This window comes from Sinohyriopsis cumingii, chromosome 8 (assembly GCF_028554795.1).
Source record: "Sinohyriopsis cumingii isolate HCF-2022 chromosome 8, ASM2855479v2, whole genome shotgun sequence".
NCBI classification, from domain to species: domain Eukaryota; kingdom Metazoa; phylum Mollusca; class Bivalvia; order Unionida; family Unionidae; genus Sinohyriopsis; species Sinohyriopsis cumingii.
The window spans coordinates 34,301,890-34,373,978 of record NC_142968.1 but is presented as its reverse complement, the minus strand read 5'-3'; the positions used below and the strand labels follow the sequence as shown (position 1 = coordinate 34,373,978).

Below are 72,089 nucleotides of genomic sequence, written 5' to 3'. Positions count from 1 at the left end.
GGCTTTGAAAGCGAGATCCACTCGCTTCAGTGGATTCGTCACCACCGATTGTGAGAACTGTTATGTTCCTGATGGCTTATTTAGTAAGACATGCACAGCTGAAGCAAATCTTAGTTTTGGTGGCACTCCTGCCGTTGTGATTGGCTGAGTAAACGATACCAGAGGACACGCCTCCTTCCAGATTTTCGTCTCAACGATATCTATCTATCTATCTATCTATCTATCTATCTATCTATCTGCGATCACATCCTTACATATTGTGATCTCCGGATGTTGTGGTTCCTGAGATGTTCACGAGATGCGTCAAGTTAGGTTTCCCCACCATCGAGATGGAGCCTCATATTTTTCAGGTTGTAAGGACTTGTTCAATCTATATATCTCCATTTGGGACAAAAGTACGATCTGTATTGGGCGTATTCGAAAGGAATCTAGGACACAATCGAAAAACACAGCAGTCGGAGGAATTCTTTGGTTGTGGTACTTCCATATAAGCAAAGAACTGTACTGATTCGAATTTTTGACGCAAACATAATCACTTTACTTTCTTGTTGAAATCGATACCTAGACTACCAAACCTTGACACAGAAACGTAGGTTTAATAGAAGAGTAACAACAATGAGTGTCATGTCTTGCACCAAGACATAAAATTCATACTGTTTTTGTGGGATTAACTTTTTGTAGGCGAAATACAAATCTAACTGGAAGGAGTGTGTACGGACACGTGAAGCCACGCAGTTTTCATCTCAGAAATGATTTTAGTCGACCTATTGAACGACGTGTAGCTCCATAGGTAGCTAGCTGGTAAACACGAGTTAATTAAGAGTAATTTGGTCGATGACCGGTGATGAGTACCCCGTTTACAGCTGAGGTAAAACTGAACAAAGCAGTAGGTGCGATAAAAGTGATTCTAAGTCCTTTGGAGACCACTTGTCGGGTCCATATATGGTCATGGCAAATTTTTACTATTCGGCAGCGAAGGATTAGAATAGTCTCCGCAACGGATCTGTGATCAGGTCGGCTTGAAGATGATATTATTTTGAGAAGATAGAAACGCTGCCGTAAACAATCGCTCTGTCGCTGACTCTTTCCTAGTTTTGCTTGGGAGAACCTATGTTTTTGACTTTTTTGCATTCAATAGGAATGTTTCACAGTGTCATGTTTCCAGGAACGTACCTGTGATCTGTTTTTGCCTGCCTCGCAAATGCATCTGCTGTAGTTGAGACGGCGAGAGAGGGAAACTAGTGTTATTGGTGGCTTGTTTGCTAATGTCGTCAACCGGATCATTAAAAAGGAGGTTAGATGATAAAGATTGCTAGTGTGTTACGACTTTATTGTCGTAAACTAAACAGCAACGAAGCGAAACCAAAGGTTTTGTAAAACTTAGCAAATAATTAATTATCAAAGTTATGATATAAGAATCTAGAGGAAGTTGAAGTAATATATACTGAATTAAAAATAATCCTAAAATAAGTTATATTCGAGTCCGGAAGAATATATTTGAAATAAATGTCAGATCCTCGAATAACGTAAGGAAATGGCATTTTTCAGAAATTTCTTTGAATAATTCATAAAGATGACATTGTAGTCCAATGAGCACTTTGTAGTTCCAATGAACAATTCTAAAGAATGTATTCTATCAAACTATATATACGCAACATCAAAAACATATGGAATAATAATCCTATATATGAAGGTTTGTTTGTTTGTTTGTTTTTAACGGCGCACCAGCACAGTTAGGCTATTTAGCGCCATACAAAATGTCATATTTCTCCTTATATACACCATCAAGAGTCTTTTACGGAATTATGTGTCAATATACCCAACATGACATATTATTCCCAAACGAATATTTCAAAATACCTATTCGCGTGACCTAACCCATCCGTTGGGAAGTATCTTAATTCTTATTAAAAAAATCTCCTGACCTAAACCGTCAATTCAGTGAGATAATACCCCACAGTTGTGAACATGTTGTATTATTAGACACATGACATCATATAAAACTAGATGCTACACATTACACACTCTTAATGTCTTGCAATATAATTTTATACCCGAGTAAAAACTAGCTGTCTACTTTCCTGACCACAGATGATCATTACAATTTATGGTCATCACTAAAATTTAACATAACATAGGTACAGTCACTAGCCAAGTAATATAAAAACATATATATGCACAACAACATACGAATTGAAGCTTGGCCTTATGATGGTCGCTATGATTGGTGAAAGTAGAGTGCATAGCAAATTGTTCCAACAAGTCTACGTTCTTATCGTTGGCTGTCATTGAAAGATTTAAAGCTGCCACAGATTCATGTACATGACGTGCACAAGATGAATTAACGATACACAACTTCTAACAAATACATTTTTGAATAACTTCAAAAAAATAAATGATTAGTTTCCTCTGCAGAGTATGATATGGTTCATTTAGAAATTGTCTGAACCCTTGGTTATGTTTTTTGTTTCTGCAGAACCTGGAACTTTAGCTACATCAGCGAGCTTAGATATAGGAAATGGTATGTTGTGGAAGATATTTGTAATTACTGAATGGAATAATTTCTCCCCTTATCTTTTATGCACTGAGAGAAATAATTAAATTGACTAAGATAGATTTTATTGCATTTCGTTTGCAAATTATCCTTCATGTTTGACCTGAATAATGTACCTCTTTAAAAACGTACCAATAATTTTCGTACAAGTTTTAATGCAAGCGAGCGAATATGTCAATTACCTACAAACATGATGTATTTTTCTGTGCTTTGTGCTATTTCATTTACTAATCATGTAATTGATTTTGATAATTACAGGAATTACGTATAATTATAAGATCGGCTGTATCCATTATATATATATATATGTGTGTGTGTGTGTGTGTGTGTGTGTGTGTGTATGTGTGTGTAAATGTAATAGTAAAGTGTTAGATGCTACAAGTATATTTGTCATTCGAATAAAAAGAATCTGTTATGCATATCCCAATTAATATATATTTTTACTTGTATATTATTTCTGAATAATGATATAACATATAACGAACCCTCTTTACTGGCAGATTATGATTACAGTATGACAATTTCAGAAGGGATATAATATATAGAAAATTAGGTTCAACTGTAATAATCTCCTCCAACCTAATTTTTGTTTTGATTATTGTGAACGTTTTATATATAGATGACGTACCGCAACTGATTGCCTTCATCTTCGAACAAATAAATAGTAGACTATATTAACGCTTTGGAATTCTTTACCCATAATTCAGTTAGATTGTCTCTCTGTATTGTATCTTTAACATAAGTTATTCACATAAGATCAACACTGCAGGCAGTATGATGCATCCTTTTCATGTTGGAAAATGCAACGCAATCTCTCACTGGGATGGTTGTGTTTAACAGGATATTAAATCTGGACTAAAATCACCATGCTTTTGTTTTAGATTAGTATGTATGTTGTCGCTCGATAAATATAATATATTGTTTGAACACACCATTCAGGTGTTTATATAGATTATAAATAAAGGTTCCGATTGAATGGTGGATAAATATATTAATCTTTGAACTATATTTAGTGGCCTAAAAGTTCCTTACCAATTTCTGAATCTTTCAATATGAAGCATCCTGTTTTTATGCCTATAATCCAACAGTTCGGTGGAACTATGGCTAAGAAATGAGTCATTGTGATTGTTGCGGTCTATTGAATAATAATACTTTTAACTAAGATGACATTCTATTTACTTTAAGATATAGAGAAAGCTCAACGACAACATATATAATACCAGTACATTGGTAGAATAAGCTGAGAGGCACAAATGCACTATATCCACGCCTTATTTCGTACTTCGTTTCGACCAAATAGGACACAGCTTTTGTTTTTCACTTCTAGAAGCCTTCATATTTTATGTAAATTGAAAACGAATCTGTGAGAGACTGGTTGCTTTTGGATTGAGTGAGAAAGAGATTGTTTCAAAGAAAATCTTAAAACTTCCTTATCAATGTATATGTTAATTTCATCTGAAACACACACGATATTAGACAGACGATTGGTGTGCTTCGTTGATTAAAGGAGAAAGTTCAGCTCGTGTAGGTCATGATGAAGGGTATGATTAACATCCAAAACTTTTGGAGCAGAAATGTCAATCTCATAATTAAACATTAATTTTGTTTTATACCCCAGTATCATATTTAATCTACCACACATATTTCAAATATCTGGAAGATAAACATTTGATATACATTGGTGATATCGAAGTTAGATTCGTCTATATAGTATTCTAGAAAGGTCTCAAGTTAGAATCATCTATGTTGTATGTGGCAATCTAACGATTTGCTCTACTAATTACCTTATGAAATAACAGCTTGGTTGTAAACAATATGACAGGATAACTAAGTAAGAAGCAATTAGTACTAATAATCCGCAAGACTCTCTAATGGTGGAACCACATTTTTAATTTATTGATACAAGGATATTTGAGAAACTGTGACTACCTTGGCAATGCTATCGACGGACGATTCTGTTCGAAGAAATAAAACTCATTAGATGAACGGATGTTTAATATATTAGTGTGTGTGTGGGTAACTATATCACCCATACTGGCAATATACTGCCCATCTTGCGCAAATTCAAATATACTTTGTGAAATTCAAAATTAAAATAAAAAGTTTCTTTCATCTGACCAGTACGCTTCTAAGAAATGATATCCTAGTAATAAAATATTCAAATTAGCTGGGGAAAATCCAAGAACATGTAGATAGTACGTCAATATTTTAACGGAAGTATCCATTTCTCCTATAGTAATATTATCGTGATATTGAAGGAAAATTCAAATATCTGCACAGCAAATAAAGCAAATTGAGAAATATTCGTTCATTGTTAACTATTTCCGCTGTTGTGTGCACTTAATTATTTTATTGTTTCTGTAGCTTTCCATTATTCAAGAACTCTTTCAATTTGTATTATTATTTATGTTCATCATTATATGCACGTTATACTACTGACATCCTATTTGCGATATGGTATGTCATACGCTACGTGATGCGATACTAAATTATTGCGTTGGAGAATTTAATCCATTGGCGATTTTAATTTGATGTCAATTTGTAAGAAATTAAGGCAAAACGTCTTGTAAAGATACAACAAACAATTAAGAACATATTACATTTCAGAGAAAACCGCTGCTGTATGTAGTGCCGGGAATAGGAGGAATTATAATTGCTTTCTTAGCATTTCCTCGGCACAAATATAGGATACGGTAGGTATAGTGTTCATCTACTTGAACCACGGAAAGGAGAACAGAAAACAAAGAAACAAAAGCAAACAAAAGCAAAAAAAAAAAAAAAAAAGCCAAAACCAAAACCAATGGAGGTCCAGGTCACACATATTTATTGAGCCAATCTTGTGAATATTCATCCATTATATACATTCTGATTGAAGATAATATGAGTTCAGTTGAGAGTGTTATAACCAACCTCATTTGTCTATTTTGAGAAGAAAGTCACATTGAAATTCGATAAGGCAAATTAAACGTGAAGGTAACACATAGGGGATACAAACTCATATAATTAAGTTGTTGTTCTATCAGTAAAAAAGAAAGGTTGACATAGAGAGTACGCACGTATACATACTTCGTAGGTTGGAAATCGAAGACATGCTTATGCAGTGTACATACATACACACACACACACACACACACACATATATATATATATATATATATATATATATATATATATATATATATATATATATATATATATATATATATATATATATATATACGTGTGTGTATGCTTTTTTTTAGTAGCATTTTCAATTTTGTTTAAAACATTATAATTTATATTTTCTAGGTTGTGTGTGGGCAAAATGTCAAATATTGATACGTTAAAGGAGTGTAATAAAGGTGATGAAGAGGAAATCAAACAGAAAGAAATTTCGCTTTAATGGGTACTTGACAGTTGTAATCAGCGATGCTCTTGATGGGTACCTGAATCCAATTCACTCATGTTCTGTAGAATTCGATGAATATATCAACCCCATATCCCTGTATTCCGTAGAATTCGACGAATACGCCCGTCCAATTAACTCATCCTCTGTTAATTCCGAATTTGTTTTTACAAGTAAATCATTCGGGTTTTAATTTACACCTGTTAACAATGTATTCACAAGTATTCACAAGAACATGGAGTTTTCATATATGTATATAAATCTTGGCACCTGCACAGTATAGTGCTATGGAGTGAAACGGAGAAAGTGGGTCAGTTCGTCATCTCGACCGATCTCGACAGTTTTGACCGATTTGGAATGGCTCTGAGAATTATTTGTTCTTGTTGCAATGCCTGATGTAGTAGAAAAGCGTACATAACAAGAACTATTTAAAAACATAAAGCTACAGCCATGCAAGCAGATAAAACAAATCTGTAAAAACAATATAACTTCGGACGAAATTCATATCATGTTATACGGGTAGGTACCATTAATTTTAGTTTCTGTTTGGTCAAATTTGTCTAAAGACACAGAAACGAATATCATTCAAAATCATATTAAGATCAACCGTGTAAGTATGTATTTCCTTAAAAACGAAATATCAAGAAGCAAATTTTAGATAAGTATTTCAGAAACATTTAATACTGAATCGTACTTGTTTAAATATTTAGTGTTCTGTAGGCCATGTTGGCTTAAGACGTTTAAAATAAACTATTTAACTAAAGTAAACATGTGATTCAAAGAAAACAGCGTATTTGCTTTTAATAAATGTAAGTGAATAATATGACATCGAAATGCAATTGAGTGATATAATATTTATTTGATACCCAGAGACAATGACATTTACATGAAAAATAATGATGACACACTGATATGTGATCGCAAAAAGTACATCATCTGCATAATTATTTCAACAGTATTACTTCTAACTTCAGGTAATTTGGCGGAAGCTGTCTTAATATTGGCCCTTGCTAATTTATCCAGCTCGGCATTTGATTTTCTCCTTTTCTGTTTTCCATTTGCATAAATGACATGCACATTCATAAGCAAATATATGCTAGGTGTGTAAAATTCCTTGTTATCCACATTGTAATTGTATTGTTCAAGTCGCGGTCTGTGATATTTATGTGTACTGAGTAATGTCTAACCTTACGGTGTTCTTTCTTGATAATGCAACCAAGATCAAATTGTGTTTCATGGATGTGACATAGAGATGGGAATAAATTTAGATGTTCTTTGGAGTGACATGAATTCTTTATTTGTCCCACTAAAATTAAGACGCAATCATACCGTCAGTGTCAGCGAGAAATTAGTTTCAATTTAAGGCATTTGAACCACATCATTTACATGCTAAAGCATCGGGCACACGAGTGCGGGAAACCGTAGATAACCCCCACCATCTATTTTGTATCGTTATTTAATGATCTTCACACTAACACTGACTTTCTTAATATGAATCCACCTCATTGTAATTATTTTCTCATGTGCCACCTGCGAAAGGCCTACAAAATAATACAGGAAAAAATGTGTGCTGTTCAGTTATATTCTTACACAGTGTATCGTAATGGAGTTTTCAACGTTTTATATTGGAGTGGCAAACTCTTCGCACAACATTTTATCGATTAGCCATTTTTTTCATAGCGAACTAGCGTCCACGGCAGCAACAAGTTCAGGTACATTATTCAAGAATAATTAGATTTTATTATATTCATAGGTTACAAACGTAGCACAAGAAAGGAAAGCTACATACTTGTGATGTACGCTTTGTTCTAATTAACTTGATATAAAAATTAACATTCGTGTCAGAGACACTTGCATATTTCGTCATGTTCATCAAAAGACTTATGGATTATAAATACGCAAACTTACACCATATATATACACACTCTCATACCTGGCAGTTCATGTTGATAATTTTGTTCAGATTAAAATCTAATTGCGTTTGTCGCACTATGCTTAAACAGATTTGTTTCCCTGACTAAATGTAATCCTGGCTCAGTCACGTGGTATGGTTTTCAAAAGCCTTTGAGACAGATTTCCATTGGCTGAGATACTACCGAACCCCATTAATAGCTTGGTTGCTTAGAATGGGATATATTTCTTTAAAGAAACTGATCTATCTATCGCTTTTATGAATATCGGTGCATATCTATTGCAGAGAAGTCACCTTTGGGATTTGAATTACTTTGGTTATCATGAATGAATGAACAAAATAGTTTTGCGTCATCTGAGTGGAATGAAACAAACTGAAAAATAGAACAATTTCAATTACTAAAACGTCAAGCATAAAAATTGCTTATGGATGGAGCATATACCAATTGTTATAAACAAATAGGAAATGATAAACGACAATTAACGAAAATGATAGAAAAGGAAACGAACTGACTTATAGTAAAACATACATGTAATCATGAAATGGACATCAGGACATAAGAGATGCTAACATCATAACCCTGTAAAAGAACAAGGGCGGCAGAAGCGACTGCAACAACTACATGGCATATCACTTCTCTGTATCGTGGGTAAAGTTTTCGCACGCGTCATCCTGAACAGACTGCAGACGCTTGCTGTCAGAGTTTACCCAGAGTCGCAGTGCGGGTTCCGCGCCGAGAGGTCCACAATCGAAATGATCTTCTATGTCAGGCAACTGCAGTAAAAATGCAGAGAACAACACAGCCCCCTCTTCCTGGCCTTTATAGACCTCACCAAGGCATTCGATTTGGTCAGCAGAGACGGACTCTTCACAATCCTGGCGAAATTGGTTGCCCTCCAAAGCTGCTATGCATGATCCAGTCCTTCCACGATGGTATGAAAGGCACAGTGCAGTACGATGGCTCAAGATCCGACCGCTTTGACATCCGCAGTGGAGTTAAACAGGGCTGTGTCCTTGCCCCCACGCTCTTTGGCATCTTCTTCGCAGTCCTGCTCAAGCACGCCTTTGGGACGTCCACAGAAGGGATTTACTTGCACACACGATCAGACGGCAACTGTTCAACCTGGCACGACTGAATGCAAAGATCAAAGTGCGTGAAGTAACCATCAGGGCTATGCTCTTCGCAGACGATGCTGCTCAAGCCACCCACACAGAAGCTGAGCTTCAGCGCCTGATGGCCCGCTTTGCTAAAGCATGCGATGAGTTTGGGTAAACCATAAGCCTAAAGAAAACAAACGTGATGGTTCAGGACGCGGACCCCCCAAGCATCATCATCAACAACTACGAACTTGAGGTGGTGAGTCAGTTCATGTACCTCGGCTCTACCATCACCAACAACCTCTCGCTCGATTCTGAGCTCAACAAGCGGATCGGAAAGGCATCAACAACGCTCTCCAGTTTGTCGCAGAGAGTGTGGAACAACAGCATGCTGACCATGAACACTAAGATCACCGTGTACCGTGCATACGTGCTAAGCACTCACATGTACGCCAGTGAAACCTGGACTCTGTACGCCTCACAAGAGAAAAGACTGAGCGCCTTTCACATGCGAAGGCTCCGACGCAGACTCGGGATCACCTGGAGCGATCGAGTAACAAAAGAACGAGGTGCTCCAGCGTGACAAGACTCACAGCATGATCATACTCCTCCGCCAACGACGCATCAGATGGCTGGGCCATGTACGTCGGATGGTTGACGGACGGATCCCCAAAGACATTCTTTATTCGGAACTCGCCTCTGGCAAAAGGTCGATCGGAGGGCCACATCTCCGCTTCAAGGATGTCTGTAAGCATGACATGAAAACCCTTGATATCGATGTCAACACCTGGGAAAAGCTCGCTCTAGACAGATCAAGCTGGCGACATGCTCTGATCACTGGTCTGAAAGCCGGAGAGGACAAGCAAAGCCTGCTAGCTGATGAAAGACGATCGCAGATAAAGAAGAAGCAGCTCCAACCAAAACCTGACACAACCTTCAAATGCAGCAAGTGCAGCAGGGACTGCCACTCCCGCAGTGGACTACTTAGCCACAGCAGACGCTTCACAACCACCAACCGGAACATCTCTCATGGGCGCAGTTCCATCGTCTCTCGAGACTAACGGATGCCAACAAATCATGAAATACAGTCTATATCAGCAACTTTCTTAGCGCCCCTAGAAGGTGCAGACCCATATTGTTTTTCTCACCAATATTTACACAGGTTTCCATAATTTTGTATTATGTGATTCACTGGTAGGATACAGCACGAGCTTTAAATAATTTTTTAGCTCGGAGATATGACTTAAGAAAACAATCATCTACAAACATTAATTCACACGCAAAATACACACTCGTAATAGTTGCAAAACTCGTATGTATGCCAATAAATATTTGTACTGCAAGCAACTTATAGCACACACTTTCTGACAGCATAATTAGTTCAAAAATTCTGAAGACTAGGAACATGAGAACCAGAATATCATGTCCATTGATGGAATAAAAGAAACCTTCGACATAGCGTGATCATTGAGCTACTGTGAATTCCAGACTGGTGTAAATCAAGTCCGGTTTGCATTCTCTAATATGACGCGTCCTTAGTCCTAAGTGCATTATGAATCATTATGCCACTTAGACAGACTGTCGTGACATTCAGAGTGGCACTATAATGGATCTGTCGTGACATTTAGAGTGGCACTATAATGGATCTGTCGTGACATCCAGACTGGCACTATAAGGGATTGTTATCATTAATTGTGTGGTATAAAGACAAAATATGAAATAGAGTATAACGTAGATAAATTAGATTTTTAAGGACTCGGACTGTCGGTTGTCATGGCGCTAATTCATATTCTTTAATGTTGTTCTTTTATTCTTTTAGATCAAGTGAAATAAAATATGAAGAATTGTATGCATTTATTATCATTTCTTGTAATAATTGTCTTGGCACAAATACACAAGATCATTTTCGCCACCTCATTGGCATCTTGAGATGAACAGCAATGCATACAATAATGTGTGTACAAGTTTCATGAATCATGAGGTAACAACTGTTTCACATATCGTCTTACACTCGAGCTTTCTTACTTTGTGACTCATTATATAGACTGAATTATGAAACGAAACCGAAACCCTTATGATATGGTCCGATGTCATAAGCTGTTGATCTGTACTGGCCACTCAGTCTTTATTTATTCAATATATTTAAATGTTACTTCCTTAGTTAGTAGTCTAATTGCTTGCAAAATCTTAGTACGTTGAGTCAGAAACGGTCTCGGCAAATATGTCAAAATCAAATTTAATCTAGCATTGTATCCTCCTATATCATGTTAAAATGCACCAATGTAATTGTTTAAATATTTACTTTTAATTGGTGTATTTTAGGTCGGTAAAGTGCAATATCATTGTGTAAAATGCTACAAAATGGTCCACACTTGCACTGATCGGACATTCACTAAATGAATCTTCATATTATTCTAATATAATCAGACACAGTATACGTTTATCATGACACATTGCTTAAAACAGCACCCTAATCTCGGTGTTCTTTTGAACAGTTTTAACTCTTGACACATAACTTGATTATAATTTAAAACGAAAAGGATACAACCTACAACGTTTGAATAGTGTTAGGTTGTAAGAAGTACAAGAATCAAAACTCTCCAAAGGATTAAACTCTGGAAACCAAATGATACTTGAATGCATATTTGGGTTGAGCAATATGAAAATACGTGTTTGCTAATAAGCCGTTCGAACTGCTATTTTTAGATAAATATTGGTCATAACTCCCAAATCTTGGTCACAAGTTAATGATTATCAAATCTCCTTTAACTCTATGATTCCTTAAATCTTTACAATCATTAAAATCCGATCAAATAACAAACAATATTTAAATATCAATAAGGTATTTGGCTTTTGATCTAATGCTGACGAAGTCCCATAATGGTAGGGAAGGAAGGGTTAGTGTTCTCCCGATTTCTTCCCACAGGCTGTAGCAAGATGGGAGACTGAATAAATACAACAACATAAAATTATGACGCAGTAGTGCTTTCATGCTTCTACAAGGACGGCTTATGGTCCTAATGAAAGACAGAGTAATTTTCTTAATCAAAGACGAACGGTGGGAAACAAAATGAAAACAAAGCACACATAAACATACACATGCAAACAAGAGTCAGACATACATTATGCAAAGAAGACATTTCATTAGGAATGAGGATGAACTTGGCTTCAAGCTTGTGACATATTTAGTTTACTTGACATAATCACGTTCGACAAGTACGTATGTAAAGGAAACGTTTTCGACTACAATATGGTCTCTGACTCTTCGTGTATATATTCCTGCCTGTCGGTATGTCTTATTGAACATTAATTACTCTCTTTAAGTTAGTTTATACTTCATCCATACTTAAATGCATTCCCTAAATTCGTGTTATACGATTGTACGTATTTACTTGTGTCCGTTGGAAAGGTTGAATTGCTGAGCGATATGATTGTTTCCACAGTTGATCACTAAATATATAGCACGAACTAATTACAAACATTAAAAATAATATCAAGCCTTAATTTACCCCGAATACTTTTTCTAATTTAAATGCGGGAATAATGAAGAATATATATATATATATATATATATATATATATATATATATATATATATATATATATATATATATATATATATATTTCTATCATAATCAGATGTGTTTATATTAAAAACTGTCAAGTCTATTTGCAAAGGTTGAAGCGAAGTGGCCTTTTCATTGTACTGTCTGCACTTTTGAAGTTTGCGTATATCACGTGACCTTGTGAACTGCTGCATTAAAACATGTTTGATGTGTTACACCTTCTTTTTAAAATATGATACTTATGTTGTAGGGAAGCTTCAAGCCAATCATTTTCCTTCTGAAAATGTTGCACACGTTATTTAAAATGGATTTGAAATACCATTGTGTAAAAACGATCATATTTTGTATTGTGTAATGTGTTATATTGTACATCTTGAGTGATGTACCAAACATTTAAATTGTTGCCATTTATTCTTTCCAGATTGTGTTACCTTTTTTATGTCAGCGAGTACTGACTGCTGCTGGAAGCATTTGTCAACTAAGTAAAGTTACTGCACACATACTTAATTTAAGGTATGCAAAAATTATGTGAAACCTCCGTTAGACTGCAGCACAGTTGTTTCAGATGACGCAAACGGTTCCCATTGCATGTTTGAACCAATTATAAACATCAGTGTCAAATTAATATACAAAGTAACTCTTTGTACGTCATTGTCTTCAGGCATAAAAATGTATTGATGCGTCAAGAAATGTAAAAATTTGTTTTGTATCTTTTACGTGTAAATACATTGTTCTATGTACCATGCGTAATTTCTAATTCCTACTTTTGCCGGTCATCCATTGTTACGTGTAGTTTTATCTTTCTCTTCTGTCGTATTAAACGCATTGTATTGACCTTGACTGTGTGACGAATATATTCTACAATACTTTAGTTAGTAAAGGTTAGTATGAACAATGTACCAATTCTACGCACATTTTCCTGACAGCCACATTTAAATTCTCAATCGTTATTATTTCCAACGCTTTTCGTATCGTATGTAGCACGTAAATACAGATAACCTATAGTTAAATTCAGAATCAGAACTTGCCTTAAAAAGTATGTTTATACGAGAATGTCGGATAAAACAAAACATATTTCTCTGAATTCGTGGTAACCTTGATGTTTATTTATTACATAGTGTACAAAGCGAATTTTAATTCTAAATACATATTGATTGTGATTCAGTAACACATCTGTTTGAAAAGAAAAATCTTTATTTTTGGATATATTTTCGTAACTAAACACCTCAAAAGTATCAATCTAATGATTTTAGTACATGTGACTTGTAATATCAAGTAGTCTGATTGATTATTGCAACAGTACTTCTTATACCAAATACGTAATGATTTGTGACGGTAATAACCATGCACATTCTTATGTTAATCTATGTCAGATTAATATCTTTTCTGTTCCATATAAACATTTTGTTGTTGAAAGTCATTATATCATTGCATTGTGTATATGGAGGATATATATTTCTTTGTCACGTTTCTTTATTATAATGTATATTATTAAAGCATAATTCTCTGTAATGTGATGCTGAACAATGTCTAACATGTCTAACGTACGCAAACGCACAATTAATTAATTTCACTTAAATGAAGAGAGAAACGTTCCTTCATTGTGTTGCAAACTGTGGCCTAGTGGTTAGATCGTCCACTTCGGATGCGGGTTCGGACAACAGCCGAGTCACACCAAAGACTTATACAAATGGTACTAACAGCCGCTTCATTAGGCGCTCAGCATTAAGATGTTAGCGTTAGGACTGTTTGGCGTAGTGTCGGGAGAATGTGAATGGGTGTTACATCATGTTACGTATCTGCGGCATAATGATCCAGTGGTAGACACCATTATTAACTGCCTCACAGCAGACAGCGTAGTATTGTGACTTTTATTTCGGTTGAAGCTACGTTAATAATCAAAATCACACGCATTTACAAGAAAATGGGTTTGTTCCCTACAAAGTACATACAATACGCATGCCATAAATAAGAGAAACACCATACGTAAAATATAAATAATACCAAAAAGTATTACTTGGATTGCATTATGTTTCATGCACACACTCAGCTCAATCGAAATTGCGTAAATACTCCTGGTTTGAACAAAACCTAAACTGATTGGTTTCATTGAATCATATAGGAGGGGATCCGGTACATAAAATGTTTCTCGGTCCACGATAGTGAGTAAAGAAGCTTAGAGCTCAGGGTACCAGCCTGAATCATATCCTCGTGTTTGGCTATCTTTTATCTAATCTCTAAATGTTTCCTTCTTTTGTCTTTGTTTTATAAACACCCAAATATCATATACACTAAAACGAAAATGTAATTTCTTTAACTCATCAAACTTCATGTATATCATAGTTGCAGCAGTTATTATTACTAGAACTCTGCTTAAGTCTTACTAATTCAGTGTTATCAGGTTCGCTCTTACCTACGAGCGGATACAGGGTTTAGAAACAGATTTCCTATAGAACGATAAGATCCAAGCATTATAACTGCCTGTGATACTGCATTGGAAAAAAGTACGAAATGTGTTGATGTATCACCCACGAAGAATGTACACACTATTTTTTGTCATGCTCATTTCCCCATTGGCTAAGAGCACGTATGATGCCTTAGACAATCATTAGTCATGACTGCATAGAACACACTGCACTTGTAGTGCAAAGTCATGGATGTTGTGACCATGTTATCGCTTTGCCTCATTTTCTGTGGAAAAGATCACGCTAAAGGTGAGTTAAAATGATAGATGTGGTAGCAGATTCGAGTGTTTAATGAAAAATTTATACATTTTCAGTATTTTTAGAGCAAGAAGTAACTAGCATTGTTCATCGAAATATTTAAGCATAAAATAAATAATAATTGAGACAATCATCATTTTATTAATTCAAATATGTTATGGTTATTTATACAAACCTTGCTCATTGACTTTACCTATTGTAAACTAGCAATGATAGAATGTACTCCCAAATATCCTCATGGATATGGTCAGATAAATACTCATGCAAAATTGAAAGCCTATTTTAATATTGCTTTGATTGGGAATACATGCTAACGCAAACGTTCAAAATGTAGACTGATGCATTATCACAAGCACAATTCATTTAAACATTGACATTTTTCTTTCTCAGAAACCTATGTAACCCCGCTATATTTATCTCTCTGGCGGACCGTCAAGTAACCATATGCCCAAAACTGACATGATAAATTCAATGAATGAAATATCCCAGATAATTCTGACCAAAAAAAAAAAACCAATGCATGCATTCACGTTGAAACTAAATTTGTCTCCAGACTTCATCGTTCCTACACAATCGTACATAAAGAAAGAACTCCCTTTTCAAAGCAAATTGATAATATGTATGTATGTATGCATATATGTACAAATAATGTTCGAATGTTGTTGTTGTTGTTGTTGTTGTAGGTTTTAACGCCCTTTCTAAGCACACGATAGGCTATACATGGCGGCCAGTATTAATGGTGGAGGAAGAACCGGAGAAAACCACGGAAAAAACCATCGACTCTCGAGAAGCTACTGACAAGCTTTCTCACATACCCTCATTTTCTAAATGCGAGACTCGATCCGGCGCTGACAGAGGTGAGATGGCAGTGATCCGTAACGGAGAGCGCTTAAAACCACTCGGCCACTCGGGACCCCATGCTCGAAGGTAAGAATCTGTGCATATCGAACCTGCTTTTCTTGAAGACTATGTTACTTAACATGTATAAACTTAACATAAATATCACGTTTCATGTATGTCTAACACGATCCATCGTTCATCCTTGCAGATTTGAATCCGACGACAATTGTCCATGGAAATAATGCTACTGTTTATATTGATATATCTAAAACGGATGGAAAAACACTTTTGGAAATCAACTTCTCTGGTTACACTAGTAATCAACATTTCACTAATGTGGTACTCTACATGCCAGTGAAGGGCCAAAAAGGGAACATATCTATCAACAGTAATTATACAGGTCGAATTGAGAGCGTCGTAAATAACAATGGTCACTTCAGTTTTCTGCTACTAAATGTCATGTTTAATGACAGTGGAAATTATACAGTAAAGGAAAATTCCAATGTGAATGGGTATACAAGTGTTCTTGTCGCTCGTAAGTATTCATATTACCTTCGTGTCATATCAAATGGAGAGTATATGTATATCTATCTATAGAAGACATACATACATAAGCATAGATACGTGTATTTAAGTGGCTAGCAATCTTCTTTTATATATGGCGAATAGCAATCCTTTCAAGTGCACTGGATCCAGCAAGGGTTCACGTGTGTAGGGGATTGATTAAGATAAATGCAATAAACTGACAATGAACAGTGAGAAACTAAAATCTATGTAGCCTGAGCGCTTTCGACTACTTAATAACCTGTAAACTGATGAGCCCTAACGACATCTGTTATTTTACGTAAGTGCAAATGATATCCGGATATTTCATTAGTATAGTAGTCATAGGAATTATTTAAAAGAAAATGTGCCGGCTGCTAAAGATAATTTTATTTGTTCATGATTGTCCTTTTCTAGTCTTTTTGGATGAAACCGCTTGGGTTCAAAAGTCTAAGGCGGCGTGTCCAGTAAGCTTCCAGTAAGGAACCGACACATTTTCTTTTAAATAATTCTCTAAACTTGCAGCTGTCGGTATGGCTCATCAATTTCTAGGTCAATACAAATATTTCCAGGATGAACAACAATCTGTAATAAGCTAGTTGAAACACGATACAGTTAACAGGTTGAATTCCTCTAGAAATGGTCATGTAAATGCCCGCAAAAAATAAACGTTGTTCTGTTTTATGTGTTTGTCTTGTCTATGTTTTGTAATTGCCGTTGAAAAAGACTCATTAAGAGTCCAAAACGTTCATACTACTTATAAACTGATTTGTCACTATATATATATATATATATATATATATATATATATATATATATATATATATATATATATATATATATATATATATATATATATATATACATGTGTGTGTGTGTGTGTGAATATTACTTTTTTCACAAAGACTTAATAAATAATCTTAATTAGTTACTGATAAAAGAATGAATATGTTCTATAAACGTAATGAGCTCAAACAGTGCTACATGATCGAATCACGAAAACAATGACAAATAAGAGATAATGTGCATGTATTACGTCAAATACTTCGTCTATTGGGTTCTAGTGTATAGTAATTGATTATAAATAACTCCGGTTGGTCAGCATGTTAACGTATCAGGCACACGTGACAGCAACTACCTAGAAACTCAACATTTAATTTTATCTAGATTGTATGTATTTTTAATTTAAAATATATTTAATATATATTCATCATCATACACATAATCCACGCTATATCATGTTATTTGTACTTTAGTTTTTATACAAATTTCATGCCTCTGTTTCATTAATTTTGATTTGCAGGTCACGTATTTGTGGCACGACTTGGGGAACCAATCACACTTTCATTCATAATTTATGAGAACAACACGCCTTCGGTAAGGGTTGATAATCCCAATTCCAAAGTGAGCCAACCAGTCATAATGTATAATTCGACTGACGACAGCTGCACATATACAAATTTTGGATCAAGGGAAAATAAAAATATTCACAACTGTGTGTTGAGAAAAGGAGAATTTTCGTTCTCATTTCCCGAAATCGAATGGCTACATAAAGGCTCATATTTCGCTTGGAATGACAAAGGTCGTCTTCTGGATTCTATGTTTCTCGACATTCAAGGTATTTTTATTCCATACCAATTGATGTACATATTGTTACATTATATAGAATGTTATTTATATATTATTGTTCTACTTGAATTAAAATAACAGTTTCCGAGGAGGTTGTTGATGTAATATTCATATCAAAATATAGCCGCCAAATATTAATGATTTATGTACTCGGCACGTTTGAGTAGAAAATGGGAACCATTATAAAGATGCTATTTACTTGAAACGAGTTTATAACGATTATTGTATCGAGTGGTTGAAAAACAATTTGTATTGTATGAAATCTAACCATTAGTCAATGGGATATAGTAAGATTTCTTTTTAATTTATGATCAAACCTTTTTGTGGCAATATGTACAACAGACTGAAAATTAACACATTACTTACCTTATCCCGTGAGGTAATATGATCGGTTTACTGTTATGTTCTTGTCTTGTACATATTCGTACAGAAAACACCAGTAGTACGTACTATAATTCTCCTAAGTAATTCATTGCAAAACAGTACAAGAAATGAAGAAAAATGTTCATGCGCATTATGGGGTTTGAACTTGGTTTGTCACCATTCAAGGCGGCAATACTTAACACTCAAGTGGCGTCTAACATTAGCTGCAGGTTATTGGACACAATGGTATTGAAGTTTGTGGGCGGTACTGTGCGAAAAAGTAATTATGGCATCATCTTCATTTAGTTTCAAACTTACAGTTGGAAATGCCAGAAATTTGCGGTATAACATACAGTATATAGTGATATTAGTTTCCATCAAAACATATGCAACATTTGCTCAAGAGAAATACAAAATCAGGATACATCACCCTCCTGTTTGATTTCATTAAACAATTAGATCTTCAATTAATGGAAAATATTTACCATCGTTATCAAAATGACACCAACATTATTGCTGTTTCTAATTCAAGAAAATGATGATTATGTGTCCTGTCGTTCCATAGCATTAGGAAAGAAACGTATTCACCTGTTAAATTTGCTTTTAGTTTTATCATCAAGTGTCCTTGAACAAATGTAATCTGTATGCTGCGGTACAGATAGCTGCCTGTGAGATCGCTCTTTCACTCTGTATGTCTCTCTCTGTCTCTGTCTGTCTGTCTCTCTCCGTCTTCCTCTCTCTCTGTCTGTCTGGCAAACGTCCATGAGTTTAAGGGGTAGCATAGATATTGAATAAATACAATCATGTTGAAAGCCTATAACAAAACATAGATTTGTTTCTTATTGTACAGATAACAACCTGACTGGACATGTAGTGTCACCAAGGAGCTTCGATATAGGAACAGGTAAGAGAAATGTAAATTACTGAGTGGAATAACTTCGCGTCGTCCACCTAATCAATGAAATAAATAAAAAAATAAAAAAATAAAACAGATATTTCCATTTAAATAAAACATTTGTTCCGTTTTAGAACTTTACGAAGGATAATTGATACCTGTATCAAAAAGTATAGATATGTTACGTACAATTTCAATGCAATATCGTACACAAACATATACTACTTCGAGCAATGTTATTTTTGTTCGTTATTTTGCATTGTTTAGTTTTCTAATCAATCATTGTCTAATAGCACTAACTGTAATTACCGGTATAAACAGGGTTAACTGTATCAGTTAAATCATAATAATTAATTAGGCAAACTATGTATTGGTTATAAGGAATGATTTTCCTATGATCATTTAATCATCGAATCAGTAAAAGAATTCGGTCAGATATGTATGCATATATTGGTATGCATATATGTTTGTATATATGTATATGCATGTTTATCTTAGTCTGACTATAGTTTTGTCTGTCTCGATCTATATGTACAAAGACTTTACATATACATACTTGCATCCTGTTTTTATGCCTATAAGCCAACAGTTCGGTGGACCTATGGCTAAGAATTGAGTAATTGTGATTTATGGGGTCTATTGAATAATAATGCTTTAAACCAAGATAACATCCTATTTCCTTTAAGATATATAGAAAGCTAAACTACAGCATATACAATACCAGTACATTGGTATAATAAGCTGAGAAGCACAAATGCACTATATCCACGCCTTATTTCGTACTTCGTTTCGACTAAATCGGATTCAGCTTTTGTTTTTCACTTCTAGAAGCCTTCAGATTTTATGTAAATTGGAAACGAATCTGTGAGAGACTGGTTGTTTTTGGATTGAGTGAGAAAGAGATTGTTTCAAAGAAAATCATAAGACACCCTTATCAATGTATATGATAATTCCATCTGAAACACACACGGTATTAGACGATTGGTGTGCTTCGTTGATTAAAGCAGAACGTTCAGCTCGTGTAGGTCATGATGGAGGGTATGATTAATATCCATAACTTTTGGAGCAGAAATGTCAATCTCATAATTAAATATTAATTTTATTTTATTCCACAGTATCATATTTAATCTACCATACATATTGCAAATATCTTGAAGATAAACATTTGATATACATTGGTGATATCGAAGTTAGATTCGTCTATATAGTATGGTAGAAAGGTCTCAAGTTAGGAACACCCATGTTTTATGTGCTGAATATAACGATTTGCATATCTTGAGCTGAGACGCATCAGCTCAATTCGCAAATATCTATCAGTTGATGCCACTATAACACTTATGTGTTCATTAGTACTTTCAAGACTGGACTATTGTAACTCAATTCTGTCTGGTTCATCTCAATATCTACTCCAGAAACTTCAAAACGTTCAAAACACAGCTGCTCAGATCATACTTAGAGTACCACGATCAGTGCACACATCCCCGCTGCTATGTACCCTACACTGGCTATCCATTCGATCCAGAATCAAACACACAATTTGTACTCTGTGTTACATTTCACTGTCGGACTCCAGTCCAACATAACTATCTGACCTCACCCATGTGTACACACCAGCAAGATACTTACTCTCCTCTTCTGACAACCGTATACTCATTATTCCCACTATGAAAACAAAGTCATATGGAGAGCGTTCTTGTGCATACCAGGGCCCAGCAACGTTAAATGAATTGCCCACTGAACTTAGACACAAAGACACAGTGATCACATTCAAGAGGGGTCTCAAAACTCACTTATTTCGACTGCAAGAACAAACTTAAAGACCGAATTATGTTTCCTACCTGAAATATTCTCAGCATGTTTTTTTTTATTTCTTAATGTTTTTCTAATTTCATATTGTGTGTTTTTATAATAATATTATTATGTTTCTTATCTTATAGGTGTTGTCTAATGTTGTAAAGCGCTTAGAGCTTCTAAAGATTAGGCGCTATACAAAGTCATTATTATTATTATCATTATTATTATTATTATTATTATTATTATTATGTTGTATGTGCTTAATACAACGATTTGCTCTGCTAATTACCTTATGAAATAACAGCACGGTTGTAAACAAAATGACAGGATTACTAAGTAAGAAGCAATTGACACTAATAATTCGCAAGACTCTCTAATGGTGGAACCACATTTTTAATTTATTGATACAAGGATTTTTGAGAAACTGTGACTTCCTTGGCAATGCTATCGACGGACGATTCTGCTCGAAGAAATAAAACTCATTAGATGAACGGATATTTAATATATTCGTTGTCAAGAGTTGCGTTAATACCAGGCTTAGTCATTGCCTTATAAATCAATGTGTGTGTGTGTGTGTGTGTGTGTGTGTGTGTGTGTGTGTGTTTGTGTGTGTATGTAACCTTACCACCTATACTGGTAATATACTGCCCATCTTACGAAAATTCAAATATACTTTGTAAAATTCAAAATTAAAATAAACAGATTATTTCAGCTGACCAATACGCTTTTAAGAAATGGTATCCTAGCTATAAAATATTCATATTAGATGGGGAAAATCCAAGAGCAAGTAGGCAGTACGTCAATATTTTAACCGAAGTATCCATTTCTCCTATAGTAATATTATCGTTATCTTGAAGGAAAATTCAAATGTATGCACAGCAAATGAAGCAAATTAAGAAATATTCATTCATTGTTAAATGTTTCCGCTGTTGTGTGCACTTAGTTATTTCATTGTTTCTGAACTTTTTCAATTTATAGTATTATTTATATTTAGCATTATATGCACGTTATACTACTGACAGCCTATTTGAGATATGGTATGTCATACGCTACGTGATCCGATACTAAAATATTGAGTTGGAGAATTTAATTTAGTGGTGATTTTAATTTGTTGTCCATTTTTAAGAAATTAAGGCAAAACGTCTTGAAAAGATACAACAAACAATTAAGAAAATTATAAATTTCAGAGAAACCGCTGCTGTATGTAGTGCTGGGAATAGGAGGAATTATAATTGCTTTCTTAGCATTTCTTCGGCACAAATATAGGATACGGTAGGTATATTGTTCATCTTCTTGAAACAGAAAACAAGGAAACAGAAGCAAACAAAAGACAAAACAAAAACAAAAAGCCAAAACCAAAACCAATGGAGGTCCAGGTCATGATGCATGTGTAGCTTCGTGTCGTAAGGACCCACACATATTTACTGAGCTATTTTTGTGAATATTCATCCATTTTATACATTTTGATTGAAGATAATATGAGTTCAGTTGAGAGTGTTATAACCAACATCATTTGTCTATTTTGAGAGTGAAGTCACATTGAAATTCGGTATGGCAAATTAAACGTGAATGTAACACATACGCGATAAAAACTCATATAATATAACGTTGATATGGAGAGTACGCACGTATACATACTTCGTAGACTGGAAATCGAAGATATGCTTATGCAATATATATATATATATATATATATATATATATATATATATATATATATATATATATATATATATATATATGCGTGTGTGTATGTGATGTTTTAGTAGAATTTTCAATTTTCTTTAAAACGTTATAATTTATATTTTTTAGCTTACATGTGGACAAAATGTCAAATATTGATACGTGTAAGGAGTGTAATAAAGACGATGAAGAGGAAATCAAGCAGGAAGAAATTTTGCTTGGAGGGTACTTGACAGTTGTAAGCAGCGAAAGAGGTGAATTCAGTACTGCTATCGAACTGGAGTTTGTACAATGCAGCGATGCATTGCTGTTTCGGCAAAACGTAGTTCCTGCAAAAAATGAAATAGAGCATCCAATGAAGCTCGACAACGTCAAACGTGATGATGCTCTTGATGGGTACCTGAATCCAGTTCACTCATGTTCTGTAGAATTCGATGAATATATCAATCCCATAACCTTAAGTTCCGTAGAATTCGACGAATGCATCCGTCCAATTAACTCATCCCCTGTTAATTCCGAATTTGTTTCCACAAGTCAATCAACCGGGTTTTAATTTACACCTGTTGACAATGTATTCATAAGCATTCACAAGAACATGGAGTCTTCATATATGTATATAAATCTTGGCACCTGCACAGTATAGTGCTATGGAGTGAAACGGGGAAAGTGGGTCAGTTCGTAATCTAAACATAATTTTCAATAAAAGTTAGTGCCAGTATACTTATTAGTTTCATCTTTCTAATTTGAAGTATTTTTTGTTTTAAAACCTAAACACAGCCGAATAAATATAAATTATATATGTTTCAAACATCGAGATGTAGATTAAATCTCAGAGAGTTAAGATTACTCAATGACATTGGCATTATATTGAATACGTCGTAATACGGCGGAATTTAGTGATCAATGTCACACTTCCTATATTTGAATTTGCTCCGATATAACATTTTGAAGTTGATAAAATCAACATATACAATGCTAAAGGCACTCACAGACATTACATGCGTTTGTGTGGTCATATCTAATGCATTTGATTTTACGCGTACAAACCAACGTTAACACATCAAACCTTTCGTGAAGAGAACATGGGCAATGTTGAAAAATAACTTTATAAAAACAGATTACTACACATAAAACGTTTTAGTGCTAGCACGAAATAAAAGTACAAAGAAGGACAAACGAAGCATTACAGTTTTGACCTATTTGGAATGGCTCTGAGAATTATTTGATATTGTTGCAATGCCTGATGTAGTAGAAAAGCGTACATAACAAGAAATATTTAAAAACATAAAACTACAGCCATGCAAGCAGATCAAACAAATCTGTAAAAACATTATAACTGCGGACGAAATTCATATCATTTTATACGGGTAGGTACCATTAATTTTAGTTTCTGTTTGGTCAAATTTGTCTAAAGACACAGAAACGAATGTCATGCAAAATCATATTAAGATCAACCGTGTAAATATGCATTTCAAGAAAAAGCAAGAAGAAGCAAATTTTAGATGCGTATTTCAGAAACATTTAATACTGACTCGTACTTGTTTAAATATTTAGTGTTCTGTAGGCCATGTTGGCTTAAGACGTTTAAAATAAACTATTTAACCAAAGTAAACATGTGATTCAAAGAAAACAGCGTATTTGCTTTTAGTAAATGTAAGTGAATAATATGACATCGAAATGCAATTGAGTGATATAATATTTATTTGATACCCAGAGACAATGACATTTACATGAAAAATAATGATGACACACTGATATGTGATCGCAAAAAGTACATCATCTGCATAATTATTTCAACAGTATTATTTCTAACTTCAGGCAATTTGGCGGAAGCTGTCTTAATATTGGCCCTTGCTAATTTATCCAGTTCGGCGTTTGGTTTTCTCCATTTCTGTTTTCCATTTGCATAAATGACATGCACATTCATAAGCAAATATATGCTAGGTGTGTAAAATTCTTTTTCATCCACATTGTAGTTTTATTGTTAAAGTCGCGGTCTATGATATTTATGTGTACTGAATAATGTCTAACCTTACGGTGTTCTTTTTTGATAATGCAACCAAGATCAAATTGTGTTTCATGGATGTGACATAGAGATGGGAAAAACTTTAGATGTTCTTTGGAATGATATGCATTCTTTATTTGTCCCACTAAAATTAAGATGAATCCTACAGTCAGTGTCAGCGAAAAATGAGTTTCAACATAAGGCATTTGAACCACATCATTTACATGCTAAAGCATCGGGCACACGAGTGCGGGAAACCGTAGATAACACCTACCGTCTATTTTGTATCGCTATTTAAAGATCTTCACACTAACACTGACTTCCCTAATATGAATCCACCTCAATGTAATTATTTTCTCTTGTACCACCTGCGAAAGGCCTACGAAATAATACAGGAAAATTTGTGCTCTGTTCAGTTATATTCTTACACAGTGTATCGTAATGGAGTTTTCAACGTTTTATATTGGAGTGGCAAAATCTACGCACAACATGTTATCGACTAGCCATTTTTTCATAGCGAACTAGCATCCACGGCAGCAACAAGTTCAGGTACTTTATTCAAGAATAATTAGATTTCATTATAGTCAAAGGTTACAAACGTAGCACAAGAAAGGAAAGCTGTATACTTGTGATGTACGCTTTGTTCTAATTAACTTGATATAAAAATTAACATTCGTATCAGAGAAACTTGCACATTTCGTCATGTTCATCAAAAGATTTCTGGATTATAAATACGCAAACCATACACCATATCTATCTATCTATCTATCTATCTATCTATCTATCTATATATATATATATATATATATATATATATATATATATATATATATATATATATATATATATATATATATGTGTGTGTGTGTGTGTGTGTATGTGTGTATGTGTGTATCCGTACATACATTTTCCCAAATTTTGTTGTAGTAAGCACAAATTCTTAAAGTAACAGAGATTATGTCACACATGCCGGACTTCCCGGTCGACCGAAAGAGGAGGAAATGGTGGGCACATTTGTAACAATATCTCTCATACCTGGCAGTCCATGTTGATAATTTTGTACAGATTAAAATCTAATTGCGTTTGTCGCACTATGCTTAAACAGATTTGTTTCCCTGACTAAATATAATCCTGGCTCAGTCACGTGGAAGGGTTTTCAAAAGCTTTTGAGATAGATTTCCATTGGTTGAGATACTACCGAACCCCATTAATAGCTCGGTTGCTTAGAGTGGGATATGTTTCTTCAAAGAAACTGATCTATCTATCGCTTTTATGAATATCGGTGCATATATATTGCAGCGAAGTCACCTTTGGGATTTAAATTGCTTTGGTTATCATGAATCAATGAATAAAATAGTTATGCGTCATCTGAGTGGAATGAAATAAACTGAAAAATAAAACAATTTCAATTCTAAAACGTCAAGCATAAAAATTGCTTATGGATGGAGTATATACCAATTGTTATAAACAAATAGGAAATGATAAACGACAATTAACGAAAATGATAGAAAAGGAAACGAACTGACTTATAGTAAAACATACATGTAATCATGAAATGGACATCAGGACATAAGAGATGCTAACATCATAACCCTGTAAAAGAACAAGGGCGGCAGAAGCGACTGCAACAACTACATGGCATATCACTTCTCTGTATCGTGGGTAAAGTTTTCGCACGCGTCATCCTGAACAGACTGCAGACGCTTGCTGTCAGAGTTTACCCAGAGTCGCAGTGCGGGTTCCGCGCCGAGAGGTCCACAATCGAAATGATCTTCTATGTCAGGCAACTGCAGTAAAAATGCAGAGAACAACACAGCCCCCTCTTCCTGGCCTTTATAGACCTCACCAAGGCATTCGATTTGGTCAGCAGAGACGGACTCTTCACAATCCTGGCGAAATTGGTTGCCCTCCAAAGCTGCTATGCATGATCCAGTCCTTCCACGATGGTATGAAAGGCACAGTGCAGTACGATGGCTCAAGATCCGACCGCTTTGACATCCGCAGTGGAGTTAAACAGGGCTGTGTCCTTGCCCCCACGCTCTTTGGCATCTTCTTCGCAGTCCTGCTCAAGCACGCCTTTGGGACGTCCACAGAAGGGATTTACTTGCACACACGATCAGACGGCAACTGTTCAACCTGGCACGACTGAATGCAAAGATCAAAGTGCGTGAAGTAACCATCAGGGCTATGCTCTTCGCAGACGATGCTGCTCAAGCCACCCACACAGAAGCTGAGCTTCAGCGCCTGATGGCCCGCTTTGCTAAAGCATGCGATGAGTTTGGGTAAACCATAAGCCTAAAGAAAACAAACGTGATGGTTCAGGACGCGGACCCCCCAAGCATCATCATCAACAACTACGAACTTGAGGTGGTGAGTCAGTTCATGTACCTCGGCTCTACCATCACCAACAACCTCTCGCTCGATTCTGAGCTCAACAAGCGGATCGGAAAGGCATCAACAACGCTCTCCAGTTTGTCGCAGAGAGTGTGGAACAACAGCATGCTGACCATGAACACTAAGATCACCGTGTACCGTGCATACGTGCTAAGCACTCACATGTACGCCAGTGAAACCTGGACTCTGTACGCCTCACAAGAGAAAAGACTGAGCGCCTTTCACATGCGAAGGCTCCGACGCAGACTCGGGATCACCTGGAGCGATCGAGTAACAAAAGAACGAGGTGCTCCAGCGTGACAAGACTCACAGCATGATCATACTCCTCCGCCAACGACGCATCAGATGGCTGGGCCATGTACGTCGGATGGTTGACGGACGGATCCCCAAAGACATTCTTTATTCGGAACTCGCCTCTGGCAAAAGGTCGATCGGAGGGCCACATCTCCGCTTCAAGGATGTCTGTAAGCATGACATGAAAACCCTTGATATCGATGTCAACACCTGGGAAAAGCTCGCTCTAGACAGATCAAGCTGGCGACATGCTCTGATCACTGGTCTGAAAGCCGGAGAGGACAAGCAAAGCCTGCTAGCTGATGAAAGACGATCGCAGATAAAGAAGAAGCAGCTCCAACCAAAACCTGACACAACCTTCAAATGCAGCAAGTGCAGCAGGGACTGCCACTCCCGCAGTGGACTACTTAGCCACAGCAGACGCTTCACAACCACCAACCGGAACATCTCTCATGGGCGCAGTTCCATCGTCTCTCGAGACTAACGGATGCCAACAAATCATGAAATACAGTCTATATCAGCAACTTTCTTAGCGCCCCTAGAAGGTGCAGACCCATATTGTTTTTCTCACCAATATTTACACAGGTTTCCATAATTTTGTATTATGTGATTCACTGGTAGGATACAGCACGAGCTTTAAATAATTTTTTAGCTCGGAGATATGACTTAAGAAAACAATCATCTACAAACATTAATTCACACGCAAAATACACACTCGTAATAGTTGCAAAACTCGTATGTATGCCAATAAATATTTGTACTGCAAGCAACTTATAGCACACACTTTCTGACAGCATAATTAGTTCAAAAATTCTGAAGACTAGGAACATGAGAACCAGAATATCATGTCCATTGATGGAATAAAAGAAACCTTCGACATAGCGTGATCATTGAGCTACTGTGAATTCCAGACTGGTGTAAATCAAGTCCGGTTTGCATTCTCTAATATGACGCGTCCTTAGTCCTAAGTGCATTATGAATCATTATGCCACTTAGACAGACTGTCGTGACATTCAGAGTGGCACTATAATGGATCTGTCGTGACATTTAGAGTGGCACTATAATGGATCTGTCGTGACATCCAGACTGGCACTATAAGGGATTGTTATCATTAATTGTGTGGTATAAAGACAAAATATGAAATAGAGTATAACGTAGATAAATTAGATTTTTAAGGACTCGGACTGTCGGTTGTCATGGCGCTAATTCATATTCTTTAATGTTGTTCTTTTATTCTTTTAGATCAAGTGAAATAAAATATGAAGAATTGTATGCATTTATTATCATTTCTTGTAATAATTGTCTTGGCACAAATACACAAGATCATTTTCGCCACCTCATTGGCATCTTGAGATGAACAGCAATGCATACAATAATGTGTGTACAAGTTTCATGAATCATGAGGTAACAACTGTTTCACATATCGTCTTACACTCGAGCTTTCTTACTTTGTGACTCATTATATAGACTGAATTATGAAACGAAACCGAAACCCTTATGATATGGTCCGATGTCATAAGCTGTTGATCTGTACTGGCCACTCAGTCTTTATTTATTCAATATATTTAAATGTTACTTCCTTAGTTAGTAGTCTAATTGCTTGCAAAATCTTAGTACGTTGAGTCAGAAACGGTCTCGGCAAATATGTCAAAATCAAATTTAATCTAGCATTGTATCCTCCTATATCATGTTAAAATGCACCAATGTAATTGTTTAAATATTTACTTTTAATTGGTGTATTTTAGGTCGGTAAAGTGCAATATCATTGTGTAAAATGCTACAAAATGGTCCACACTTGCACTGATCGGACATTCACTAAATGAATCTTCATATTATTCTAATATAATCAGACACAGTATACGTTTATCATGACACATTGCTTAAAACAGCACCCTAATCTCGGTGTTCTTTTGAACAGTTTTAACTCTTGACACATAACTTGATTATAATTTAAAACGAAAAGGATACAACCTACAACGTTTGAATAGTGTTAGGTTGTAAGAAGTACAAGAATCAAAACTCTCCAAAGGATTAAACTCTGGAAACCAAATGATACTTGAATGCATATTTGGGTTGAGCAATATGAAAATACGTGTTTGCTAATAAGCCGTTCGAACTGCTATTTTTAGATAAATATTGGTCATAACTCCCAAATCTTGGTCACAAGTTAATGATTATCAAATCTCCTTTAACTCTATGATTCCTTAAATCTTTACAATCATTAAAATCCGATCAAATAACAAACAATATTTAAATATCAATAAGGTATTTGGCTTTTGATCTAATGCTGACGAAGTCCCATAATGGTAGGGAAGGAAGGGTTAGTGTTCTCCCGATTTCTTCCCACAGGCTGTAGCAAGATGGGAGACTGAATAAATACAACAACATAAAATTATGACGCAGTAGTGCTTTCATGCTTCTACAAGGACGGCTTATGGTCCTAATGAAAGACAGAGTAATTTTCTTAATCAAAGACGAACGGTGGGAAACAAAATGAAAACAAAGCACACATAAACATACACATGCAAACAAGAGTCAGACATACATTATGCAAAGAAGACATTTCATTAGGAATGAGGATGAACTTGGCTTCAAGCTTGTGACATATTTAGTTTACTTGACATAATCACGTTCGACAAGTACGTATGTAAAGGAAACGTTTTCGACTACAATATGGTCTCTGACTCTTCGTGTATATATTCCTGCCTGTCGGTATGTCTTATTGAACATTAATTACTCTCTTTAAGTTAGTTTATACTTCATCCATACTTAAATGCATTCCCTAAATTCGTGTTATACGATTGTACGTATTTACTTGTGTCCGTTGGAAAGGTTGAATTGCTGAGCGATATGATTGTTTCCACAGTTGATCACTAAATATATAGCACGAACTAATTACAAACATTAAAAATAATATCAAGCCTTAATTTACCCCGAATACTTTTTCTAATTTAAATGCGGGAATAATGAAGAATATATATATATATATATATATATATATATATATATATATATATATATATATATATATATATATATATATATTCTATCATAATCAGATGTGTTTATATTAAAAACTGTCAAGTCTATTTGCAAAGGTTGAAGCGAAGTGGCCTTTTCATTGTACTGTCTGCACTTTTGAAGTTTGCGTATATCACGTGACCTTGTGAACTGCTGCATTAAAACATGTTTGATGTGTTACACCTTCTTTTTAAAATATGATACTTATGTTGTAGGGAAGCTTCAAGCCAATCATTTTCCTTCTGAAAATGTTGCACACGTTATTTAAAATGGATTTGAAATACCATTGTGTAAAAACGATCATATTTTGTATTGTGTAATGTGTTATATTGTACATCTTGAGTGATGTACCAAACATTTAAATTGTTGCCATTTATTCTTTCCAGATTGTGTTACCTTTTTTATGTCAGCGAGTACTGACTGCTGCTGGAAGCATTTGTCAACTAAGTAAAGTTACTGCACACATACTTAATTTAAGGTATGCAAAAATTATGTGAAACCTCCGTTAGACTGCAGCACAGTTGTTTCAGATGACGCAAACGGTTCCCATTGCATGTTTGAACCAATTATAAACATCAGTGTCAAATTAATATACAAAGTAACTCTTTGTACGTCATTGTCTTCAGGCATAAAAATGTATTGATGCGTCAAGAAATGTAAAAATTTGTTTTGTATCTTTTACGTGTAAATACATTGTTCTATGTACCATGCGTAATTTCTAATTCCTACTTTTGCCGGTCATCCATTGTTACGTGTAGTTTTATCTTTCTCTTCTGTCGTATTAAACGCATTGTATTGACCTTGACTGTGTGACGAATATATTCTACAATACTTTAGTTAGTAAAGGTTAGTATGAACAATGTACCAATTCTACGCACATTTTCCTGACAGCCACATTTAAATTCTCAATCGTTATTATTTCCAACGCTTTTCGTATCGTATGTAGCACGTAAATACAGATAACCTATAGTTAAATTCAGAATCAGAACTTGCCTTAAAAAGTATGTTTATACGAGAATGTCGGATAAAACAAAACATATTTCTCTGAATTCGTGGTAACCTTGATGTTTATTTATTACATAGTGTACAAAGCGAATTTTAATTCTAAATACATATTGATTGTGATTCAGTAACACATCTGTTTGAAAAGAAAAATCTTTATTTTTGGATATATTTTCGTAACTAAACACCTCAAAAGTATCAATCTAATGATTTTAGTACATGTGACTTGTAATATCAAGTAGTCTGATTGATTATTGCAACAGTACTTCTTATACCAAATACGTAATGATTTGTGACGGTAATAACCATGCACATTCTTATGTTAATCTATGTCAGATTAATATCTTTTCTGTTCCATATAAACATTTTGTTGTTGAAAGTCATTATATCATTGCATTGTGTATATGGAGGATATATATTTCTTTGTCACGTTTCTTTATTATAATGTATATTATTAAAGCATAATTCTCTGTAATGTGATGCTGAACAATGTCTAACATGTCTAACGTACGCAAACGCACAATTAATTAATTTCACTTAAATGAAGAGAGAAACGTTCCTTCATTGTGTTGCAAACTGTGGCCTAGTGGTTAGATCGTCCACTTCGGATGCGGGTTCGGACAACAGCCGAGTCACACCAAAGACTTATACAAATGGTACTAACAGCCGCTTCATTAGGCGCTCAGCATTAAGATGTTAGCGTTAGGACTGTTTGGCGTAGTGTCGGGAGAATGTGAATGGGTGTTACATCATGTTACGTATCTGCGGCATAATGATCCAGTGGTAGACACCATTATTAACTGCCTCACAGCAGACAGCGTAGTATTGTGACTTTTATTTCGGTTGAAGCTACGTTAATAATCAAAATCACACGCATTTACAAGAAAATGGGTTTGTTCCCTACAAAGTACATACAATACGCATGCCATAAATAAGAGAAACACCATACGTAAAATATAAATAATACCAAAAAGTATTACTTGGATTGCATTATGTTTCATGCACACACTCAGCTCAATCGAAATTGCGTAAATACTCCTGGTTTGAACAAAACCTAAACTGATTGGTTTCATTGAATCATATAGGAGGGGATCCGGTACATAAAATGTTTCTCGGTCCACGATAGTGAGTAAAGAAGCTTAGAGCTCAGGGTACCAGCCTGAATCATATCCTCGTGTTTGGCTATCTTTTATCTAATCTCTAAATGTTTCCTTCTTTTGTCTTTGTTTTATAAACACCCAAATATCATATACACTAAAACGAAAATGTAATTTCTTTAACTCATCAAACTTCATGTATATCATAGTTGCAGCAGTTATTATTACTAGAACTCTGCTTAAGTCTTACTAATTCAGTGTTATCAGGTTCGCTCTTACCTACGAGCGGATACAGGGTTTAGAAACAGATTTCCTATAGAACGATAAGATCCAAGCATTATAACTGCCTGTGATACTGCATTGGAAAAAAGTACGAAATGTGTTGATGTATCACCCACGAAGAATGTACACACTATTTTTTGTCATGCTCATTTCCCCATTGGCTAAGAGCACGTATGATGCCTTAGACAATCATTAGTCATGACTGCATAGAACACACTGCACTTGTAGTGCAAAGTCATGGATGTTGTGACCATGTTATCGCTTTGCCTCATTTTCTGTGGAAAAGATCACGCTAAAGGTGAGTTAAAATGATAGATGTGGTAGCAGATTCGAGTGTTTAATGAAAAATTTATACATTTTCAGTATTTTTAGAGCAAGAAGTAACTAGCATTGTTCATCGAAATATTTAAGCATAAAATAAATAATAATTGAGACAATCATCATTTTATTAATTCAAATATGTTATGGTTATTTATACAAACCTTGCTCATTGACTTTACCTATTGTAAACTAGCAATGATAGAATGTACTCCCAAATATCCTCATGGATATGGTCAGATAAATACTCATGCAAAATTGAAAGCCTATTTTAATATTGCTTTGATTGGGAATACATGCTAACGCAAACGTTCAAAATGTAGACTGATGCATTATCACAAGCACAATTCATTTAAACATTGACATTTTTCTTTCTCAGAAACCTATGTAACCCCGCTATATTTATCTCTCTGGCGGACCGTCAAGTAACCATATGCCCAAAACTGACATGATAAATTCAATGAATGAAATATCCCAGATAATTCTGACCAAAAAAAAAAAACCAATGCATGCATTCACGTTGAAACTAAATTTGTCTCCAGACTTCATCGTTCCTACACAATCGTACATAAAGAAAGAACTCCCTTTTCAAAGCAAATTGATAATATGTATGTATGTATGCATATATGTACAAATAATGTTCGAATGTTGTTGTTGTTGTTGTTGTTGTAGGTTTTAACGCCCTTTCTAAGCACACGATAGGCTATACATGGCGGCCAGTATTAATGGTGGAGGAAGAACCGGAGAAAACCACGGAAAAAACCATCGACTCTCGAGAAGCTACTGACAAGCTTTCTCACATACCCTCATTTTCTAAATGCGAGACTCGATCCGGCGCTGACAGAGGTGAGATGGCAGTGATCCGTAACGGAGAGCGCTTAAAACCACTCGGCCACTCGGGACCCCATGCTCGAAGGTAAGAATCTGTGCATATCGAACCTGCTTTTCTTGAAGACTATGTTACTTAACATGTATAAACTTAACATAAATATCACGTTTCATGTATGTCTAACACGATCCATCGTTCATCCTTGCAGATTTGAATCCGACGACAATTGTCCATGGAAATAATGCTACTGTTTATATTGATATATCTAAAACGGATGGAAAAACACTTTTGGAAATCAACTTCTCTGGTTACACTAGTAATCAACATTTCACTAATGTGGTACTCTACATGCCAGTGAAGGGCCAAAAAGGGAACATATCTATCAACAGTAATTATACAGGTCGAATTGAGAGCGTCGTAAATAACAATGGTCACTTCAGTTTTCTGCTACTAAATGTCATGTTTAATGACAGTGGAAATTATACAGTAAAGGAAAATTCCAATGTGAATGGGTATACAAGTGTTCTTGTCGCTCGTAAGTATTCATATTACCTTCGTGTCATATCAAATGGAGAGTATATGTATATCTATCTATAGAAGACATACATACATAAGCATAGATACGTGTATTTAAGTGGCTAGCAATCTTCTTTTATATATGGCGAATAGCAATCCTTTCAAGTGCACTGGATCCAGCAAGGGTTCACGTGTGTAGGGGATTGATTAAGATAAATGCAATAAACTGACAATGAACAGTGAGAAACTAAAATCTATGTAGCCTGAGCGCTTTCGACTACTTAATAACCTGTAAACTGATGAGCCCTAACGACATCTGTTATTTTACGTAAGTGCAAATGATATCCGGATATTTCATTAGTATAGTAGTCATAGGAATTATTTAAAAGAAAATGTGCCGGCTGCTAAAGATAATTTTATTTGTTCATGATTGTCCTTTTCTAGTCTTTTTGGATGAAACCGCTTGGGTTCAAAAGTCTAAGGCGGCGTGTCCAGTAAGCTTCCAGTAAGGAACCGACACATTTTCTTTTAAATAATTCTCTAAACTTGCAGCTGTCGGTATGGCTCATCAATTTCTAGGTCAATACAAATATTTCCAGGATGAACAACAATCTGTAATAAGCTAGTTGAAACACGATACAGTTAACAGGTTGAATTCCTCTAGAAATGGTCATGTAAATGCCCGCAAAAAATAAACGTTGTTCTGTTTTATGTGTTTGTCTTGTCTATGTTTTGTAATTGCCGTTGAAAAAGACTCATTAAGAGTCCAAAACGTTCATACTACTTATAAACTGATTTGTCACTATATATATATATATATATATATATATATATATATATATATATATATATATATATATATATATATATATATATATATATATACATGTGTGTGTGTGTGTGTGAATATTACTTTTTTCACAAAGACTTAATAAATAATCTTAATTAGTTACTGATAAAAGAATGAATATGTTCTATAAACGTAATGAGCTCAAACAGTGCTACATGATCGAATCACGAAAACAATGACAAATAAGAGATAATGTGCATGTATTACGTCAAATACTTCGTCTATTGGGTTCTAGTGTATAGTAATTGATTATAAATAACTCCGGTTGGTCAGCATGTTAACGTATCAGGCACACGTGACAGCAACTACCTAGAAACTCAACATTTAATTTTATCTAGATTGTATGTATTTTTAATTTAAAATATATTTAATATATATTCATCATCATACACATAATCCACGCTATATCATGTTATTTGTACTTTAGTTTTTATACAAATTTCATGCCTCTGTTTCATTAATTTTGATTTGCAGGTCACGTATTTGTGGCACGACTTGGGGAACCAATCACACTTTCATTCATAATTTATGAGAACAACACGCCTTCGGTAAGGGTTGATAATCCCAATTCCAAAGTGAGCCAACCAGTCATAATGTATAATTCGACTGACGACAGCTGCACATATACAAATTTTGGATCAAGGGAAAATAAAAATATTCACAACTGTGTGTTGAGAAAAGGAGAATTTTCGTTCTCATTTCCCGAAATCGAATGGCTACATAAAGGCTCATATTTCGCTTGGAATGACAAAGGTCGTCTTCTGGATTCTATGTTTCTCGACATTCAAGGTATTTTTATTCCATACCAATTGATGTACATATTGTTACATTATATAGAATGTTATTTATATATTATTGTTCTACTTGAATTAAAATAACAGTTTCCGAGGAGGTTGTTGATGTAATATTCATATCAAAATATAGCCGCCAAATATTAATGATTTATGTACTCGGCACGTTTGAGTAGAAAATGGGAACCATTATAAAGATGCTATTTACTTGAAACGAGTTTATAACGATTATTGTATCGAGTGGTTGAAAAACAATTTGTATTGTATGAAATCTAACCATTAGTCAATGGGATATAGTAAGATTTCTTTTTAATTTATGATCAAACCTTTTTGTGGCAATATGTACAACAGACTGAAAATTAACACATTACTTACCTTATCCCGTGAGGTAATATGATCGGTTTACTGTTATGTTCTTGTCTTGTACATATTCGTACAGAAAACACCAGTAGTACGTACTATAATTCTCCTAAGTAATTCATTGCAAAACAGTACAAGAAATGAAGAAAAATGTTCATGCGCATTATGGGGTTTGAACTTGGTTTGTCACCATTCAAGGCGGCAATACTTAACACTCAAGTGGCGTCTAACATTAGCTGCAGGTTATTGGACACAATGGTATTGAAGTTTGTGGGCGGTACTGTGCGAAAAAGTAATTATGGCATCATCTTCATTTAGTTTCAAACTTACAGTTGGAAATGCCAGAAATTTGCGGTATAACATACAGTATATAGTGATATTAGTTTCCATCAAAACATATGCAACATTTGCTCAAGAGAAATACAAAATCAGGATACATCACCCTCCTGTTTGATTTCATTAAACAATTAGATCTTCAATTAATGGAAAATATTTACCATCGTTATCAAAATGACACCAACATTATTGCTGTTTCTAATTCAAGAAAATGATGATTATGTGTCCTGTCGTTCCATAGCATTAGGAAAGAAACGTATTCACCTGTTAAATTTGCTTTTAGTTTTATCATCAAGTGTCCTTGAACAAATGTAATCTGTATGCTGCGGTACAGATAGCTGCCTGTGAGATCGCTCTTTCACTCTGTATGTCTCTCTCTGTCTCTGTCTGTCTGTCTCTCTCCGTCTTCCTCTCTCTCTGTCTGTCTGGCAAACGTCCATGAGTTTAAGGGGTAGCATAGATATTGAATAAATACAATCATGTTGAAAGCCTATAACAAAACATAGATTTGTTTCTTATTGTACAGATAACAACCTGACTGGACATGTAGTGTCACCAAGGAGCTTCGATATAGGAACAGGTAAGAGAAATGTAAATTACTGAGTGGAATAACTTCGCGTCGTCCACCTAATCAATGAAATAAATAAAAAAATAAAAAAATAAAACAGATATTTCCATTTAAATAAAACATTTGTTCCGTTTTAGAACTTTACGAAGGATAATTGATACCTGTATCAAAAAGTATAGATATGTTACGTACAATTTCAATGCAATATCGTACACAAACATATACTACTTCGAGCAATGTTATTTTTGTTCGTTATTTTGCATTGTTTAGTTTTCTAATCAATCATTGTCTAATAGCACTAACTGTAATTACCGGTATAAACAGGGTTAACTGTATCAGTTAAATCATAATAATTAATTAGGCAAACTATGTATTGGTTATAAGGAATGATTTTCCTATGATCATTTAATCATCGAATCAGTAAAAGAATTCGGTCAGATATGTATGCATATATTGGTATGCATATATGTTTGTATATATGTATATGCATGTTTATCTTAGTCTGACTATAGTTTTGTCTGTCTCGATCTATATGTACAAAGACTTTACATATACATACTTGCATCCTGTTTTTATGCCTATAAGCCAACAGTTCGGTGGACCTATGGCTAAGAATTGAGTAATTGTGATTTATGGGGTCTATTGAATAATAATGCTTTAAACCAAGATAACATCCTATTTCCTTTAAGATATATAGAAAGCTAAACTACAGCATATACAATACCAGTACATTGGTATAATAAGCTGAGAAGCACAAATGCACTATATCCACGCCTTATTTCGTACTTCGTTTCGACTAAATCGGATTCAGCTTTTGTTTTTCACTTCTAGAAGCCTTCAGATTTTATGTAAATTGGAAACGAATCTGTGAGAGACTGGTTGTTTTTGGATTGAGTGAGAAAGAGATTGTTTCAAAGAAAATCATAAGACACCCTTATCAATGTATATGATAATTCCATCTGAAACACACACGGTATTAGACGATTGGTGTGCTTCGTTGATTAAAGCAGAACGTTCAGCTCGTGTAGGTCATGATGGAGGGTATGATTAATATCCATAACTTTTGGAGCAGAAATGTCAATCTCATAATTAAATATTAATTTTATTTTATTCCACAGTATCATATTTAATCTACCATACATATTGCAAATATCTTGAAGATAAACATTTGATATACATTGGTGATATCGAAGTTAGATTCGTCTATATAGTATGGTAGAAAGGTCTCAAGTTAGGAACACCCATGTTTTATGTGCTGAATATAACGATTTGCATATCTTGAGCTGAGACGCATCAGCTCAATTCGCAAATATCTATCAGTTGATGCCACTATAACACTTATGTGTTCATTAGTACTTTCAAGACTGGACTATTGTAACTCAATTCTGTCTGGTTCATCTCAATATCTACTCCAGAAACTTCAAAACGTTCAAAACACAGCTGCTCAGATCATACTTAGAGTACCACGATCAGTGCACACATCCCCGCTGCTATGTACCCTACACTGGCTATCCATTCGATCCAGAATCAAACACACAATTTGTACTCTGTGTTACATTTCACTGTCGGACTCCAGTCCAACATAACTATCTGACCTCACCCATGTGTACACACCAGCAAGATACTTACTCTCCTCTTCTGACAACCGTATACTCATTATTCCCACTATGAAAACAAAGTCATATGGAGAGCGTTCTTGTGCATACCAGGGCCCAGCAACGTTAAATGAATTGCCCACTGAACTTAGACACAAAGACACAGTGATCACATTCAAGAGGGGTCTCAAAACTCACTTATTTCGACTGCAAGAACAAACTTAAAGACCGAATTATGTTTCCTACCTGAAATATTCTCAGCATGTTTTTTTTTATTTCTTAATGTTTTTCTAATTTCATATTGTGTGTTTTTATAATAATATTATTATGTTTCTTATCTTATAGGTGTTGTCTAATGTTGTAAAGCGCTTAGAGCTTCTAAAGATTAGGCGCTATACAAAGTCATTATTATTATTATCATTATTATTATTATTATTATTATTATTATTATGTTGTATGTGCTTAATACAACGATTTGCTCTGCTAATTACCTTATGAAATAACAGCACGGTTGTAAACAAAATGACAGGATTACTAAGTAAGAAGCAATTGACACTAATAATTCGCAAGACTCTCTAATGGTGGAACCACATTTTTAATTTATTGATACAAGGATTTTTGAGAAACTGTGACTTCCTTGGCAATGCTATCGACGGACGATTCTGCTCGAAGAAATAAAACTCATTAGATGAACGGATATTTAATATATTCGTTGTCAAGAGTTGCGTTAATACCAGGCTTAGTCATTGCCTTATAAATCAATGTGTGTGTGTGTGTGTGTGTGTGTGTGTGTGTGTGTGTGTGTGTTTGTGTGTGTATGTAACCTTACCACCTATACTGGTAATATACTGCCCATCTTACGAAAATTCAAATATACTTTGTAAAATTCAAAATTAAAATAAACAGATTATTTCAGCTGACCAATACGCTTTTAAGAAATGGTATCCTAGCTATAAAATATTCATATTAGATGGGGAAAATCCAAGAGCAAGTAGGCAGTACGTCAATATTTTAACCGAAGTATCCATTTCTCCTATAGTAATATTATCGTTATCTTGAAGGAAAATTCAAATGTATGCACAGCAAATGAAGCAAATTAAGAAATATTCATTCATTGTTAAATGTTTCCGCTGTTGTGTGCACTTAGTTATTTCATTGTTTCTGAACTTTTTCAATTTATAGTATTATTTATATTTAGCATTATATGCACGTTATACTACTGACAGCCTATTTGAGATATGGTATGTCATACGCTACGTGATCCGATACTAAAATATTGAGTTGGAGAATTTAATTTAGTGGTGATTTTAATTTGTTGTCCATTTTTAAGAAATTAAGGCAAAACGTCTTGAAAAGATACAACAAACAATTAAGAAAATTATAAATTTCAGAGAAACCGCTGCTGTATGTAGTGCTGGGAATAGGAGGAATTATAATTGCTTTCTTAGCATTTCTTCGGCACAAATATAGGATACGGTAGGTATATTGTTCATCTTCTTGAAACAGAAAACAAGGAAACAGAAGCAAACAAAAGACAAAACAAAAACAAAAAGCCAAAACCAAAACCAATGGAGGTCCAGGTCATGATGCATGTGTAGCTTCGTGTCGTAAGGACCCACACATATTTACTGAGCTATTTTTGTGAATATTCATCCATTTTATACATTTTGATTGAAGATAATATGAGTTCAGTTGAGAGTGTTATAACCAACATCATTTGTCTATTTTGAGAGTGAAGTCACATTGAAATTCGGTATGGCAAATTAAACGTGAATGTAACACATACGCGATAAAAACTCATATAATATAACGTTGATATGGAGAGTACGCACGTATACATACTTCGTAGACTGGAAATCGAAGATATGCTTATGCATATATATATATATATATATATATATATATATATATATATATATATATATATATATATATATATATGCGTGTGTGTATGTGATGTTTTAGTAGAATTTTCAATTTTCTTTAAAACGTTATAATTTATATTTTTTAGCTTACATGTGGACAAAATGTCAAATATTGATACGTGTAAGGAGTGTAATAAAGATGATGAAGAGGAAATCAAGCAGGAAGAAATTTTGCTTGGAGGGTACTTGACAGTTGTAAGCAGCGAAAGAGGTGAATTCAGTACTGCTATCGAACTGGAGTTTGTACAATGCAGCGATGCATTGCTGTTTCGGCAAAACGTAGTTCCTGCAAAAAATGAAATAGAGCATCCAATGAAGCTCGACAACGTCAAACGTGATGATGCTCTTGATGGGTACCTGAATCCAGTTCACTCATGTTCTGTAGAATTCGATGAATATATCAATCCCATAACCTTAAGTTCCGTAGAATTCGACGAATGCATCCGTCCAATTAACTCATCCCCTGTTAATTCCGAATTTGTTTCCACAAGTCAATCAACCGGGTTTTAATTTACACCTGTTGACAATGTATTCATAAGCATTCACAAGAACATGGAGTCTTCATATATGTATATAAATCTTGGCACCTGCACAGTATAGTGCTATGGAGTGAAACGGGGAAAGTGGGTCAGTTCGTAATCTAAACATAATTTTCAATAAAAGTTAGTGCCAGTATACTTATTAGTTTCATCTTTCTAATTTGAAGTATTTTTTGTTTTAAAACCTAAACACAGCCGAATAAATATAAATTATATATGTTTCAAACATCGAGATGTAGATTAAATCTCAGAGAGTTAAGATTACTCAATGACATTGGCATTATATTGAATACGTCGTAATACGGCGGAATTTAGTGATCAATGTCACACTTCCTATATTTGAATTTGCTCCGATATAACATTTTGAAGTTGATAAAATCAACATATACAATGCTAAAGGCACTCACAGACATTACATGCGTTTGTGTGGTCATATCTAATGCATTTGATTTTACGCGTACAAACCAACGTTAACACATCAAACCTTTCGTGAAGAGAACATGGGCAATGTTGAAAAATAACTTTATAAAAACAGATTACTACACATAAAACGTTTTAGTGCTAGCACGAAATAAAAGTACAAAGAAGGACAAACGAAGCATTACAGTTTTGACCTATTTGGAATGGCTCTGAGAATTATTTGATATTGTTGCAATGCCTGATGTAGTAGAAAAGCGTACATAACAAGAAATATTTAAAAACATAAAACTACAGCCATGCAAGCAGATCAAACAAATCTGTAAAAACATTATAACTGCGGACGAAATTCATATCATTTTATACGGGTAGGTACCATTAATTTTAGTTTCTGTTTGGTCAAATTTGTCTAAAGACACAGAAACGAATGTCATGCAAAATCATATTAAGATCAACCGTGTAAATATGCATTTCAAGAAAAAGCAAGAAGAAGCAAATTTTAGATGCGTATTTCAGAAACATTTAATACTGACTCGTACTTGTTTAAATATTTAGTGTTCTGTAGGCCATGTTGGCTTAAGACGTTTAAAATAAACTATTTAACCAAAGTAAACATGTGATTCAAAGAAAACAGCGTATTTGCTTTTAGTAAATGTAAGTGAATAATATGACATCGAAATGCAATTGAGTGATATAATATTTATTTGATACCCAGAGACAATGACATTTACATGAAAAATAATGATGACACACTGATATGTGATCGCAAAAAGTACATCATCTGCATAATTATTTCAACAGTATTATTTCTAACTTCAGGCAATTTGGCGGAAGCTGTCTTAATATTGGCCCTTGCTAATTTATCCAGTTCGGCGTTTGGTTTTCTCCATTTCTGTTTTCCATTTGCATAAATGACATGCACATTCATAAGCAAATATATGCTAGGTGTGTAAAATTCTTTTTCATCCACATTGTAGTTTTATTGTTAAAGTCGCGGTCTATGATATTTATGTGTACTGAATAATGTCTAACCTTACGGTGTTCTTTTTTGATAATGCAACCAAGATCAAATTGTGTTTCATGGATGTGACATAGAGATGGGAAAAACTTTAGATGTTCTTTGGAATGATATGCATTCTTTATTTGTCCCACTAAAATTAAGATGAATCCTACAGTCAGTGTCAGCGAAAAATGAGTTTCAACATAAGGCATTTGAACCACATCATTTACATGCTAAAGCATCGGGCACACGAGTGCGGGAAACCGTAGATAACACCTACCGTCTATTTTGTATCGCTATTTAAAGATCTTCACACTAACACTGACTTCCCTAATATGAATCCACCTCAATGTAATTATTTTCTCTTGTACCACCTGCGAAAGGCCTACGAAATAATACAGGAAAATTTGTGCTCTGTTCAGTTATATTCTTACACAGTGTATCGTAATGGAGTTTTCAACGTTTTATATTGGAGTGGCAAAATCTACGCACAACATGTTATCGACTAGCCATTTTTTCATAGCGAACTAGCATCCACGGCAGCAACAAGTTCAGGTACTTTATTCAAGAATAATTAGATTTCATTATAGTCAAAGGTTACAAACGTAGCACAAGAAAGGAAAGCTGTATACTTGTGATGTACGCTTTGTTCTAATTAACTTGATATAAAAATTAACATTCGTATCAGAGAAACTTGCACATTTCGTCATGTTCATCAAAAGATTTCTGGATTATAAATACGCAAACCATACACCATATCTATCTATCTATCTATCTATCTATCTATCTATCTATCTATATATATATATATATATATATATATATATATATATATATATATATATATATATATATATATATATATATATATATATGTGTGTGTGTGTGTGTGTGTGTATGTGTGTATGTGTGTATCCGTACATACATTTTCCCAAATTTTGTTGTAGTAAGCACAAATTCTTAAAGTAACAGAGATTATGTCACACATGCCGGACTTCCCGGTCGACCGAAAGAGGAGGAAATGGTGGGCACATTTGTAACAATATCTCTCATACCTGGCAGTCCATGTTGATAATTTTGTACAGATTAAAATCTAATTGCGTTTGTCGCACTATGCTTAAACAGATTTGTTTCCCTGACTAAATATAATCCTGGCTCAGTCACGTGGAAGGGTTTTCAAAAGCTTTTGAGATAGATTTCCATTGGTTGAGATACTACCGAACCCCATTAATAGCTCGGTTGCTTAGAGTGGGATATGTTTCTTCAAAGAAACTGATCTATCTATCGCTTTTATGAATATCGGTGCATATATATTGCAGCGAAGTCACCTTTGGGATTTAAATTGCTTTGGTTATCATGAATCAATGAATAAAATAGTTATGCGTCATCTGAGTGGAATGAAATAAACTGAAAAATAAAACAATTTCAATTCTAAAACGTCAAGCATAAAAATTGCTTATGGATGGAGTATATACCAATTGTTATAAACAAATAGGAAATGATAAACGACAATTAACGAAAATTATAGAAAAGGAAACGAACTGACTTATAGTAAAACATACATGTAATCATGACATACAGTCTATATCAGCCTCTTTCTCATCGCTCCTAGAATTTGTAGACCCATATTGTTTTTCCCACCAATGTTTACACAGGTTTCCATAATTTTGTATTATGTGATTCACTAGTAGGATACAGCACGACCTATTGGCTTTTGACACTGATTTTAATAGCTCGGATATATGACTTAAGAAAACAATCATCTACAAACATTAATTCACACGCAAAATACACACTCGTAACAGTTGCAAAACTCGTATGTGTGCGAATGATCAAAACTTACATTTGTGAATACTACGTTTTCATTAAGTAATGGCCGTCTTATTCGCAACTACACTGACTTACAAAAGTGGAACTGATAATTATTTCAGCTTCGCGCTCTATTGGGGCTGGGGCTTTCTTTAAAGCCCAGCTATTATTTTTATTTTATCTTGCAATCTTTTCTCAACAAATATAATTGATATAATAGCTTTTTGCCTTATCATAAATGTTTGTACTGCAAGCAACTTATAGCAGGCACTTTCGGACGGCATAATTAGTTCAGAAATTTTGAAGACTAGGGAACATGAGAACCAGAATAGCATGTCCATTGATGGAATAAAAGAAACCTTCGACATAGCGTGATCATTGAGTTACTGTGAATTCCGGACTGGTGTAAATCAAGTCCGGTTTGCATTCGATAATATGACACGTCCTTAGTCCTAAGTGGTTTATGAATCATCCTGCCACTTAGACAGACTGTCGTGACATGTAGAGTGGCACTATAATGGATCTGTCGTGACATTCAGAGTGGCACTATAAGGGATTGTTATCATTAATTGTGTGGTATAAAGACAAAATATGAGATAGAGTATAACGTAGATAAATTAGATTTTTTAGGACTCGGACTGTCGGTTGTCATAGCGCTAATTCATATTCTTTAATGTTGTTCTTTTATTCTTTTGGCTAATAGAGGACTCTAATTAGTTCAAGTGAAATAAAATATGAAGAATTGTTGTATGCATTTATTATCATTTCTTGTAATAATTGTCTTGGCACAAATACACAAGATCGTTTTCGTCACCTCATAGGCATCTTGAGATGAACAGCAACGCATACAGTAATGTTTGTACAAGTTTCATGAATCATGAGGTAACTGTTTCACATATCGTCTTACACTCGAGCTTTCTTACTTTGTGACTCATTATACAGACGGAATTATGAAACGAAACCGAAACCCTTATGATATGGTCCGATGTCATAAGCTGTTGATCTGTACTGGCCACTCAGTCTTTATTTATTCAATATATTTAAATGTTACTTCCTTAGTTAGTAGTCTAATTGCTTGCAAAATCTTAGTACGTTGAGTCAGAAACGGTCTCGGCAAATATGTCAAAATCAAATTTAATCTAGCATTGTATCCTCCTATATCATGTTAAAATGCACCAATGTAATTGTTTAAATATTTACTTTTAATTGGTGTATTTTAGGTCGGTAAAGTGCAATATCATTGTGTAAAATGCTACAAAATGGTCCACACTTGCACTGATCGGACATTCACTAAATGAATCTTCATATTATTCTAATATAATCAGACACAGTATACGTTTATCATGACACATTGCTTAAAACAGCACCCTAATCTCGGTGTTCTTTTGAACAGTTTTAACTCTTGACACATAACTTGATTATAATTTAAAACGAAAAGGATACAACCTACAACGTTTGAATAGTGTTAGGTTGTAAGAAATACAAGAATCAAAACTCTCCAAAGGATTAAACTCTGGAAACCAAATGATACTTGAATGCATATTTGGGTGGAGCAATATGAAAATACCTGTTTGCTAATAAGCCGGTCGAACTCCTATTTTTAGATAAATATTGGTCATAACTCCCAAATCTTGGTCACAAGTTAATGATTATCTAATCTCCTTTAACTCTATGATTCCTTAAATCTTTACAATGATTAAAATCCGATCAAATAACAAACAATATTTAAATATCAATAAGGTATTTGGCTTTTGATCTAATGCTGACGAAGTCCAATAATGGTAGGAAAGGAAGGGTTAGTGTTATCCCGATTTCTTCCCACAGGCTGTAGCAAGATGGGAGACTGAATAAATACAACAACATAAAATTATGACGCAGTAGTGCTTTCGTGCTTCTTCAAGGACGGCGTATGATTCTAATGAAAGACGGAGTAATTCTCTTAAGCAAAGACGAACGGTGGGAAACAAAATGAAAACAAAACACACATAAACATACACATGCAAACAAGAGTCAGACATATATTATACATAGAATACATTTCATTAGGAATGAGGATGAACTTGGTTTCAAGCTTGTGACATATTTAGTTTACTTGACATAATCACGTTCGACAAGTTCATACATAAAGGAAATGTTTTCGACTACAAAATAGTCTCTGCCTATTCGTGTATATATGCCTGCCTGTCGGTATGTCTTATTGAACATTAATTACTCTCTTTAAGTTAGTTTATACTTCATGCATACTTAAATGCATTCCCTAAATTGGTGTTATACGTTTGTACGTATTTACTTGTGTCCGTTGGAAAGGTTGTATTGCTGAGCGATATGATTGTTTCCACAGTTGATCACTAAATATATAGCACGAACTAATTACGAACATTTAAAATGATACCAAGCCTTAATTTAGCCCGAATACTTTTTCTAATTTAAAGCTGGGAATAATGAAGAATATAATATAGATATTTCTATCAGAAGCAGATGTGGTTATATTAAAAACTGTCAACTCTATTTGCAAAGGATGAAGCGAAGTGGCTTTTTCATTGTACTGTCTGCACTTATGAAGTTTGCGTATATCACGTGACCTTGTGAACTGCTGCATTAAAACATGTTTGATGTGTTACACCTTCTTTTTAAAATATGATACTTATGTTGTAGGTAAGCTTCAAGCCAATCATTTTCCTTCTGAAAATGTTGCACACGTTATTTAAAATGGATTTGAAATACCATTGTGTAAAAACGATCATATTTTGTATTGTGTAATGTGTTATATGGTGCATCTTGAGTGATGTACCAAACATTTAAATTTTTGCCATTTATTCTTTCCAGATTGTGTTACCTTTTGTACCTCAGCGAGTACTGACTGCTGCTGGAAGCATTTGTCGACTAAGTAAAGTTACTGAAAACATACTTAATTTAAGGTATGCAAAAATTATGTGAAACCTCCATTAGACTGCAATACAGTTGTTTCAGATGACGCAAACGGTGTGCCTATTGCATGTTTCAACCAATTCTAAACATCAGTGTCAAATTAATATACAAAGTAACGCTTTGTACGTCATTGACTTCAAATATAAAAATGTATTGATGCGTCAAGAAATGTAAAAATTTGTTTTGTATCTTCTACGTGTAAATACATTGTCCTATGTACCATGCATAATTTCCTTTCCTTTCTAATTCCTACTTTCGCCGGTCATCCATTGTTACATGTAGTTTTATCTTTCTCTTCTGTCGCATTAAACGCATTGTATTGACCTTGACTGTGTGACAAATGTATACAATACTTTAGTTAGTAAAGGTTAGTATGAACAATGTACCAATTCTACGCACATTTTCCTGACAGCCACATTTAAAATCTCAATCGTTATTTATTTCCAACGCTTTTCGTATCGTATGTAGCAAGTAAATACAGATAACCTATAATTAAATTCAGAATCAGCGCTTGCCTTAAAAAGTATGTTTATACGAGAATGTCGGATAAAACAAAACATATTTCTCTGAATTCGTGGTAATTTTGATGTTTATTTATTACATACTGTAAAAAGCGAATATTAATTCGAAATACATATTGATTATGATTCAATAACATATCTGTTTTGAAGGGAAAAATCTTTATCTTTGGATCTATTTTCGTAACTGAACACCTCAAAAGTATCAATCTAACTGATTTTAGTACATGTGACTTGTAATATCAAGTAGTCTGATTGAATATTACAACATTATTTCGTATACCAAATAAGTAATTATTTGTGACGGTCATAACCATGCACATTCTTGTGTAAATCTATGTCAGATTAATATCTTTCCTGTTCCATATAAACTATTAGTTGTTGAAAGTCATTATATCATTGCATTGCGTATACGGAGGATATATATTTCATTGTCACGTTCCTTTATAAAATGTATATTATTAAGGCATAATTCTCTGTAATGTGATGCTGAACAATGCCTAACATTAATTGCTGTTAATTGGAGGACTATTTTATTTTCGCTCTCTTTTCTCCTCCCCCCCCCCCCCACGCACGCACACGCACAATTAATTAATTTCACTTAAATGAAAAGAGAAACATTCCTTCATTGTGTTGCAAACTGTGGCCTAGTGGTTAGATCGTCCACTTCGGATGCGGGTTCGGACAACAGCCGAGTCACACCAAAGACTTATACAAATGGTACTAACAGCCGCTCCATTAGGCGCTCAGCATTAAGATGTTAGCGTTAGGACTGTTTGGCGTAGTGTCGGGAGAATGTGAATGGGTGTTACATCATGTTACGTATCTGCGGCATAATGATCCAGTGGTAGACACCATTATTAACTGCCTCACTGCAGACAGCGTAGTATTGTGACTTTTATTTCGGTTGAAGCTACGTTAATAATCAAAATCACACGCATTTACAACAAAATGGGTTTGTTCCCTCCAAAGTACATACAATACGCATGCCATAAATAAGAGAAACACGATACGTAAAATATAAATGATACCAAGAAATATTATTTGGATTGCATTGTGTCCTTGCACACACTCAGCTCAATCGAAATTACGTAAATACTCCTGGTTTGAACAACACCTAAACTGATTGGTTTCAGTGAATCATATAGGAGGGGATGGGTTACATAAAATGCTTCTCAGTCCACGATAGTGAGTAAAGAAGCTTAGACCTCAGGGTACCAGCCTGAATCATGTCCTCGTGTTTGGCTATTTTTTATCTAATCTCTAAATGTTTCCTTATTTTGTCTTTGTTTTATAAACACCCAAATATCATATACACTAAAACGAAAATGTAATTTCTTTAACTCATCAAACTTCATGTATATCATAGTTTCATCAGTTATTATTACTAGAACTCTGCTTAAGTCTTACTATTTCAGTGTTATCAGGTTCGCTCATAACTACGAGCGGATAAAGGGTGTAGAAAAGGATTTCCTATAGAACGATAAGATCCAAGTATTATAACTGCCTGTGATACTGCATTGGAAGAAAGTACGAAATGTGTTGATGTATCACCTACGAAGATGTACACACTATTTTTTGTCATACTCATTTTCCCATTGGCTAAGAGCACGTATGATGCCTTAGACAATCATTAGTCATGACTGCATAGAACACACTGCACTGTAGTGCAAAGTCATGGATGTTGTGACCATGTTATCGCTTTGCCTCATTTTCTGTGGAAAAGATCACGCTAAAGGTGAGTTAAAATGACAGATGTGGTAGCAAATTCGAGTGTTTCATGAAAAATTTATACATTTTCAGTATTCTTAGAGCAAGAAGTAACTAGCATTGTTCATCAAAATATTTAAGCATAAAATAAATAATAATTGAGACAAGCATCATTTTATTAATTCAAATATGTTATGGTTATTTATACAAACCTTGCTCATTAACTTTACCTATTGTAAACTAGCAATGATAGAATGTACTCCCAAACATCCTCATAAATATGGTCTAATAAATACTCATGCAAAATTGAAAGCCTATTTTAATATTACTTTGGTTTGGAATACATGATAACGCAAACGTTCAAATGTAGACTGGTGCATTATGACAAGCACAATTGATTTAAACATTGACATTTTTTTTTCTTCTCACAAATCTATGTAACCCCGCTATATTTATCTGTCTGGCTGTCCGTCAAGTAACCATATGTCCAAAACTGAGATGATAAATTCAATGAATGAAATATCCCAGATAATCCTGACAAAAAAAACAACTAAATTTGTCTCAAGACTTCATCGTTCCTTCACAATCGTACATAAAGAAAGAATTCCTTTTTGAAAGCAAATTGATAATATGTATGTATGTATGCATATATGTACAAATAATGTTCGAAGGTTGTTGTTGTTGTTGTTGTTGTAGGTTTTAACGCCATTTTTCAGCACACGATAGGCTATACATGGCGGCCACTATTAATGGTGGAGGAAGAACCCGAGAAAACCACGGAAAAAACGTCGACCCACGAGAAGCTACTGACAAGCTTTCTCACTACCCTCATTTTCTAACTCCGAGACTCGATCCGCCACAGACAGAGGTGAGATGGCAGTGATCCGTAACGGAGAGCGCTTTAGACCACTCGGGACCCCATGCTCGAAGGTAAAAATGTGTGCATATCGAACTTGCTTTTCTTGAAGACGATGTTACTTAACATTTATAAACTTAACATAAATATCACGTTTCATGTATGTCTAACACGATCCATCGTTCATCCTTGCAGATTTGAATCCGACGACAATTGTCCATGGAAATAATGGTACTGTTTATATTAATATATCTAAAACGGATGGAAAAACACTTTTGGAAATCAACTTCTCTGGTTACACTAGTAATCAACATTTCACTAATGTGGTACTCTACATGCCAGTGAAGGGCCAAAAAGGGAACATATCTATCAACAGTAATTATACAGGTCGAATTGAGAGCGTCGTAAATAACAATGGTCACTTCAGTTTTCTGCTACTAAATGTCATGTTTAATGACAGTGGAAATTATACAGTAAAGGAAAATTCCAGTGTGAATGGGTATACAAGTGTTCTTGTCGCTCGTAAGTATTCATATTACCTTCGTGTCATATCAAATGGAGAGTATATGTATATCTATCTATAGAAGACATACATACATAAGCATAGATACGTGTATTTAAGTGGCTAGCAATCTTCTTTTATATATGGCGTATAGCAATCTTTTCAAGTGCACTGGATCCAGCAAGGGTTCACGTGTGTAGGGGATTGATTAAGATAAATGCAATAAACTGACAATGAACTGACGTGTAAACTGATGAGCCCTAACGACATCTGTTATTTTACGTAAGTGCAAATGATATCCGGATATTTCATTAGTATAGTAGTCATAGGAATTATTTAAAAGAAAATGTGCCGGCTTCTAAAGATAATTTTATTTGTTTATGATTGTCCCTTTCTAGTTCTTTTGGATGAAACCTCATGGGTTCAAAAGTCTAAGGCGGCGTGTCCAGTTAGCTTCCAGTAAGGAACCGACACATTTTCTTTTAAATAATTTTCTAAATATGCAGCTGTCGGTATGGCTCATCAATTTCTAGGTCAATACAAATATTTCCAGTATGAGCAACAAGCTGAAATAAACTAGTTGAAACACAATACAGTTAAAAGGTTGAATTCCTCTAGAAATGGCCATGTAAATGCCCGCACAAAATAAACGTTGTTCTGTTTTATTTGTTTGTCTTGTCTGTGTTTTATTTTTCCCTTTGAAAAAGACTCACTAAGAATCCAAAACGTTCATGCTAGCTAGATACTGATTTGCTACTATATATATATATATATATATATATATATGTGTGTGTGTGTGTGTGTGTATAATATATATATATATATATATATGTGTGTGTGTGTGTGTGTGTGTGTGTGTCAAAATTACTTTTTCACAAAGACAGAATAAATAATCTTAGTTGCTGATAAAAGAATGAATATGTTCTATAAAAGTAATGAACTCAAACAGAGCTACATGATCGACTCACGAAATAAAGGACAAATACGAGATAATATGCATGTATTACGTCGAATACTTCGTCTATTGGGTTCTAGTGTATAGTAATTGATTATAAATAACTCCGGTTGGTCAGCATGTTAACGTATCAGGCACACGTGACAGCAACTACCCAGAAACTCAACATTTAATTTTATCTAGATTGTATGTATTTTTAATTTAAAATATATTTAATATATATTCATCATCATACACATAATCCACGCTATATCATGTTATTTGTACTTTAGTTTTTATACAAATTTCATGCCTCTGTTTCATTAATTTTGATTTGCAGGTCACGTATTTGTGGCACGACTTGGGGAACCAATCACACTTTCATTCATAATTTATGAGAACAACACGCCTTCGGTAAGGGTTGATAATCCCAATTCCAAAGTGAGCCAACCAGTCGTAATGTATAATTCGACTAACGACAGCTGCACATATACAAATTTTGGATCAGTGGAAAATAAAAATATTCACAACTGTATGTTGAGAAAAGGAGAATTTTCGTTCTCATGTGTGTGAAATTTGCTTTTAGTTTTATCATTAAGTGTCCTTGAACAAATGTAATGTGAATACTGCGGTACAGATAGCTGCCTGTGAGATCTCTCTCTCTCTCTGTCTCTCTCTCTGTCTCTCGCTTTCTCTGTCTCTGTCTCTCTGTCTGTATCCCTGTCTCTCTCTCCCTCTCTCTCTCTCTTTGTCTTTCTGTCTTTCTCTCTCTCTCCGTTTGCATAAAGATTTTTCATCCTTGGCAAACGTCCATGAGTTTAAGGGGTAGCATAGATGTTGAAGAAATACAATCTTGTTGAATACTGCGGTACAGATAGCTGCCTGTGAGATCTCTCTCACTCTGTATGTCTGTCTCTGTCTCTCTGTCTCTGTCTCTGTCTCTCTCTCTCTGTCTTTCTCTGTCTCTTTTTCTCTGTCTATCTCTCTGTCTGTCTGTCGTTCTCTGTCTCTCTGTCTCTGTCTCTCTCTGTCTCTATGTCTCTCTCTCTCTCTCTCCGTTTGCTTAAAGGTTTTTTCACACTTGGCAAATGTCCATGAGTTTAAAGGGTAGCATAGATGTTGAAGAAATACAATCTTGTTGAGAGCCTATATAAAACCATGGATTTGTTTTTTATTGTACAGATAACAACCTGACTGGACATGTAGCGCCACCAAGGAGCTCAAATATAGGTACAGATAAGTTGTGTAAGAGAAATGTAAATTACTGAGTGGAATAACTTCGCGTCGTCCACCTAATAGTTGAAATAAATAAATAAATAAATTAAACAGATATTTCCATTTAAATAACAGATTTGTTCCGTTTTAGAACTTTACAAAGGATAATTGATACCTGTATCAAAAAGTATAGATATGTTACGTGCAGTTTCCATGCAATATCGCACACAAACATATACTACTTCGAACAATGTTATTTATTTCGTTATTGTGTATTGTTTAATTTTCTAATCAATCACTATCTACTAGCACTAACTGTAATTACCGATATAAATAGGGTTAACTGTATCAGTTAAATCACAATAATTAATTAGGCTGTATAGTATTTGTTATAAGGAATGATTTTCGTATGATCAATTAATCATCGAATCAATAAAAGAATTAGGTCAGATATGTTATGTAAATATTTGTATGCATATATATTTGTATATATGTATATGCATATTTATCTTAGTCTGACTATATTTTGTCTCTCTCGATCTATATGTACAAAGACTTTACATATATATGCTTGCATGTCTGTGTGCGTTTTTTTTGTTTTTTTTCGTTGTGTTAAAATCTGACAAAGCAAGTCTGTAATCTTAGTGTACATTTATTTCATTCCAGATAAGGCAACATGGCTCATAATCACTGCACTAGTGATAACGATTTTCGCCGCTTGTCTGGTTGTTGTTGGTGTGTGGAAGCTTCGAATCAGAATAGGTTATAATATTTGTTGATTATACCTCATTTTCGGCCTCAAAATGCATCCGTAAAAGAAGATAGTTTATTCATATTCTAAAGGTGAAATGTATTTTTTTAAATATTGCATCGACCCCCCATAATGTTTATAAAAAAAAATGAAATATAGCATTTGTCGAAAGTATATGATCCTTATGGAATTTATAAACGTTTATGAAAACCTGTTCTCATATAAATTAACATAAACTGTAATATTCAGACCTTAGCATACAGTCCTATCCCAATGACTCACGTTTATCCGATAGTTATATTGTGCAATTTTCCATAACAACCTTGTAGTGTTAATAACTATACTGCTTTGAACAATAAATAAACATTTGAACTAGATTGCACAATTTGATGTGAATTTAATTTACGTCAGAATATGTAGTACATACACGATATTGTTTTTTCAACGATTAAACATATTTAGTAAGATATTGTCCCTTTATCATAAATCACAGACTATGCATTTTATTTATTTGGTTTGTTTGCATAATAAAATTTGTTTGTAATAAATGAATTAATTTCTTTCGAGCTGTTTCCTAAATTGGAAAACAAAACATTTTAAAGTCGCTTCAATATTTGTATTTACTAATTTGGAAAGATAAAGAATTTCCATTGTCTCACAAGTTTAAATTGTGGAGGCAACTATTTGCTTAAATCTCCAACATCTTTATTTCATTAAATAATAATAATGAATTGAAATTAATAAATGAAGTAAAATAAAATAACTCACTACATCTACACAATCCAGTTAGTAGTAATTTAAAAAAAAGGAAAGATCAAAGTATAGGTACTTGGACAAAATAATATATATCAAAAAGAAGGCAGCAACCTGGTTACAGTCCATGCTTTCTCGGCGTTTCTGGGGTTTAGACAAACTTTCAAACTGGTTTACACACACGTCATTAGCTGACAAAAGGCTTATACCACATTTTACTTCCGATTTAGTAGTGGCCACACCATCAAAGTTACTCACCTTTTATACAGTATCAAGAAAATGGTTTTATCCTATAGTTGTATTTTTCCTCATATTCTTGTGAAACGTTTGCAAATTAAATACACAAAATATAGGTAGACGCTACATGATTCTGCACAATGTTTTACGTTTTATCATTTGCAGCACGAATGAGCATGATGCATAGCTTCTTCTACAGGAACGGAATTCAGACTATCGTTTACCGTTCGAGCAGTGCATTTATTCCCGAAGAAACTAGAACAGTTTCGACGAAAAACAATTCAAAGGATCGTACAGAGTTAAAGAGAAATAAATTCCAAGCCAGAGTCAAACTTAACGATCAAAATCTGTGCGTACGAGGGTTAGGCTGTGCAAAATCATCTGGTAATACAAGATGTAACTTGCATATTGATTCTAGTTTATCATCGGCTGAAACAATTCAATCCGAATCTGCTCATGGATATGACTATATACATGAATATGATGAACTGTCGAGTGCTTGTCAATCAAAACAACCATATATTCGTTCGAAGTTGTTAGACACGAAATCAATCGGAAGTACATCGCAATCTTCTTTTGAATACAGTTATGTTGTGCAGCGCAGATTTATGACTTTACGGCCACCTGCACCGGATCCTGTTGTAAAGAAGAAAAATAAACAACAAAATATAGTTGCCGATTCCTTCTATTCGTATAAGAAAGTTGACAAGAGATCGTTACCAAGACACGATCCATCAATTTTATTTGCCAAGAAAAACAGCCAAAGAACCATGGAGAGTCACCGAACAAGATCAAGCGATGAGCTAAGCCTCGATTTTGTTAACGTAATATCTCCTCCTAGTTTCGTCCAGCTAGAGAAACCTTTTGCAAAGAAAGCTGCGAATTTGCCGCAAAAGAATAGGAAAGTCAAGTGCCTCAATTCAAAAGTCTTTGCGTGTAGGCCAGAGCCAACTCGGTTTCGAGGTTGGGTATTTTATATACATATTGACCCGTTTTGGATATTTTATCACATTTATAATTATTAAGTGCATCATTATATAACATACAGCTTATAAAACATTTCATCACTAACATTGTACACACTAACTGAAAAATATGGAGAGAGGATACATAGTTTCAAAGGTTGAAAACTTGAAGAGAGACAAGTTAAGATTTTTAAATCAGATTCTTAATCTTTTCAGATAGTGGAAACTATAAATTATTCTTGTCTGCCTATGTTACAAAGATGAATTTACACGTAGCAGTCATACAATCGATGATAATTGTTGTACCGTATGCGAATATAAAATATATTTGATAAAACGTACGACGCGCGTCTTTAGTTGGTGTAAATGCTATTATAAGATTCGCTTCAATCTGTACCAAACTGCATTATAGGTTTCAAACAGAATGTATCCAAATATGATTGAAAGCATCAGCTTATCACGTCCTTCCAATATTAAAATAAACAAAAAAAAAAAAGACAAAAGCACTGATAACATAACATCTTTAATCTTTACTCATTCGACGGAATTTGTGCTAAGAGTTTTGCAGATATTCGTAATCATTTATAACAGAACAAAACTTTGATCTACCTTCAGCTACCACTGTGGTAAATAAAATAATACCATTTAAAGGCCTTTTTAGCCAAAACGGAAACAACACTTTCCCGCAAAGTGATGACATTTGAGAGACACCATATCATTACAATAGACAGCATAGCCAAAAACTCTTATCTCAAGAGATTCGGCTAATATCATCTAAATACATAAAGTCAGGAAAAGATAGAGTTCTTTACTTATATAAATAAGAAATTACTATCGCTTTTGTACTTGACTGTATCTTCGAAAAATATTTGTAAAATTAATAATTATTATCTTAGTCGTTAATTTCTGCAAAGAAATAATAAACACAAAATCTCTGACAAACTTTGCAATTTGAATTTGTGAATTCTTACTCTCTAATCCTAATCATTTTGTTTTACATCAATAGATTCTAAATCCAGAAGTGCGTCCCAGTGCTTGAGTGCTGACTATCCTCGAGATGATTATGACCACGCATATGCAATGGAAAGAATACATCGGAGAAGCTGGTCAAATGACGATCTGTATGGGGATCGGAGTTTTAACACCAAAGACCCACGATCAAGGATGTTTTCAGCTAGTTCGTGTATGGATGAAGATTGTTATGATTACCTTAGCAACTCATCATTTAATACCTAAGGGAAAATACACATAATGAAGCAATGAAAATGGAGGAAAGAAGAGCGGGAATGATTTACTTTAGGCAATAAATGTTAAAGACATTTAAACAGTTTTGTTATTCGATTTGGTAGTGGAATACATTTGATGTTCTTACTCATATGGGCTAAATAGGAGGTACGAAAATAAATAAAGAAAGAAAGAACGAAAGAAGGAATGAAAGAAAGAAAGAAAGAACGAACGAACGAACGAAAGAAAGAAAGAAAGAAAGAAAGAAAGAAAGAAAGAAAGAAAGAAAAGACAAGAAAGCAAATGAGAAAACGGAAGAAGAGAGCAGCAATAAAAGCAATAAACACGTCAATTAAATTAATAAGTTAAATCAGTTGTTTTACGAAGCATGAGGAGTTTGGTCTATTTTTGAGTGTGGAAATAAACGAATATAAATCGTTATTCAACACTTGAATTACCCATGTAATTTCAATTAATTATATTTCACATTGCTGAATATTCAAAATATCTTTTATTGTGAGTTTGAATTCTTCACAGCCCATAATGCAAACAATAGCTTGTGTATTAAATTTAAAATTATATTTAGTCTTCGATGCTATATTCAACCTATAATAACTTGTAAAGACATATTTGCTTTGGTGTATGATAATCGGCTATTTCATACTAGTTTATACAATTATCACTAATTTTGGATACTCTATCAGGGGCAGACGTCGACTGGTCATGTGAGGGTGAGGTCGCGTAAAAATAAATGAAAGCCAAACAATAAAAGTGTTTCGTAGAGAATTTGTTTTCTCTGCAACTAAATGGTTAAAATTAAGATCTCACGCAGCTGTTTAGTCCCCCTCCACCCTGCAATGACTTTTATAGATTCGCCTCTGACTATTTCTCACTAGAAATTGTGTATACAAAATTTCATCTATGTTTGAAAAGTTAAATGAGCTGTTAGATGAATATCAGTAAAACACACATGTATGTATGTATGTATGTATGTATGTATGTATATATGTATGTATGTGTGTGTGTGTGTGTGTGTGTGTGTGTGTGTGCGTACATGTGTGCACGCACGCACGTACGCACGCACCTACGTGTAAACTCATCTTTGCTTATTATGCATACATACATACACACATACATACATAAATACATACATACATACATACATACATACATACATACATACATACATACACACATACATACGTACGTATGTATGTATGTATGTATGCATGTATGTATGTATGTGTGTATGTATGTATGCATAATAAGCAAAGATGAGTTTACACTTCTCAAATAGTATATTGCTCCTATATTCCCTATTGTATAAATTACTGTTTCGCCTAAAATGAAAAAAAGTTGCAATTGTTTTTGATCACGAAGAGCAAAGAAAGCTGAATTTGGACCATGATAAAATTATTTTCCTCGGTAATAAACATATTCTGCTCAAAGAAACATCAGCTTATACAGGCGACGAAATATAGGATAATTGAAGATAAATGTATATTTGTATGTGTATTTTATTTGATTTTCTTCGTTACTTTGTAGAAAAGAATAATGATGATAATTGCAAAATAAATTACTTTGGTGTATGTTTATTCCGATTTAATATGGGTGTGAATAACATGGCTGTGTGTCATATTGAATACAGCGTGTAGATTACCCTATGCGTGATATTTATATTATATTATCTATACTCACTGACAATTGGAAGCGATAAGGATTGAATTTCTTATGTTGCGATTTTATGGTACTATTGCTTGCATCAGGGGCTGTTAGACATTGATCCTCTTCGCTAAAGTCTCCGTCTGTCCCCTCTGGGTTTAAATAATCGTACGCTCATCCAACCCAAGAAAGCCCATTGAGCACAATTTCGCAAAAGTTACTTGATATCGGCAAAATTATGTACCGATGACCAGATTAGATTGTCATGCCGATTACGCAAAATCGTTTTGTTTTCAAACTTAGGAACTTTAATTGGATTACGTCGTTTTTGCTTCATTAAATGATTGGTAGAGACAAATGTATGTGTCCCTTGTATGCATATACATAAGTATGTACATATGTACATATATAGAGATATAGGTATGTAGGTAAGTATATAGGTAGGTAAGTATATAGGTAGGCAAAACAATATACAAAAAATGTTTGTTATTTACATAACATTCGATATATAAAGAACAATACTTTCAAACGTTTTCCTCGTTGGTGACCCTGGCTATTAAAATGAACTTATATGCTTTAGGTAGTGTGAAAAGACAATTTAATTCCCTTTAGTTTGGCGTATGATTGATAGGTGTCGTTTGGATTATAGAAGAAATATATTTACCTTACCTCAGTTCTGCGAATTCGCTTGGTCATTTCCACCTCCTTGACTATGAAGGTAAGAAGGAAACAAAAGGAGACAACCTTTTTAATTTAATCTTTTTTTTACTTTATCATTCATTCATTGCACTTGCAGAAGCTGGTATTGCTTATGATGGCATCATTCCTTTTACCCATCGTATTAATTACTAATATTAATCTACTTTGTACTAATTCACAAATATGCAGACATTTGGATCAGCTGTTTTTTAGATCATGTATAATTTCAACAAGAACAAGCCTTATTCTCTCTCGCTAATATGCAATAGCTGTAGATTGCCACCAGAAAGACAAAATACGCATGATTATAGTATGATTTTTAATTGTGCTTGTTTAACTGACCAAAGTAAGTCGCAGGCATATAAAATGTCCTTTAAAATATTTCTTATTTATTTCTATTTCCACAAAACAATATTCACAAATAACAAAATCCCCCTCCCAGAGTCCAGATCCCACATCATGACGAAAACTGAACTATTTGTAAAATACACATTGCATTTTGTCAACAGAGCAACCAAAGATATGCTAAAAGGACACACGGTACTAATTATACGGAAGAACTGTGAACCAGTCTAGAAATGGGTGAACAAATAATAGAGTATTTACGGGTTTGGTGGTCCATATGTGGTTAATAATGAAAATTAAAATTTTAGTAAAAGTATCTTTTGAGAGCATATCCTATATGTAATTTGAAAAAATATAGATATGTTTATACTGACGCAATTTTAGTATTTTTATAGGCTTGACTCAGGAGTACACAATAATGAAAGTAGCACCTGATTCATTTGGTGCAGAATCGATAACATGTATTATATGTACATGCAAATAAACAAAATGCCTCGGCTCATATGGTGTTCTCCACACATAAGCTTGCACCAAGGTTAGATGTGCATGGAGAATTATAAGTCTCATCATCAGCACCCAGACATTTTAAGTTATTAAATTTTGAATATGATAGTGTTTCCATATGTTTACCATTGGAGTTGAATTAGTAGCGTGAGTCTTAAAGAGAGAAGCATGAAACTTTGCAAACTTAACCTGATAGGTCACAACAAAAATTTTGCAAACTTAACGTGATAGGTCACTACAAAATTCAGTTTGAAAAGGGATAAAACAGATCAGGTCCAAATAGGTGATAGGTCAAAGTGTAAAATGTTTGCCAATTTATCTAACACTGCTATATGGAAGAAGGAGATTATGCTTTGTCGTTTCATTTTTCTTGACTTTAGAGCAAATAAAGGAAAATAGTTTCTACTATATTTATATTTGACCTAATCCAACAGTTTTAAATTAAATTGGCTTCACTCTTGTGCTTTAAGACTTCTAATTTCCCCATAATTAAGTCACTGCAAACAGTACTCCTATAAGGCATATTATGTAAGCCGCAAGATCAGGATAGACATAAGTAAAATAGTTTCAAGAGTAACATCAGTGTTTATGTACAATTATATATATATATATATATATATATATATATATATATATATATATATATATATATATATATATATATATATGTATATATATATATATATATTCACGTATCTGATTGTTTACACATTCTGTATTTTATGACACACGTTGTTGCGACAATGATATCTATATCTACGTGAGCAACGCTGGAATGTTCTTTTGTCCAGATCTCTGTTCAATATATCTCTATGTTCAGTTCTTTTGGACGTAATTACTATATCATGACACTGAAAGGAAATTTATCTAGAGACACATCATGCTATCCGACCCAGACTGACCTGTGTGGGATTCGAAACCGGGACCGAATTATTGAAACTTAGTCATGCTAATCACCGGGCAGATATGTGAAACAAGCTGACACATCTAAATAACTTGCAGCATCGCTAGAAAACAACTGAGGCTGAATGTATTGTTGTGGCCGCTAGTTAATGTTATGCTAATATAATCTCCAGCAAATTATCATATTTATAAACGAAAAAGTAGAAGTAAAATCGAGTTAGCTTTATGAATGTATAATCTCAAATAACGCCTCCAGTATAATCATTGTTTCGAAGAGGCATTATTATCGGCCAAACTCAACACCACCGTCTTCCTTACATCAGAACATATTTATCCCCAACGATTCTACCCCAACCCCGCTTGATTTTTGTTCCCAAAATCGGGATAATAATCTAAAAACAATAACTTATCTTTTGTCTTTACATGGTATGGTTGTCCATGACTTACTAGATAAGCTAAAAAGTATAATGATGTAGACTTTAAACTTGATGACATTTTATAGAACGTAGTACTTGCTTTCTGTTTAATGGAAAAAGTTGGAGGCATAATGTTTTCTTTGTCATGCAAACGATATTTGTTACTTACTCTAGGTCAGCTTGCTTTAATACTTTATTAGTAAGTCAGCATTAAAGGATGTATTGAAATAAAGTAGGTTAATGTGTAGCAAAAGCAATCGAGATCTGTCAGTTGCAGTAAACAATATAAGGAAAACAGTTGTTCTGGAGGTCACCTATTATTGTCTAAGAAGCATTGTTTTTATGTGTATAGTTTTCACTTCTTTCTTGTAACAGCTTAGATAGCATAGATAATGAGAGGATGAATGCATTGTTTTATGGTCATTGTGTGATATTGTTATTAATTTCCTCAGTGAAGATTAGAATCGATTGTGTTTCGTTTTCCGTTGTTGCTGGAAATGCAGTCCTGTTTGCAGTAGGGACAACTTTGACATATGAAAAAAGGGAAATTAAAAACCATACGGATTTGAAAACGGAGTACAAAAAATGTACATGTAGCTACGTCGATTGGTGAAACATGTCCTTCTTGCGTGACTAACTTCAACTGTTGTTTGGTTTAGTAAATAACTGTATTACAATTAATGTGTATCCTGATTACAGTGAAAATATGCTCACTTTTAATGACGGAAATATAGTTGATTTTGCCATTTAGTTTGCACGATGCTAGCAGGAGAGGGCCATGTGAAAAATGACAAGTTATTAACATGAGGGATATTCTACACCGATGTTCGTCATTGGCATGCACAACAATCTATATATTAATGCATGCGAAACGCTTACTATATGTATTTGATCGTGTTTGGTAATGTGAGACGCTAAAATATTTTCTTTTATCCCCTGTTTTATCGCACTACTTAACGTCAAAACAGCTTTCCCAATAAATCATGGCCTTTTGATTTATTGCATGATGCCATCATATACACTACGTATCAATTGTCCCCTATTAAATCAATAATAAAATAATCGCTTTAATATCCGCATATGGGTATCGTGTATTCAGATCACAAGTTATTGGCATTAGTTGAGAGGAATTCGGCAACACATCGCTCTTGATGCAAATTCTCATATTTGGGTGTCATTTCCTTATCCCAATGTATTGAATGAATTACGTTATCCACACATCTCCTATTAGTACAAATATAGATTTTCCGTGTTTTCTGTGTTTTAGCTTGCTTTTGAGTTTTTCTTTTCTTTCTGTTTAATCTTATTTTGCTAGCTGTTTAAATTCAGAACTCAAGTTCTCTCTCCATGCTATAGCCACCTTTTCGAATTTGTACTGAATAGTTCAGTATGATCCAATTTTCATATGCTCTTTCTAAAGATAAAACATTGTTAATGTACACTTGCCCTTTTTATGTTTATTATGTCGATAGTTCACAATATTGTTTTAAAAACGATATTTAAGACATTTGAGGTGTAAAACAATATACGTGTAAAGTGTCGAATAATGAATGTATTGAACCTTAAAGTTGATTGCATTAAGCATTAAAACTTTATTACATTTAAGCCAGAAAAGCCCTTGTGGAAGGTCACTTCGACATTTCTTCTTTTCTACCCCCGTGTCAGTGTTAAACTTGAGAGGCTAGTCATTTATGACTTAGTGAGATTCGACAGGGCATTCCAACGCTGTCCAGAGAGAGCAAACATTTGAGCTACCAACATTTGAGTTACCTACCATAACCGCTTGATAAAACCCATATTAAAAGTATCATTTTCAAAAGTAATTGATATGCACCGTAAGCTGTCTCAAATCTGACAAAATAAATGATTATCTTAGGAATAATTAGGAACCGCTGCTTACGATTGGGGAGAGTAAAGTAAGGGATACACTTTAGTAGTAATTTCAATTTAAAGTGACGACCTTGGTCGAAATTCTTTAGTCTGAAAAATCCTAGGTGAGGAGAAGAGGCTTCAAGGAAACCTAAAAAAGAATAGTGTTTTCCTCGTTAAACAAGGAAAGGGTACCAGGTGGCTGCCCTGTAAGAACAGACAGGGTTTAATGCAAGGACGCGCAATTTCTGAAATAAAACGTCATTAAGGTATGCAAGTTTAATTTTACACGTAATCTTCTATTTTGATTCTATGTTTTATGCAAATGTGATTGATATAACAAGGATCAATAGTAAGTATCGTTTATTCAATTTCATGGAAATCTGTAGATGCTAGAGTTGTTTTTCATTTTATCTCTTTAATGTTACAGTTGCTAGTTCATTGATAGAATTGACGATTGCATGATATCCAAGTTTTCCTGTGTAGGGTTTCATAGGGTTATATGAAATAATTTCTTTTGTCTGCAAGGACGATGCTGATTATCGTGAGTTAACGATAATCGCATATTTAAATCTGATTTTGTAATGTTTAAATAATCATGTAAATTAAGGATTGCTGTGAGCAATACTTTTGTGAATTGTATGCAGTAGTAATCGAGCAAGTGGTAACTAAGTAAAGGAATATGGTAACGTTAGATATACCACAAACGTGCTAATTATGGCTGGTCGCTGTGAAGCGAGGGGGATTTTCTATCTGATTAGTTCAGACTTTATGCAGTGTGGATAGGTAGTATGCTTCTGAGTAATGTAAGTGAGGAAATTTTATGTACATGTAGAAAGTGGTACATACAGAGATTATGGGGTAATTTTGTCCTTTAAGAAACAACTTTCTGGGGAGAGAAGGGACAGTCCGAAGACGGAAGTCCGGTGAAGGAAGTATCGAGTTCAGAATAAAGGACTAGGAAGTCCAGAAAGAGATGTAGTGTTCGGAAATAGGAAGGCTCGAGGAAACATGATGACGTTGATACATGATCAAGGGAGGAATGTAATGCAATCAGTCGTGGACATTGCGCTATTTTCACAACTGGTTATTATGATGAAATAAATTCAAATTGGACACTGCATTTAAATTATGTTAACATAACTTTGATAACTTTGACTAAATTGGAATTTCAGCCATTAATTGTTATTGATTAAATTTTGTTATTTTCCTTGCCTAAGGGGGCTCGTATTTCATTATTTCTTTCCACCAGTCATGCTCATTCTCTGTTGAAAGTCTATATTTTCGCTTCCGCAGGGCTTTACTTTCGAGGGAGGTCATCCTCTAGATAACGCCAGCCAAATCAAATTAACCACCCCTCTTACTATGAGGATAACGTTACAATAGTATTGATATTGAATCGAAACACCAATGAGACTTCGTTCATGCTTAGAATTTGAATTAAGGATTTCCTTTCCTAATATCGAAACCTACTGCAAATTATATCAGTCTTAATTAACTTGGACTCATCCACACATAAGATGTTTACCAACATTCAGTGTAAGTTTCACTATCATCTCTAATAAACTCTTCATAAAGAAATGATGGTCTCTCTCTCTCTCTCTCTCTCTCTCTCTCTACATATATATATATATATATATATATATATATATATATATATATATATATATATATATATATATATATATATATATATATATTATTCGGATAAAAAAGAACACAAACGCCGATAATTCTGTTCAACTAGTTTCGCATGTAATGTATGCTTCTTCAGGCACAAAATATTTTGAAAGAAACAAATGACGCATTTTTTTAATATAAAAAACAATTACGTCATTACGAAACGTCGTAAGAGATATACACCATCATAACAATTATACATATATATATATATATATATGACAGGATCTGAAGGTCTGAAAGATACACGAGTCTTTAATGAAACCTGATTCAGAAAAATAATAAAATAAAATAGAGACAAAATGTCATACATATAATTAGATTGTTATAAATGACATATGATTTATCAATTAAAAATATATATATAATTTTATTTTTGCATTGGTATTAAGGCCATTAGGATACAAAGTATCTAACGTATGAATGCCATAAGTTTATTTTATGAGTCTATTCATATCTCCATACATAATATATATCGGCATGAAAGGAAAATCGAGTAGAGAGTGATTATTGGTTTTAAAATGTGTTGAAATATTAGAGGAAAATTGAGCATTTCTAGAAATGTTTATGTGAAAGCGATAGTTATTCATTCTCGTAGAAACTTGTTGAAGTGTTGTCCAACATATTTTACGTTACATTTGGTACAGGTTATCAGATAAATCACATCAATTGATACGCAGTTAGTGTTATAATGTAGAGAAAATACTTATTTTGTATTAGCGCTACTAAAATAAGTACTTTCTCTTATGTTTACACATTGAGAGCACCGGTGTCTATTTCATTTGGATGACGCCAATTGTCTCTTTTATTTCTTTTATTTCATGACTGTTTAGTTCAGAAAATCTTGCAAATGCTTGGGTCTTCTATAAGCAAGACTTGGCATATTCTTGTAAAGTGATTTTATGCATTTTTTTTTCTTTTCTCTCTTATCATATACACACAGTTTTAGTTTTATATGTTAAATTTCCTATTGGATAAAAACGCACATATGCAAACCAATAAAAAATAATATCTTGAAACAAATATCAAAAGAGGGTTTGTTTTTATGTATTAGTGTAACATAGACAGGGTTTCGTGATCATAAACCTTTCGGACACGAATATTGATTTGAGACATATTAAAATTTGTTACTGCAATTCCAGTCACTGAGTTCAAGGTAAGAGAGTTTACCATACTTTAAAGAATAAGTTATTTTATGTTCTGTGTTGAAGCGATCTTTTTTAATACGGGGACATGGTGCCTCTATGACCGTTCATTCATCATCTGGATATTCGGAAAATATTGAAAACATTGCCCAAACAGAAGTCAACATAATACAAATTTCTGGATAAATTAACAAATATGATACAATTTGTACCGTATTACCAAGTTTGCATGCAATACTCTCTATGTAATTCTCTCCTTCCTTGAATTTCTTTTTGAGCGGTAAAGAATCCCCACCCCCCAAAAATAATTAATCCCCAAAAAGGCAAACAAATAATCCTGAGTGAGTGTGCAGCTATATTCATTACATATATAAAGTTGATAAAACATTCACTCCCTTAACAAAAGAAGTCTACAAAACAGACTATCGACAAATAATTCCTTATCTTGCAAGTAATCACGATTTTGATTATTATGCAGACATAAAGTTACATGAGTCGAAAAGTTACATCAACTGAGATAAGTTCAACAATTTTCTCAAATTTATAAAATGTAAGAATTAACTGGTTTGTTGTAATCTCTCACGCGTTCTCGTGATACGCTTCTTATTCTTTTCTTTTCTTTCAGAAAGAACCACCATATCTATTGTCACCTGATCACCAAATACAAATTTCACCTATGATTCATCCAGTTCTGATATAGAAAATGGTATATAGAAAATAAAACGGATTAGTGAATTGAATAAAGAATTTTATTCCATCTCTGCCAAAAATGAAGTAAACTGTTCTTACTATTGTAAACTTTAAAAAATAAAAGAGGAAATGACGTAAGAAAAACCGGATCTGTTCAATGTATTCAATATACCAAGTACAATCTTATAGCACTTTGCATTCAAAAGTGATAATTTATCGTTGCATCAGTTAAAGTTGAAATTTTGGACTCCATGTGGTAAATATATTTCAATAAATATATGTTTTTCCTCATCAAGCAGTGTGTTGACATGAACATTATTATTTTACTAACCCTACAATTTCTGTATTTTGTGTGTCTATGTTCATTGTTCGATCTAGATAGCTTTCACGTCATTTATCTAACGCCTGCAGTAGAACAGCTCTTGATAACAATGCATTGTTGTGAGGGTTGTTAAAATATAATTCTATTTTACGAACTTTTTCCCAGTAAACAGTGTAAGCCAGTGGCTTTCGCTTTCATTTAATGATTGTGTTGCTCCCACTGATCTCAGGGTGATCATTTTGTTTGTCATGTCCGTCCGTTTTGTCATTATGTACATCCTACATACACCAGTCCATATCAAACTTAGCACACTTTAGCCACCGCTTCAAGACAAATTAAATTTGTTAGTCATGTTTGTAAACACATACAGATGACTTGGTAAGATTGTAATGCCACTTCAGCAAGTTTAGAATATGTTTTTTTTTTTTTGGGGGGGGGGATCTGTTGATATTATCCCATGATAATCTATTTGCTGAGCATGATACTTGTCTGGCCGTGTGAGCGTGTTACAAATCAACACGCTAGTGCTTTTCATCCTTTCTGGTATTTTGACTGAGACAATATCAGTAGCATATCTTGCTAAAATCGCCGTTTCATGGAGTTAGTTGTCTAAAGCATCATTTTAATAGTAGGAGGATTTATTTTATCCCGTGTTAATTTAGTCGTCAATGCGAAGTAGTAAGCGGGCCGTTACAACGTGTGACTCGTTGTTTCAGATATAGTGGTAGCCGCTTAATATTTTCCTCATTATAATCTAATCGTATTAGCATGTTACCCATAGCTAGAGGTACTGTGAGGGGGCAGGTTTAATATTATTGTGTTAACCTAGCCATATGCGCGTGCTACATGATGGTTTGGGTATCGTGGCGGCGCCAGGCATATTAATATCCTGTGTTAATATATTAGTGTCAGCGTGTTAGTCATCCCTTTCTCTATTTTTACCACGGCAGGCTAAATATTTTAAACGTTGTTAGCTATTTGCATTGGCGTGTTAATCATCGGTCTAGGTATCACGAGGACATAATTTTAATTTTATCCCGTTTTAATCTGACGATTCAGTGTGTTACTCATCCCTCTAGATATCTTGTCGGCGCGTTGAATAATGTTATCGTCGGTAGATCTGTTCGTGTAAGCGTGTTAGTAATTCCGAAAGATTGTGTGACGACATCTGAGAAAATTGTATCCTTCGCTAATTTACCTTGTTAGGGTGTTATTCATCCCTGTACGTATTATGACGAAATATGTCTGTTTCTATCTAGTGCTTATGCAGCCGTGCATATTACTAAAATTATAATAAAGAGCACGGTAAACAAAATTTCCTTGACATAGGCAAAGATAATAATCTTAATACTTAACCTATAATCATAAAGAAAAAAAATATCCATGTATCAGTTGTTTCCACTATTTTAAAAATCAATGATCAAGATCAGGTGGAAAGTGAACTTACGTTTGGACAAGGTCACGTCCAAAATATAAATATCCATCTCATATAATGAACTAGATAAGAGCAACAATACTAAACAAACAATGCAAATTAAATATACATAACAATATGTATGTATGTATGTATGTATGTGTGCGTGTGTATGTGTGTGTGTATGTGTGTGTGTGTGTGTGTATGTGTGTGTGTGTGTGTGTGTTTGTGCAGGCATGCATAAAACAACTGTTGTTTTATAGTGGATCACACATTCGTATAATATTGCATCTTTAAACAAAATTCACTTGGGTAAGTATACTTTGTATTTTATCAGCTTTTGAAAAATATGAAAGCAATTTTTTAATTCTCAGTGACGAAAAAATCATATAGCATAATAAATTAATGTGCACTAAACTAAAAGTAATACGGATTCCCGTAAGTCAATGTATTTAGGAAATAGGTATATTACAAACAGAATATACAAATTCGATAAATATAATAAAGCATATGTTAGTTTTGTGTTAAAACATATTAGTTTGAAAATCTCCCGAACTGTATAATATTTAATGGCATGCGATAAAATGACTTGTTTCATGTTGCAAAACCGAGAGGTAATAATTACATTGATTAACTTATTCCAGCTGCGATATTTTCCTAGATAGAATCTTTACGTTACAAATTGTTATTGTTTAACTGGTCTTGGTTGAAATGTCTATCGTAATGTGCACGTATATCTTTCAGCATGCTATTCGAAAAGCTCAGTATATACTTTCTCCCGCACGAAAGGGTTAGAGGTTAATATTTTGCCACTCCTACCAGTAGCTCATAAGGTCGTAGCTTATTCCATGTCTCATTAAGCGCAGCTGCTATATATATATATATTGTGCAAAACTTGAATATTGGAAGGAACTATGTTAAATTCTGAGACGAAGAGATCCCTATTATTCAGTAATTAAATATTTAATGCATATAATAAGGGTGACTTGATATTTGCATGACATCAAAATGACAACTATTTCATCATAACAACTACACCGCGTGTAATCATTGACAAATATGTTATTTTGTATATAGTGGGGAGATACGATACTATTTGTATGCAGAAACGAATCTCTCTCTCTCTCTCTCTGTATATATATATATATATATATATATATATATATATATATATATATATATATATGTGTTTATTACTAATAAAAAGTGACCATATGCACGAATCGAGATAACAATTTAAATGTCTGCAAGATCACATGAATGTTTCAAAGAACAACATGCATGTATTGGATCTGAAAGGAAAATTAAACTTTTTAAAACACCTTCTCACTCCTATACGTTAAAAGATATTGAAAGATCCCTATCGCAAAATAATATTGAATGAATGCATGTATATGGATGGTGCTTCCACTACTCATGTGTGTATGTATATATATATGCAGAAAGCATGTTTGACGGTATTAATGTACATATATATAGCTGGATATCTAACTGCGTTTGCAGATATCAATTATAATACGTAGGGTTTAAAAAAATATAATAAATATAATGTTGTAACGTTTTAGATGTATCTTACAAGCTCTATTTCTCATTCTTGCAGATTTTGAACCGAAGACAAGTGTTCATAGTTATGAACTTCAAACGGATGGAAATGTAATTTTGGAAATAAACGTTCTCTGGTTACACCATTAATCTTCATTTCACTAATGTGATTCTGTACCAACCAGTGAAAAGTCGAATAGAAAACAGTTCTATTAACATTAATTATATAAGCCGACTATAAAAAGTCGTTAGGAACAAGAATAACTTTAGTTTTATGCTACTAAACGTAATTTTCGAAGACAGCCAAAAGTATACAGTAAAGGAAATTTCCTTAGTAAAAGGGTATGCAAGTGTTTTAGCCACACGTAAGTATTATTAGCACATTTTGTAATATCAACATAAACAGCTTGTCAACACAGCTATTTTTAACTATAGTAGACCCACAGATATATGTAAAAATACACTTGGATAACTAATAATTCTGTTTCTCAAACCTAATACAAAATAGTATTTTTCAAAGTCAGCTTCATTTTATCATCCTGTAATAAATAAAGTTATATAAAACTCCTCGTTGTCTATTGGTAGATGCATATTACCTCCCAAATGTAAAATATGCACAACCACCCATTTTGGATTCTACAGGCATAGTAACAAATATAAATAAGGTATGCTATACTGGTGAGTGAGAATGTGGGAGAGAAGGGCAGTTTATTCCTAATTGTAGTGTGAGGATAACATTAACAACAACAACAATTGGAAATTAAGGGCAATCGCATTCGCAATAATAATGAATTACTGCTGTTGCTGCTTTCCCAGTCACTATCCCCAAACCCAAAACTGTCATCATAAATATTATCACTATTCCCCTATTAATCCTAAGAGATAATTGACTTAAAAATGTAATGCAGCTAATGTCAAAGAATTATGATAATACATCTGCTTTATCGAATTATGTTCACAGAAAATATCAACGTTTAAACTTTACCATGTAATGTCAAAGCATGTTGATTTCTTTTCTATTAGAATTAGTGTCATGATCTATATCAGTGTATCAACAATGAATGTGCTGCGTTAAACTTTATTGTTTTCTTATCTCAATATTTTAATGATACATTTTACAGCAAAACTTAGATTGTTTAAGTAGATTTCTTAGCCATGTTAACAGGGACTTATCAAGCTGGAAATCGTTTCATACATACTAAATTGAAATTTGTACACACCTTAATTTCGACTTCACACGCATTTACATTTGTTACTTTTATACTTTTTTCTATCCTGCATCTTTACATCTGGAATAAATTTCTTGCCAGCATTACTAATCATAAAACTATGCATTTTATATTCAAAATTATTGTTAATCAGAAATGCTGCT

At 34.1% G+C, this 72,089-nt stretch overlaps 3 protein-coding genes across 9 annotated transcripts; all 3 read left to right on the top strand.

Moving 5' to 3' along the window:
- The first annotated feature begins 14,946 nt into the window (after positions 1-14,946).
- On the top strand, positions 14,947-23,705 carry LOC149793277 (uncharacterized). 2 transcript variants are annotated; one of them, XM_089967259.1, is made up of 6 exons: positions 14,947-15,229; positions 16,287-16,613; positions 17,925-18,239; positions 19,464-19,517; positions 22,490-22,574; positions 23,115-23,705. In XM_089967259.1, the coding sequence occupies exons 1-6, from the start codon at positions 15,169-15,171 to the stop codon at positions 23,536-23,538; spliced, it is 1,266 nt and encodes a 421-aa protein (XP_089823385.1). In that variant the 5' UTR covers positions 14,947-15,168; the 3' UTR covers positions 23,539-23,705. The 2 variants fall into 2 exon arrangements, with proteins under 2 accessions (XP_089823385.1, XP_089823386.1); XM_089967260.1 differs by lacking the exon at positions 17,925-18,239 and having other exon boundaries at positions 14,948-15,229.
- Positions 23,706-33,100: 9,395 nt separating this feature from the next.
- On the top strand, positions 33,101-41,845 carry LOC149793276 (uncharacterized). 2 transcript variants are annotated; one of them, XM_089967255.1, is made up of 6 exons: positions 33,101-33,378; positions 34,436-34,762; positions 36,068-36,382; positions 37,607-37,660; positions 40,635-40,719; positions 41,255-41,845. In XM_089967255.1, exons 1-6 carry the CDS (start codon positions 33,318-33,320, stop codon positions 41,676-41,678), a joined length of 1,266 nt encoding a protein of 421 aa, XP_089823381.1. In that variant the 5' UTR covers positions 33,101-33,317; the 3' UTR covers positions 41,679-41,845. The 2 variants fall into 2 exon arrangements, with proteins under 2 accessions (XP_089823381.1, XP_089823383.1); XM_089967257.1 differs by lacking the exon at positions 36,068-36,382 and having other exon boundaries at positions 33,103-33,378.
- A 7,863-nt stretch (positions 41,846-49,708) lies between these two features.
- On the top strand, positions 49,709-57,627 carry LOC149793275 (uncharacterized). 5 transcript variants are annotated; one of them, XM_089967252.1, is made up of 8 exons: positions 49,709-50,117; positions 50,806-51,019; positions 51,141-51,467; positions 52,722-52,946; positions 53,564-53,611; positions 54,263-54,358; positions 55,503-56,300; positions 57,309-57,627. In XM_089967252.1, exons 2-8 carry the CDS (start codon positions 51,010-51,012, stop codon positions 57,536-57,538), a joined length of 1,734 nt encoding a protein of 577 aa, XP_089823378.1. In that variant the 5' UTR covers positions 49,709-50,117; positions 50,806-51,009; the 3' UTR covers positions 57,539-57,627. The 5 variants fall into 5 exon arrangements, with proteins under 5 accessions (XP_089823378.1, XP_089823376.1, XP_089823377.1 ...); XM_089967250.1 differs by lacking the exon at positions 50,806-51,019; XM_089967251.1 differs by lacking the exon at positions 50,806-51,019 and having other exon boundaries at positions 49,710-50,117; positions 52,722-52,913.
- Positions 57,628-72,089: the final 14,462 nt, after the last annotated feature.

Coding starts and splice junctions, on each gene's coding strand:
- LOC149793277 (XM_089967259.1), top strand. CDS start 15,169: ATGGATGTTGTGACCATGTTATCGCTTTGCCTCATTTTCTGTGGAAAA. Junction 16,614..17,924: donor TACAAGTGTTCTTGTCGCTC/GTAAGTATTCAT, acceptor TTTGATTTGCAG/GTCACGTATTTGTGGCACGA. Junction 18,240..19,463: donor TATGTTTCTCGACATTCAAG/GTATTTTTATTC, acceptor CTTATTGTACAG/ATAACAACCTGACTGGACAT.
- LOC149793276 (XM_089967255.1), top strand. CDS start 33,318: ATGGATGTTGTGACCATGTTATCGCTTTGCCTCATTTTCTGTGGAAAA. Junction 36,383..37,606: donor TATGTTTCTCGACATTCAAG/GTATTTTTATTC, acceptor CTTATTGTACAG/ATAACAACCTGACTGGACAT. Junction 37,661..40,634: donor GAGCTTCGATATAGGAACAG/GTAAGAGAAATG, acceptor TATAAATTTCAG/AGAAACCGCTGCTGTATGTA.
- LOC149793275 (XM_089967250.1), top strand. CDS start 50,057: ATGGATGTTGTGACCATGTTATCGCTTTGCCTCATTTTCTGTGGAAAA. Junction 50,118..51,140: donor TGGAAAAGATCACGCTAAAG/GTGAGTTAAAAT, acceptor TCATCCTTGCAG/ATTTGAATCCGACGACAATT. Junction 54,359..55,502: donor GAAGCTTCGAATCAGAATAG/GTTATAATATTT, acceptor TATCATTTGCAG/CACGAATGAGCATGATGCAT.